Source organism: Mustela nigripes, chromosome 8 (genome assembly GCF_022355385.1).
Source record: "Mustela nigripes isolate SB6536 chromosome 8, MUSNIG.SB6536, whole genome shotgun sequence".
Taxonomy (NCBI): Eukaryota; Metazoa; Chordata; class Mammalia; order Carnivora; family Mustelidae; genus Mustela; species Mustela nigripes.
In genome coordinates, this window is record NC_081564.1 from 45,328,334 (window position 1) to 45,400,422 (window position 72,089).

The 72,089-nt window shown below is 39.1% G+C and overlaps 2 protein-coding genes across 3 annotated transcripts in view; both read left to right on the forward strand.

Moving 5' to 3' along the window:
- The first annotated feature begins 12,403 nt into the window (after window positions 1-12,403).
- Window positions 12,404-41,827, forward strand: IMPACT (impact RWD domain protein). Of its 2 annotated transcripts, none has more exons than XM_059409381.1 (11): window positions 12,404-12,551; window positions 13,634-13,762; window positions 14,942-14,994; window positions 16,932-16,994; window positions 25,417-25,502; window positions 28,401-28,523; window positions 30,917-31,014; window positions 33,324-33,397; window positions 36,470-36,560; window positions 38,187-38,321; window positions 39,267-41,827. In XM_059409381.1, the coding sequence occupies exons 1-11, from the start codon at window positions 12,516-12,518 to the stop codon at window positions 39,333-39,335; spliced, it is 957 nt and encodes a 318-aa protein (XP_059265364.1). In that variant the 5' UTR covers window positions 12,404-12,515; the 3' UTR covers window positions 39,336-41,827. The 2 variants fall into 2 exon arrangements, with proteins under 2 accessions (XP_059265364.1, XP_059265363.1); XM_059409380.1 differs by having other exon boundaries at window positions 12,415-12,551; window positions 30,962-31,014.
- A 14,086-nt stretch (window positions 41,828-55,913) lies between these two features.
- The window catches only part of HRH4 (histamine receptor H4), a 16,450-nt gene continuing 274 nt past the window's right edge, over window positions 55,914-72,089 (forward strand). Inside the window, exons 1-3 of the mRNA XM_059408061.1 lie at window positions 55,914-56,094; window positions 63,913-64,076; window positions 69,668-72,089. The exon at window positions 69,668-72,089 is cut by the window's right edge and continues 274 nt beyond it. Coding sequence (XP_059264044.1) covers window positions 55,914-56,094; window positions 63,913-64,076; window positions 69,668-70,498 — 1,176 coding nt within the window. The 3' untranslated portion in view covers window positions 70,499-72,089. The remainder of the gene's footprint in view (window positions 56,095-63,912; window positions 64,077-69,667) is intronic.

Below are 72,089 nucleotides of genomic sequence, written 5' to 3' on the forward strand. Positions count from 1 at the left end.
TTCGGTGAGGCTGTGTCTAAGACACTAACCATGCCGCTGGACAGAGTCAGGATGAAGAGACGAGACAGGAGAGGGAACGGGAAGCCACATCATTGAGGTCCTTTATGCAGTGTCCTAGTCCGAGATTCAACCTCAAAACCATGGAGTCAAGGAGCGCCTGGGTGGCTCAGTGGGATAAAGCCTCTGCCTTCAGCTCAGATCATGATCCCAGGGTCCTGGGATTGAGCCCCGCATCGGGTTCTCTGCTCCGCGGAGAGCCTGCTTCCTCCTCTCTCTCTGCCTGCCTCTCTGCCTACTTGTGTTCTCTGTCTGTCAAATAAATAGATAAAATCTTTAAAAAAACAAAACAAAAACAAACAGACAAAAACCATGGAGTCATAACCTAAAAGGAGAGTCTCAGTATTAGATGTCTATCACAGAAAGAGACAAGTCTGGTGATGAGGTGGAGGACGGGTTGAAAGAAAGTGACGTTGGAGGCAAGAATACCAGCTAGGAGGCTGTGGCTGTGGTCCAGTCAAGAGATCACAGTGGTCTGAACTTTCGAGGATGAAGAAGAGAAGCCGTGAACTGATTGAGGGGAGATTTAGGGGACAGTGCAGGAAGAGCAGGGCAACTGACCGCACGGGATGGGGAAGGACAAGGAAGAGTGCAGGTGGCAGGTGTCTGGCACAGGAAGCTGGCATACAGAGGTGCCCTTACTGAGACAGGCAAGGCAGAAGATGGGAAGGCTTTGGAATAGAGGACCAACATGATCCCTGGGATGCTGTGAGGGCAGAGTTTTGTCTGCAGGAAGGCGGACGGGTAGAGGAAGCATCTGGAGTCAGGAAGACATCTCAGAAGTGTCTGCCGTAGTCTGGGGTGAGATGAGAGGGCCTGAACTAGGGTGAGCAGTGGGGGTAGAAGGGAAGGGGGCGTCACAAGAGGCAGGGCTTGGCAGTTACGAGGCACACCCCTGCAGTACCTTACACAGAGCAGAGAAGAGAAGGGCGCGGAAGGGACTGAGCACTCGAATGGATAGGCCAGAGCAATCAGTCACGGCTTTGGAGCCAAGGAAAGAACAAACAAGGTGGGTAGAGTGATATAAACTGCATGATCAGAGACTGATCTGACTGTCTCTGAAAGCCAGGCTGAAGAACTAAGACTTGATTCAGGAGGAAAAGAGAAAACTTTAAAATATTCCGGAACAAAGTAGCTTTTAAGGGATAATAACAGATCTAGAATGTGGATAGGCGTAAACAGGACTTGAATGAGGAAAGAAAGGACAGAGGCAGCAAGGAAATTGTTCCATGGTGATCATTCAAATAAACCCTCTGAGAAAGTGAGGAGGGATATTTGGGCTTGATTCCTCTACTGTGTGGTGTAAAGGCAAGAAAGCAACTGACTACAGACACGGGGCACATTTTCATTTACCTGTTTACAGGTTGACCTCCATCAGACTATAGACTTAAAGCATGTCTTACTTATTTTTCTATCTTTATATGGCCCAGATTATGGCATAGATTCAGGCTCACCAAATATTTTGAAATGACCCGCTCCATGAATAAATAACTTGAAAGGACAGGGTACAGTGGTCCCCCCTTATCTGTGCAAGGATACACAGATTCCAAGACCCCCAGTGGATGCCTGAAACCAGATAGCACCCAACCCTATGTAGACTCTGTTTTTTCCTGTACCTGCATACCCATGATAAAGTTTAATTTATAAATTTGGCACAGGAAGAGATGAATGACAGTATCTAATAATAATTCTAATGCACTGTAATAAAAGTTATGTGCATGTGGCCTCTCTCTCTCAAAATGCCTTACTGCATTGTACTTACCCTTCTTCTTGTGATGATGGAACATGGCTACGTGATGTGGTGAAGTCAGGGGTAAAATGCCTACGTGATGTGGTGAAGTCAGGGGACTGATGTAGGCACTCTGGCCTAGCATTAGGCTACTAAAGTATTGACGTTCTGAGGCTATGTCAGAAGGGGGATCATCGCCTTCTGTAGTACAGCTGACTGTGGGTAAATGAATTGGTGGAAAACAAAACTGCGGATCACGGGGACTAGTGTATATATATGAAAACGAGAGTTTGGGGAAAGTTTTGAATTTGGCTGTGAAATTCCGAGTTTAGGATGACATCTAAAATATTCACTTATACAGGTTATAAGTAGTATAAGTAAATGTCTTACAGAGAGAGGAAGTGCTCAGAAGCTCATTTGAGAGAGGAAACCTGGAGGGAGGCACAATAGGGAGTCATCTGTGTGCTTCATGCCCCTGAGCCCTCGGCCACTCTTTGGCATCTGAAACAAGCAGTACTGAAGCCTCGGTGCGGCGTGGTCAGCATGGAGCTCTGCTCTGAACCGTCATTCAGAGACCCACATTTCTTCCATTGTGAATATCACCACGGTCCATGCACGAACTCCAGAGCATAGGGGATGGTACTGGAGGTTTTGTGGATGGGACTGGAAGTGGTTTATACCACTCTACCCACCTGTTTATGTTCTCTCCATGGCTCGAAACCCCAGACTGATTACTGTTCTGGACTGTCCATTTGCCTTCTCAGTCTCTTCTCTGCCCTTCTCTACTCTGCTCTGTGTACTGAGAGCATGGCAGCAGTGGGAAGGAGAGAGGGAATGGGTATATAAAGGCATAGTTAACAGAGAAATTTGCTTGGCATTGTGCAAAGATCATGGTTAATGGAGCTACACAGTGCTGGTAAGAATCACTTTAGACAACCAATCTAAGTCGCAAGATATGGGAGAGAGGAAAGACTGGTATACCATACTCATTTAGAAAAAGTAGGTGAGAGGTCTAGAGTTTTGCACTAAACACACAGCAGAGTTTTGCTGAGTTTTTAGATGGGAGTATCTCAATGGCAAGAACTGAGTCTTACTGATACTCATATTTCCAGGAACCTTAATGAACCTTTCATACAGCAAGCAGCAAAAAACACTAAGGTGGAGAATGAAACTTCAGGGGCACCTGGGTGGCTCAGTTGTTAAGAGTCTGCCTTGGGCTCAGGTCATGATCCCGGAGTCCTGGGATTGAGCCCCATGTCAGGCTCTCTGCTCGGCAGGAAGCCTGATTCTCCCTCTCCCACTCCTCCTGCTTGTGTTCCTTCTCTTGTTGTCTCTCTCTCTCTGTCAAATAAAAACATTAAAATCTTAAGAAAAAAAAAACAACAAAGAAATTTCATACTGTTTTCTGTATGAAACACTGCAGAGATATTTACTAAAAATGTTTATTACACAGCTCTTTAAACTCTATGATAAGATATAATAAGATATGATAGCAACATATTATAATGTAACTTATAATACAAACAATGTTTTTGAGTGTTTACTATTTGCCAGGCAATACCCTAAGCTCTTTACATAGATTAGGCCATTTAATTTTCATAATACTCCTATGAAATAGATACTATCATTGTCATCTGCGCATTTATGAACAAGGAAACTGAGGCAAAGAGAAGTTAAGTCACTCAGCTAAGTCACTGGCAAAGTCAGTATTTGGACCTAAGCATTCTGGCTCTGGAGCCTTTTCAAAGTACATGAAGAAAGTATGTACCAACTGCAGCTCAAGTATCTATCACCTTCACATGATATGTTAAACATGGCCAGGCTAATGCTAATAATTTTGAATCTCTTCAACACAAATCAGTTAGGATAATTCAGTGTGCCACACATAGGTGGAGGGGCACAGCTAGATCCTTTCCTTCATTCTTTCTTAGTTAGCCTTCTTGGAGACGAATTGCATAGTGCTTTGTATACAGCACAAAATAGACATTTAATATTTATTGAATTTAACCAAACTAGTAAGCTTTCAGCAACTCTGTAGGAAAAAGTATCAGAAGGCATTAAAAACAAACAAGCAAACAGCGGTAGTAAAATATGTAAATAGTCGATATAAACATAAATAATCATTATTGTCTCCTAGATACAAATGTTTGCTAGCTTTGGGGAAATGAGTCAATGAATATATATATTTTTAAATTTATTCGGCAGGGAGAGACACAGAGAGAACACAAGTAGAGAGAGTGGGAGGGGGGGAAGTAGGCTTCCCGCTGAGCAGAGAGCCTGACGTGGGCCTTGATCCCACCACCTTGGGATCATGACCTGAGCCGAAGGCAGCCACTTAACAACTGAGCCACCCAGGCGCCCATCAATGAATATTTTTAAGACTACCATTTAAAATGGTCACTAATAGTCTTAAAGCTTTAACCGCAGTAAATACTGGAGACCCAGTATTTACCTGGAATGCTTTCTTTGAAAGCTTTAGAGTGATTTCCAAATATATCACAGTATTTTAAAGATCCTTAAAGGACTATATTCATTGACATTCTTTTCATATGTACGGCAAGCTTGGGCCTGGACTTTAAAACAAAAGTTCTGGTAAGATACTTGATGGGGGCCCCTGTATGAAGGTGATTGAAAGACCGTGTCTCTTTAGGTTCCATTTCCTGAAGTTAATAACAATCCAAACTGGCAAGGACTAGACTATCTTTTGTACCCATCTGGACAGATGGAATCAGATTTGACCATTTTGCAGACACACAGGATTCTTTAGTTAGTATTCAAAAGGCCGTTCATTCTAGAGTTAGCAGTTCCCCAGCCTCCCAAGTCAGGCCTCCCAGTGAGGGGGTACTAGGCTGGTACCAGTGGCAGAGGGGACTTGAAATGGCTGAAGCATCAGGCATAGGCACTATCTCATCTCCCTTTGTGATCCGCTCTCCCCACTTCCATATGAGCCTTTTCCCCAAGCACCTAATTTATGCATCCGTTCAACTAATATTTACTGAGTATAGACCATATGCTGGGTGGGGGCTATTTTTGATGTTGGAGACACGTGATGAATGAGAAGAGGATGCCATGCCCTCGCAGAGCTTACATATATACATAAATATATAAAGATAGGTCACACACACAATAAAAACATGTTAAGTTCTATAATTGTTGGGCACTGACTCATATGGGGAAGAAGATTACACAAGATAATGGGATAAAGTGGGAAAGAAAAAGCTCACCTGTCTGGTGGGAGCTGGTCGGGCACTCAGAGGCTGACAGTGGTGTTCTCCCATGGAATGTAAAAATTTCATGGCACACTGACATAAGATAAAGTCACTCTGTCCTTGTAATGAGACAACAACAACAACAAGACTACTCTAGAACCATGTCTAAGCATAGACAAAAACCAAACACACCAGGCAAACGACTAACATGAACTAACATGAACAAACAGCCCCTCTCCCAGCCACCACCAGTGAAGCTGCAACTTCAGCCCCACTCTGCTCCTCCTGCCTCCAAGATAAAATTAATGAAGATACCTGATCATAGAATGACTCCCCTTTCCTAACAGCCCCCAGCCCAGAAGAAATCCCACTCCCTTGAATGCAAGCCCAAGCCCTTAACAAGCCCCATTGTGGACTTTCTGAGAATGCCCCATGTTTGCCACGATGTGCAATCTCTTGCTTCCTTGATGGCAGGAGCATCTAAGAGCACAGCTTTGTCAGATTACTATGTGTTCCGCATGGTCTTTGACTAATAGGCATTACCAAGAAGGAGAGGCGACAATTCTTTGGTTAGGATGGTCAGGGGAATAGTTGATAAAGTGGAGTTGTTGTATTGAGAACCAAAAGGTAAGGGGATAGATAATCATTTGAAGATTAGGGGACAAACATTCCCATCAGAGGAAAAAACAGAACGCTTACATTTTTAAACGTTTTTAATATTCAAGTACATCATCTCCTTTGAACACTGATTTTGGGATGGGGGAGCTAATCCTATTCTCAATTTCTACTTCTAATCAAGAAAAGCTTTTAGAGGAAAGGAAATCTGAGGTGTCACGTAAAGAGGTGAGAAAGTAGAACGTGGAGATGGCGTGTGCTAAGGCAGTGTCTGCGTGCACAATGCTTACTGGGCTTACTCCTATTCTGGGACCCTCTGTGCTTATAACTCAATCCTTCCTAAGGCTTTACTATACAAGTCAATAGAACTGGTAGCCATCCTTCCTAGGAATACGTTCATTAAGAAGTTCTTCTTGGGGTGCCTGGGTGGCTCAGTGGGTTAAAGCCTCTGCCTTTGGCTCAGGTCATGATCTCAGGGTCCTGGGATCAAGCCCCGCATCAGGCTCTCTGCTCAGCAGGGAGCCTGCTTCCCCCTCTCTCTCCGCCTGCCTCTCTGCTTACTTGTGATCTCTCTCTCTCTCTGTCAAATAAATAAAATCTTAAAAAAAAAAAGAAGAATTAGAAGAGGCTTCTTGAAAAGGAAATATTCAAAAAGTCAGAGTTAATGTATTTGACAAGTAGGAACTGAGGTCCTTCCTAATACCAGAACAGAAGTAGGTATAATGGTGGCTTTGAACTGCTATCACCAGGATGGAATATGCAAATGGGAGTAGTGCTTAGCAAAGAGTGGTGTAGTAATGCTACTGCTCCAACATTTTAGGGAGTTGGGAGGGAGAGGTAAGGAGAAATTCCGTAGATCAATTCTTTGTGGAAAGCTGACTACTACTGTCCTCTCCCAAAGATTTATATTACACATTAGAATATAAAGGGCTAGGGGTGCCTCAGTGACTCAGTTGGTTAAGCAGCTGCCTTCAGCTCAGGTCAAGATCCCAGGGTCCTGGAATTGAGCCCCGTGTCGGGCTCCCTGTTCAGTGGGAAGGCTGCTTCTCCCTCTCCCATTCCCCCTGCTTGTGTTCCCTCTCTCCCTGTCTCTCTCTGTCAAATACATACATAAAAATCTTAAAAAAAAAAAAAAAGAAAAAGAAAAATATAACGGGCTCTGAAAAATCTAACATAAAATTATCAGATGAAGTGTGTTTGGCACAGTGATGATAAACTTGGATTGACCACACAACACCTTCTCCCCTTGACCACTTGATACTGAGGGATTAATTTCTGAGGCATACACATACATGCCGCTACTGCCCTAGGGTCATTGAAGTGGTTGCACACCTTGTCAGAAGATGGGGCTTCCTATTTCAGAAATGGGAGTGCTTCCTGGATTGGTGCCGACAGGATCCTTCCAGCACGGTTCCGCCGTGGATGGACTCCAGCATTGCACATTATGCATAATACTTGCATTCCCTTCAAATCTCCTGAAGTCAAGAAATGCCTGGCACCACCGTTTCCTGGTGACTGTACCACTGCCAGCTAATCTTGCAAGGCTGCAGTGTTACTTATGGTGACATTATATTTAAGGATTTCTTCCTTTTCCCAATTGCTTGCCAATCTTGACTCTGCTTCCTTGACTGACAAAACTTGACTGACAAAAAAAATGTAAGACTTACATTTTAATATCCAGCCTTTTTTTTTTTTTTTTTATCTTCCTTTGGACCTTTGCTGCTTTTCTTGGCCATATTTGGTCAAACTGTTGGCAGAACACAAATCAATGGCACATAGAGAACCAACAACCTCAGCATTTATTGGCCTGTAGTCCACCACACTAGCTTTCAATAGTTGGAAGCATAAGATAAGCACAGAGAATAAAGGAGAGATTCATTATTAACACTCTGCCGTGGTGGTTTGTGTTTTGTTTCTTAAATGTTTCAAGGACGTATTTTCCTAAGAAAAAATGCTCAGAAACAGGTATTACTATAGGTCAGTTCTACATGGGCAGAATTCACCTGTGTTATAGTGTATCCTAAAGCACCTTGTGCTGGTCTGGGTCCTGGCAAGGCAGACCCCAAAATGAGGTTGAATGTGTAGGAAATTTATTGGGAGAAATACCTGTGGGAGAAAATAGAAAGGGAGCCTGAAGAGGCTCAGAGAGTCATCAAATGGATACACATCTGACCCTAAGTGAATGGCGACATGGAAGCAAGGACAGAGGAAAGTCATTTGGCAATAATTCTAGGAAAGTTCAGCAAGGTGTTGGGAGGGAACCCTGGAGCCCAGATTCCACAGGAGATTCCACTCTTGTCTCCTGAGAATGGGCCAGTTTGAGCGACTCTGCTTTGTGGTTTGCTGAAAGCAGCCCACGGGAAGCAGAGCCTCAGTGCCCATGGAGTAATAGATCACAGAGCACAGTACCTGGAGCCCTCAGTCAATTACTCTCCCTGCTTTCCAGGATCTAAGAGGCACTTTCTCCTGGCTGCCACATAAGATTCTCAAAATGTAATGTACATACAAATTACCCAGGAAGCTTACTAAAATGCCGAGTCAATAGGTCTGGGTGGGACCCAAGTTTCTATACTTCTAACAAGTTCTCAGGAAATTTGATGCTGTTGCTCTAAAGACCTTACTTTGACTAGCAAGTTCCTAGAGAATGTTTGTAAGAGCCCTATACAAACCATCTAAGTATGTTTATGGAGAAGCCTTCACAGGCTGAATTCCTCACCCACTGTGGCAGCCATCTCTGATGTTGTCAGATGTATACACTCCCAGGTTAGGGTTTTTTTTTTTTAAATTTGTTTTTCTCATTTACATAACTCATTCTTCTTGCCTCTAGTATCACAGCTGTCAATATCATCTTGTCACCCTGCTTGCAAAACCTGCTAAGAATCATCTCTATATCATTTGCATGATATCTAACATTTATATATGCATTCATTTTTGGTACCAAGGGAGGGCTTTGACCCTTTGTGACCTCAATGACATCTCTTCTCCCCTCCAATTATGTGATTCAGACAATTTGTTTCTTAATCTTTTTTTTTTTAATTTTTTATTTTTTTTAAGATTTTATTTTATTTATTTGACAGAAAGAAATCACAAGTAGACGGAGAGGCAGGCAGAGAGAGAGGAAGGGAAGCAGGCTCCCTGCTGAGCAGAGAACCGGATGCGGGACTCGATCCCAGGACCCTGAGATCACGACCTGAGCCGAAGGCAGCGGCTTAACCCGCTGAGCCACCCAGGCGCCCTTGTTTCTTAATCTTAAGCAAAAAATTTCAAGCAAATTTCTCCTACCAAACTGCTTCACTATAAAGTCAATCCTACATAGAAGCTGTGGTGCAGCCCGTCACCCTAGCTCTTCTGAGAGTCCTGTGGGATCTGGTCATATGCATCTCCTCTAGGTCACCTGAAGCCTTCTGCAGTTTTCACCCTAATACCATATACCTGTCCATTTACTGCTAAACACATCTGTTCTCTTCCTTCATTCCAGTCACTGACCTCTTTAATTCCAATTCTATACACAGTGTTTATTGTATAAAACAGCAGTTCTCACATTTTTTTTTAAGCCATAGAATTCTTTCATCAAAGAAAACTTAAATTAGCTTCATCTGAGTTGAAAAGTGGAATACAGGGAGGTCACCAGGAACATAACTTGTGTTTTAAGTTGCTGAAGCCTTATCATGAAAGCTTTAGGGAGCAAGTAAAGGATTTTGAGGAAGAAAAAGACACGATCAGACTCTAACATTGTCAATGAGTACTCTGGCAGATGAGAGGAGAACTTGAAGAGGGTCTAGATGGAGTCAGGAAGGCAAGGAAGGAGGATACAAAGAACATTAAAGGATATAGGATTCAGGTTCATCTGAATTCGATGTTTGGGTGTGAAGGAAGAAAAAGAGAGGGACAGTACAAGTCGGCCAGATCTCATGCAATGGGCAATTTTTAATGCAGGGGTGCAGGGGTTGCCAATTCCTGAACTGGGGAAAACAGGAGGGGGAAGAGGTTTAGGGAGAAAGATAGAGTCCAGTTTTGAACATACTGAGCTGGAGGGAGACTTCCAGTAACCAACAACTTGGGTAAACTGATGTGGAAATCAGAAGAATCTGGCTTAGAGACCCCTCTTGTATCCAAGCCTGTGTTACTGTTTGCAGACCATTTTCAGCCTCTGCTTAGGCAACTGTTCAAAGTTCACATGAAGCAAAATAAAGTTCTGCTTTTTTCCAATGTGTTGTACATAGTGTGGGTTGTCTGCTACACTTAACTTCAGTAACTACTTGTTTCCTTCTCTTCCAAAGTTTAGGGTTCTCTGTATTGGACACATGCTTAAACATTCAGAGAAATAGGGAGGTTTTTGTTTTGTTCCTTTTGGCAGAAAGAATCATTTCTGATCAGAATCTGAGCTCAAAAGAAAAATTAAAGGCTCAAGCTAAGAAGAAATGGAATTACAGTTGATCCTTAAACGTGGGGGTTAGGGACACAGGCCCTGCACAGTCAAAAATCTATGTTTAACTTTTAACTCCCCCAAAACCTAACTACTAGTAGCCTACTATTGACTGGGAAGCCCTACTGATAAGATCAACAGTCAATCAATATATTTTGTATATGCATTATGTATCATATCCTTACAAATAAAGCTAGAGAAAATACTAAGAAAATCATGAGAAAAAAATTTGCATCACTATACTGTATCAAAAAACGCCCATGTGTAAGTAGATCCCTGAAGTTCAAACTGTGTTGTATAAGGATCAACTGTTGTAGAAAATCATGGGTGTAATCTGTAGAAGGTAAAATAAATTGGGTTTCTGTGATATTTGGTAGAAAAGAGGTACTATGTGTAATGAACTGGATATAGTGTGCTTTGTTGAGAAGGTGAAGCTGTATTGTGCACTTGTTTTTGGTTATATTTGTGTAGATTTCAAATTTGGGCTTAAGGTCTTTGAGGTGCTACAGGAAGGGAAGAAGGGTTGGTGGGTAATTGGGACTTTAGGCTCATCACCACTATTTTAGCCATAACAACCTAACTTGTTCTACGTAAACTTTCATTGAAGAAAGGATTCTGTGGCTTTTTTAAAAAACTGTGAAAGCCACTATTTTACGCAATAGAAAATGTAAGAAATATGAAGAGGTCAATAAAGGAAGAGTTTAGAGCAAAGGAAGGAAGCTGTTTAACAATAGATGGACATTGAACATTGTATTAGGAGCTAACTACAGAGTTTCAGGCAACCTGGAGATGCATGGTGGCCAAACCCCTTAGCACTTACAGGCAAATTCCTCGCCTAGTAGAGAAATACAACGATAGACTGGCTCCATCATGGACTTTGGGGCCCAACTTGGTTGGAAGGAGGGGCTTGAAACTGTTTTAGCTCAAGATAAAGAAAAACACTGTCCAAACCAAGTAACTGTAGGAAATGTGATTAACATCACAGAGAACCCTCTCTTGGAACCAAAATGCCTATGCCCAGATTTATGGAGATAATCAGAAAGGTGTTGTGCAAGCCAAGTGACAAGAGGTGGTTAACTGCTCTCATGTCAGAGGCAATGAACTGCAGGGGCTTCCTTAAATGGGCCACAACTTTTCTGCCAATATTTTTCTCACCATCTGGAACAACTACCCTCCCCTTCTTCAATTAGTTAACTGTTACCTATTCTTCTATAACTCAGTTCAAGCATTTTCTGGAACAAGGAGCCCAGTATAATTTGGACGGACAGTCTTTCTTTATGCCAACGTAACAGGACACAATTCTAGTTCATTATAATCTTAATTTACTTTAGCTGTTCCACATCTTAGCTCCTCCAAGGCAATGCACGATGTCTGAAAATGCATCTCCAAATGCATCAGCAAACCTAACATGTCTGTTGAATTAATAAATCCACAAGGCTTACTAAGATCCCCTCAAAGTAATTTGGGCAGAATTTCTCACAGATATTTCAACAGGGCACTGTAAGTTTTATAGGGGAATTAAAACATGCCCATGGTTAAGGAAGACAAAAAAGAGGCAAGATGTAATACTTTGAGTTCCTGCTTGTGTGTGTGAAGAAAGTGAGGCAGGAGGAGATTAAGCGGCTTGATTAAGGCATCCATGTGATTCACCACCAGTGTATTGGACTGTGGTTGGGGGCCGAGTGAAGAGTAACTGCTGCAAACGCATTCAAATTTTCTGGATAATGAAACAATGACACGTGTCACCGTTTCGTTTGTACAAAAGTTGCTTTCGGGCAAAATGTCCAAGAACCCTAAAAAAAGAAAAGGAAAGAAAAAAAAAATAAAAGAAAAAAGAGAAAGACCCCCCCCCCCAACCCGGAAACAAACCCCCAAACTATCACAACAGTGAGTAAGTTTTCCCGCAGGCTTTCCCGCCTGTTCTCTCCTGCTTTGTTTTTGGTAAATCAAACCCATCCTTGCCCAGACTTGACAAAATCCCTTAAAACACGTTTTTAAAAACCCAAAAAACAAAACAAAACAAAACAAAACAAAACAAAACCCCTGCCTTGGAGTCTGGGCTGCAGGCTGCGGTCGAGCTCCTCCCTGGGACGTGGCGGTAAAGCCGGCTCCCCAACGTCTCCCGGGGACTCCGGGATACCGCGGCCACAGTGGGCGAGCCGAAGCCCCCAGTCCCCGAGTTTCCAGCACACGCAGCCCTGAAGTCTGCCGGTTCTCTCGCGGGACGCCTTCCCCGGGCGCCGCCGTGGTGCGGGCTGAGTACCTGCGCAAGACCAGGGCGGAGGAGCCCCGAGTGCCTAGGGGGCCCCTCATCACCTGGCCTGCAACCCGGAAGCAGACGCAGGCTGCGCGACGCGGCCCGGATTGCGGTTCCGGGTCGCACCGCGCCGCAGCCTGGGCTCCGCTCGCCGCCGCAGCGCCCCGCCCCCACGCTCCGGACCTGGGCAGGCGGTGGCCGCTTGGCCGCTCCCGGGGCCACATGGCTGAGGGGGACGCAGGGAGCGACCAGAGGCAGGTGAGGGCCCAGTGGGGCCAGGCTGGGCTCGGCCTCGCCCTGCCGCCCGGGGCCGCCTCCACTGAGGGGCCCTCTGTCCGGGGCCGCCTCCCGGTTCCCGCCGGCACCGTCCGGGCCGCCAGGCGCTCGGTTTCCTGCACCGCGTTTCATTTTATCTGCGCTTGTTCGCCGGTTGCCCTCCGGCCGGCCTCTCCTGAGGCTTCGGCAGGCTCGGCCTCCCTCGGACGGTGTCATCGTCAACCATCAGCACGCGACTGAGCAGCACCGGGCCGGAAACAGAAATCCGGGTTTTGCTCTCTGCCCTGTCGCCGCCGGGTCACCTTGGACAAGCGACTTATCCCCGGTTTCTGCTTTTGCAAAATGGGCAATGATAACTCAGACCCTGGAATTCCTTAAGGGCCCCCTAGATCTTCTCGTCTTGATATTCAGCTTTTCCCAGCGCGTGGCTCACGTGGGACTCTTAAAGCTTTTCCTACTGCGCTGTGAGGACAAAATGAGATGACACAGCGTTGCATACTTTGTTTTCCATTTTCACCTTTAGATGCTATTATTTTATTTTATTTTTTGACCCCAAACCAAAAGAATGACTTCTGGAATGTATTTAGGGTTTGATTACGGAAAAAAAAAACAACGAAACAACTACCCAGTCCTGTGCCCCAGTCCAAAACCAAAAAACAGTGAAGAAGATAACAGAGTGGGAACCTAGGGCTAGTATGTAGCAACGCTACTGGGGAGTGGGAGTGGGGATTCCCTGCTAGAAGAGGTGAAGCAGAGAATATGTTTTTCCACTTGTAAGTCCTGCTATAGAATATGGCAGTCCATATGTAATTGGCTCAATGGTGGCCCAAAACACAGTGATGGAGTAGCAGGGCTGGTAACAGTCCTTGCAGTAATATCTGGCCACCACCGAAAGAGTAGAACATGGTGACCTGCTCCTAAGACTGTTTGGCAGTGTTTTTTTTCAGGGATCCTTCATCCAGGCTGGTAACGTTAGGTGTGAATACTTTGTAAGGGAGGAAGGAAAACTCGGGCTTTTAGGGCATGTACATTCATTGACTTCTCTTCCCATCAACTTCTTTCAGAATGAGGAAATTGAAGCAATGGCAGCTATCTATGGCGAGGAATGGTGTGTCATTGATGACTGTGCCAAAATATTTTGTATTAGAATTAGCGACGATATAGATGACCCCAAGTGGACACTTTGCTTGCAGGTATTTTTTTTCCCCTTCTCTATAGCCATTTTCCATTGACTTTGCACAGTTGACTAATACTGTATTCCTCTAAATGTCTATTGCAGTTTCTAAATTGTCTTTTTTTGTTGTTTTCTTTTGTTAACGGTTGATTGTCTAAACGTAAGGGTAATTTAGTCTCTGATCACTCCCAAGACACGCTTCAGTTGATAGTCTCAATCTTTCCTATCCCAGTTATTTTAATTAAGTATTCTTTTTTTTTAAAGATTTTATTTATTCACCTGACAGAGAGAGAGCACAAGTCAGGGGAGTGGCAGGCAGAGGGAGAGGGAGAAGCAGGCTCCCTGCAGAGCAGGGGAAGTCCCATATGGGACTCGATTCCAGGACTCCAGGACCACGACCCAAGCTGAAGGCAGTGGCTCAACTATCTGAGCCACCCAGGCGCCCCTAATTAAGTATTCTTAATGTACCGGTGACAGGCTTGAGTTTCATTTCCTTTCATTGTCCTGTCCTTTTAATAGGAGAGGATCTAAACCTGGAGAGATGGCTAACACTTAAGAAGAATAGGTTAGTAATTTAAAAGGCTTCGTAAAGTAGGTATTTATTTCTTTATTAACTGAGAATCAGTTGTGGTTAAGATAAATAAGTGACAAAATGAGTGTGGCTTTCTGTATTAATGTTTATTCTGTGATGATTGCATATACTTTCAACATAAAAGTTTCTGTCACTGTTTTTATAATAATACTGATTTGGGAACAAATATATATAGGTCTCTATAAAGTGTTAGCTATTTAATGTGTTTAACAGTATTTAATAGGATTTGGGGGAGTATTTTTTCAGAAGAATACCAGGAACATGCTCTAATGCCATTCTACTCATTTGGGGTTAGGGTATAAGGTCCCAATTTCTGTTTCCTTTTCCTTTCATCTTTTTCCTCCCCATCCTTATTTCCTAACTTTCATTGCTATTATGCTTTCTCTGTAAATAGTGTGCTCTTTCTTAAAAAGTTGACATCATTAACAATATATTTAATGTCTAGGTATAAATATGAGGAGGGCATTCTTTCCTGAGATTGAACAAAACAATGGTTGTTTTTTTTTAGTTTGACAAGTAACAAATTGGTCCAGTGACTAGCTTAAAAAGTGTTATTTTTGAGCCTTGATGAAGTATAAACAGATTTGTTTTTAAACTGCTTTACAGGTGATGCTGCCAAATGAGTACCCAGGAACAGCTCCACCTGTTTATCAATTGAAGTAAGCTATATTTCTACATTTATATTTCTATTAAAAGATTGTCTTTTTATTTTTTATTATTAGTATTTTTAAAATTTATTTGACAGACAGAGATCACAAATAGGCAGAGAGGCAGGCAGAGAGAGAGGGGGAGGCAGGCTCCTTGCTGAGCAGAGACCTGATGCAGGGCTCGATCCCAGGACTCTGGGATCATGACCTGAGCCGAAGGCAGAGGCTTTAACCCACTGAGCCACTCAGACGCCCCAGAAGATTGTCTTTTTAAAGATTATTTCTCTATGCTGTACATTGTGTTTATATAAAATACCTTTCTTATCAAAATACGTATAGAAATTAAGAACACCTTCAGGACTTGGTAGGTATAGAGCATTTAAATAAAAAATTAAACTATATAAAAACACATTGCAGCGTGTACTTAGTATCACAGAGTTAAGATAAGAAAGAATCACAGGGTTCATAGGAATAATACAGCTACTGAATTGACTTTAGAGATAGGTAGAGAAATCTTCAGACAGCCTGGTAATCTAGAGTCTCTCCTAATCCGGTTCTGCTGATCTAGCCACAGTTCCTGGACATGCCTCTGCCTAAGACTGCTTGCCTTGTGGGAATTACCCTTGGTGCTTCTCCCTGCCCCTTGTTTTGGAAGAACCATCTTCTTAGCAGCCCAGGCTTAATCTTAATGAGTCATGACTTACTGATTGCAAGTAATCTTTGATCGGCTTTGGCCACTTGTTTTATTAAGATGTATAAACGTATGTGAACAGAATTCCATTAAATCTCAATTATTGAAATCTTTACCTACCAGTGGGATAATTTCTTGTGTTTTAAAACAGCAATAAGGGCCCCTGGGTCGCTCAGTCATTAAGCATCTGCCTTCGGCTCAGGTCATGATCCCAGGGTCCTGGGATCGAGCCCCACATCGGGCTCCCTGCTACATGGGAAGCCTGCTTCTCCCTTTTCCACTCCCCCTGCTTGTGTTCCCTCTCTGCTTGTCTCTCTCTGTCAGATAAATACATAAAATCTTTTTTTTTTTTTAAAGATTTTATTTATTTATTTGACAGACAGAGATCACAAGTAGGCAGAGAGGGAGGCAGAGAGAGAGAGAAGGAAGCAGGCTCCCTGCTGAGCAGAGAGCCAGATATGGGACTCGATCCCAGGACCCTGAGATCATGACCTGAGCCGAAGGCAGCAGCTTAACCCACTGAGCCACCCAGGCGCCTCTAAATACATAAAATCTTAAAAAAAAAAAAATTACAGAACCATTATTAATAGCAAATTTTATTGCTTTTAAAAAATACATATATTTTTACAGTCATGTGGCAGCCACTGTATTTGTTGAAGTTTTTGAGATGCTATTTTTTTAAGATTATTAAATTAATTATTTGTCAGAATGAGAGAGGGAGAGAACACAAGCAGGGAGAGTGGCAAGCAGAGGGAGAAGCAGACTTCCTACTGAGCAGGGAGCCCAATGTAGGACTCAGTCCCAGGACCCTGGGATCATGACATGAGCCGAAGGCAGACGGTTAACTGGTTCAGCCACTCAGGCACCCCTTGAGACACTATTAAGAAAAAATTGGGAACTCCTGACAGTGTAGCAAATATCGTGAATCTGGAAATTTGGTTTCTGGAACTTGTTCTCCAACTTCTGTAAATCTGGACAAGCTTATAATATCCAATGAACTCACACCTGTTTTTTAAACCATATTTTAATTGAATAATATTGGGGTTCTCTTCATCATGTTTCCTGGAAGGACAAAATGAGTTCATGCCAATGAAAGCATGCTGGAACTGTATAGATTTGTACAATATAACTATCTATTTTTAGTGACAATAGATAATTTTTAAAAGTTAAATAATTTATAATTTAATCAGTAATTTCTGTTTGAGATATAAACATAATCCTTGAATAGTCTTCTTCATTGTGTTTTATTTAATCTTAGTGCTCCTTGGCTTAAAGGGCAAGAACGTGCAGATTTATCGAATAGCCTTGAGGAAATATATATGTAAGTAACAGGCAATTAAAACATCCTATTTGTGATTTTATTGTGGGCTTTTGTTGGAACTATAATATGTTAAGTCCTCTGTAAACTTTTTGTTAAACCACTTTTCCGTTACCAAAAAAGATGCGTTTGAGAGTCCTTGAAAGTTTGCTTATATAATTTTATGTAGGCATTTGATATGACTTCTACTTAGATACAAAAATATAGTAATAATTCATAACTAATAGCTATAAAAACACCAGATTGTGAAAGTTAATGCAGAGATTCTGCTCATGTTTTGATATTTTCACAGGCTATGTTGAATGAAACTGGTCATAGGAGAACCTTGCGTAAGAATGAGAGTCTATTGATACCCTGTATTTTTCACTCTTTCAATCAACAAATACTACATGGCAGGCACTGTACTGGGTCCTAAGTACACATAGTTAGCAAAAACAGAAATGGTCCCTGTTTCATGGCATTTAAAACTTGTTGGTGGGAGAGAGATTACTCATAACATTGTAAAATGAATGTAAAATTGCAGCCCTGATTAGTTCTATGAAAGAAAGGGTGTAAGTATGCAGTACTAATTGAGTTTGAAACTGAGTTTGAATTGAGTTTTAACTGAGTTGAATTGAATTTGAAATTGAGTTTCACACACCTGACCTAATCTAGGAAGTCAGGGATGTCTCGTTTGACTTCAGAGCTGGGTTAGTGAGGTGAAGATAACTCTGGTGAAAGTGACACCATGTGCAAAAGCTCTATATCAAGGAGCTTCGCTCATTTAAAGACACAAAGCCTGACGGTATAAAGTAGGAAGAAGAGGGGAGAGAAGGGAGCACGGTGAGGAAATGGAGGTGAACAGGGGCAGTCATGCGCAGTCTTGTAGGCCATGTTAAGGATGGTTGTCTTTGTCCTAAGACCCACAGAAAGCAGAGGTTTTTAAGTGGCCTGACACTGTGATAAAATTTTCATTTTGAAAACATTCCCTTTCTGTGTGATGAACTGATTAGATATGTGGGGAATTGGTTAGGGGGTTAATGCAGTAGTTAAGATGACTGTGATTTGAATTAATTATAGTGAGATAAATTAATTTAGTAAAATAAATAATGTTCTGAAATAACAGTTTACCAGGAACTGGTAAAGATTATCTTATATGTTCAAAGTACCCACCCCATTGTTACAGTGAGAGTACCCCCTTTATATCCCTGGGATCTTAGCCAGGTTTCTTTTGCTCCCAAAATAGTTAATTAAAATATGGTCTTTATGGAATTTATTCTGTTTATTCCCTCCTGGAAGAATGTGGTCTTCCTTGAGTCCCCAGTTCCATACTTGACTCTAAAGGTAACCAAGAGCTGGACGTATCAATAAAGGATGACCCCATTTGGAGATTCCTACATATATAAATATTATTTATTTCTTCAATTAAATGTTTTCTGATAACTTTCTCTAACTTAATGGTCAGTCACTCCAGCTTTTATACCCCCAACACACTTCTTCCTCTAATCCTTTATTTTTGCTTATTTACCAATTTATCTCCCCCCTTAAAGTAGAATAGGGTAAATATACTGTAACTTTGTTCACCAGTGATGTCGTAATTATACATCTTATGGTCATTTTTCAGTTCTTATCTTACTTGACCTCTGAAACTTTTGCTGGTGTTGAAGTTCCTCTTTCTTGAAAATCTGCCCTTATTTGGGTTTCTATCATGTTAATCATATTTATCAGTTAGATTTTTCTTCTACTTATGCACAACGTCATATACTCAGAAATGGTTTCTGATCTGCCTTTTTTTTTTTTTTAATCTGAAAAGCCCCCTTTTACCAAGAGATACCTTCCCATAGGACATAGCGAGCTTACTATTTTACCTAACAGGTTCAGTTGAACTATTTGAGAGTTAGGAAAGATCAGAAATTACACTTTGTTCTACAGAAGAATATGGTTTATACTGTCTTGCTTATTAAAAGTACTTGAATAACCCCTGTCCAATGGCATTATTTTCACACACAGATAAACACTCTTCTTATATTTATTTATGTGTTTATGTATTTATTTTTAAAGATTTTCTTTGAGAGAGAGAACATGAGCAGTGTAAAGGGCAGAGGCAGAATTAGACTCCCTGATGAGCAGGGAGCCTGATTCAGGACTCGATCCCTGGACCCTGAGATCTTGACCTCACTTAACAGACTGAGCCACCCAGGTGCCCTAAATAAACACTCTTTTTAAAAAGTTTCGGGTGACAGCTTTAATATTTTCTCCATAAATCCAGTAGGGGGCAGCAAATTGAAAATTATTATTGGTCTTTGAAAATTAAATGAGGTTAATGTATGAATATAGTTCTTAACGTTTATAGTTTCATTATATTTTAAATATTTTAACACTATCGAGACTTTCATATTAGCATCATTTTATATGCCACATTTGATTTTTGCCTAGTCAAGCAGATGAACTATGGCTTGTTTCCATTTAGGAAAAGGAAGAAGTTAGGAAACTAACAGTTTTTCCAGTAAGGATTTGTTGAGTATCTCCTATATGCTGACACGGTGTCAGGAGTTTGAGATTTAAAAATAAAGACAATTGTGAATCAATACACTATAATGACACAATTATTGAGAGGTTTGAACCAAGTGATGTAGTAGCATTTTTTAGAGGTTTTAGTAACGAACTATCTCTGGGCATGTGGATGAGGTTGGAAAGGAGGGTTCCATTGTGAAGGAGACCTTCACATGGTATTTGCCAGGTAATTGAATGAGGAGAGGTTTTCTGGTAGAAGGAACTGCATGGGCAAAATCATGTGGGTGTGAAGCAACCTGGCATCTTCAGAGTTTAGCAAATAGTTTAAGATGCCAGCTGTATAAATTAGGTAGGGACAAGAAGAAAGAATCTACAAGCTGGGAAAGAAGTTTGGGCATTATCTTGTAGGCTCTAGGGGTTTTACACAGGGGCATGATGTAATCAGATTTGTATGGCCATGTGAGAGATGGGCTGTGAGGAGTTTTGTAGGAAGGGCCACCGCAGGAAGAGCAGTCAGTAATTCAGAAGGGAGATGGTGGAGGTCTTTTTATGAAGGCAGCAAGAAGGTGGATGGAGAAAAATGGTTTGGTAAGGAAAAACCAAAGACTATAAGCTAGGATTTGGTCAATTGATTACATGTAGATTAATTGGCTTACCATACCTTATTTTAATGATGTATTTTGTATGGATATTTTGAATATATGAAAATAATTATGTTAATAAAGGAAAAGGTAAATGACAGATTTTAAAATACCTAGAACATCATAATAATTGCTGTTGTTTAAGAGAAAGGGAAATGGGTTAACTTTTTTTTTTTGTAGTACAGGTTTTCTCCACTATCTAAAAGTGGAGTATTCCTTCGAACCTTTTCAAATGCCAAAATGGCATAAAGGAAAGAGTATCCCTCACTTTCTGAATGTTCAAGTTACAGCACTTCACTGCTATGAAAGACCTGCACTTGGTGTAGTAATGGCTGTTCTCATAAAAGTGAAAATCCTCTTCAGGTTTCTTTTGGTTAGTGAAAGCAGCTTCTAACATAGGTCTTTTGTAAAAGTGCAAGGGCGTAATACAGACTTTGGGTAAGTGGGGAATACTTGTCTGTCTGTCACGTTTTCTTTATCCATTTTCTATCAGTGGTCATGTGGGCTGCTTCCATAGTTTGGCTGTTGTAAATAATGCTCCTATAAACATAGGAGTGCATATATTCCTCTGAATTAGTGTTTTGTATTTTTTGGGTAAATACCCAGTAGTGTGATTACTAGATCATAGGTTAGTTCTATTTTTAACTACTTAAGGAACCTCTGTACTGTTTTCCACAGTGCCTACATCAGTTTGCATTCCCACCAGCATTGCAGGAGGCTTCCTTTTTCTCCACACCCTCACCAACACTTGTTTCTTGTATTGTTGATTTTAGCTATTCTGACTTGTGAGGTAATAATCTTATTGTAGTTTTGATTCGCATTTCCCTGATGCTGAGCGATGTTGAGCATTTTTCATGTGTTTGTTGGCCATCTGGATGTCTTTGGAGAAATGTCTGTTCATGTCTTCTGCCCATTTTTAAGTTAGATTATTTATTTGGGAGTGTTGAGTTTTATGTTTCTTTTCATTTTTTTAAAAAGATTTTATTTATTTATTAGACAGAGAGAGACAGCACAGCAGGGGGAGTGGAGACGGAAATGCAAGGCTCGATCCCAGGACCCTGATATCATGATCTGAGCTGAAGACAGATGCTTACTTAAGCAACTGAGCCACCCAGGCACCCCGAGTTTTATAAGTTCTTTATATATTTTGGGTACTAACCCTTTATCAGATGTGTCATTTGCAAATATTTTTTCCCATACCATAGGTTGCCTTTTAGTTTTGTTGACTGTTTCTTCTGCTCTCCAGAAGCTTTTTGTTTTGATGTAGTTCCAGTAGTTTATTTTTACTTTTCTTTCCCTTGCCAGGGGAATTTTTAAAATTTTAATTCCAGTGTGGTTAACATAAAATGTTATATTAGTTTCAGACGTACAATATAATGATTCAAAGTTCCATATATTACTCAGTGTTCATGAAGTGTACTCTTAACCCCCTCACCTATTTCATTCATCCCTCCACCCTCCTCCTCTCTAATAACCATCTGTTTGTTCTCTACAGTTGAAACTCTTTTTTGATTTCTCTTTTTTTTCACCTTGTTTATTTATTTTGTTTCTTAAATTCAATGTATGAGTGAAATCATACAGTATTTATGTTTCTCCAACTGGCTTCTTTTGCTTAGCATTATACTACCTAGATCCATTCATGTTGTTGCAAATGGCAAGATTTCATTCTTTTTTTTATAGCTGAATATTCCATTGTATATTTAAGCCACATTTCCTTTATCCATTCATCTACTGATGGACAATTCTGTCACTTCCATAGTTTGGCTCTTGTAAATGATGCTGCAATAAACATAGGGATGCATATATCCTTTCAAAGTAGTGTTCTCATATTCTTTGGGTAAATGCCCAGTAGTGTGTTTCATGGATTATAGGGTAGTTTTATTTGAAATTTTTTGAGGAACCTCCATATTGTTTTTGCACAGTGGCTGCACCAGTTTGTATTCCCAACAGAAGAATTTGTAAGGGCTAGTATGAGGATACTGAGGGAGGGTTTATCAATGAGCTGTATAAGCACAGTAAGTTATTTCTTGAGTTTGCAATGTGTTTCTCTGTGAGGCCATCTGTGTTTGCTAATTGTTGCTCATCAGAAGTTAGTCTTCTCCAGTCCCACAGAGACTGGGAGAAGGGATGCTGTCTTCCTTGATGATTATAATTCAAAAGGATGGTTCCCAGGTCCTTGAGAAATACATTCTTGGGTTGTAAAACTGACAAGAATCTTCTAAAAAGACATCCATATATTCCAAAGGTGCAACAAAAGAATTTATGATGACAAGTTTTCTAAAGAAAATGTACTAAGAAAGGGGAAGTCAGGGCCTAAAGTCAGGAAGGTCTACCAATCTAAGTTTGGCCAAGCTTAGTTTTGCCAAGCTAAGTTTTGCCAGCCAAGGCTGGCTTGGTCAGGTTTCCAGAATCAGTTTCTGAAATAATATGACCTCTTTGAATCTGTTTTCTCATCTATAAAATGAGGATGATAGAATAATGTTGTGAGGTTTAAATGATATAATCCGTGTAATGTACATTAGCACCATACAACAGCAACTCCTGTTTTTGTTGTTATTAAAAGAATCCTCTCTTCCAGTTTTGTCATTTGAAAATGGGATGATGAGAACTCAGACAGATTGAATGATTTGTCTAAGGTCACACAATTTAGTATGTATTTTAGTGAGTAGCTCTATCCTTCAATCAACAAGTATAAATATTAGAAAATTAAAGATAAAACAATTAGAGCCATAAGTAAAGGCAGAGTCATGAGTAACTTGACTTTGTTTTGATTATTCTGGATTGGGTGATAGTCTTTTAAGTATAGTTACTCACAAAATATCTCTATGAAAATCAGTTTTTAATCCAAGTTGATCTTTCATTTAATTTGACACAAATTTTGTTCCAGACACTTTCTATTTAGCTATTTTACTATAATTTAATTTCATAAATAAAAGCTTAACATCACACTCTGTAATGAGTTTTTTAAAAATTTTGTGCTAGTGTCCTTAGGTTTCAGCAAACTTCTTCCAGGACCAGTTGGGGATGGGGTGAGGGGCAGATAGGCACAGGAAGGAGGACTTTCAGCTTTTGTAAAACCACCAAATCCTAGTGAATAGTTAAAATCTCAGAACGAAGAGAAAACACAGCTTCTCCTCATAAGAGAAAACACAAATATGGCAATAATAGTAACTGCAAGTAAAATAAAACAAAACAAAAAAACGCCATTAGTGATAGATTTTGGGATTCCAAGGGAAAAAGTAATTTTCATTTTCCTCAGGAAACTTTCATACCCACTGCAATTTCCTTCCACTGGATTTCAGTAAGTCTTGTCAAAGGCTAGGGAAGAACGAAACATTCAGTAACTGACGTTGGGCAGAAGTGCTATTATACAGTCTTCTGCGGGAAGGCATGGACCAGTGGAGAGGAGATTTGCAGTTGAGGTTTAATTTCTTCTTTATTATTTGGAAAAGTTACTTCACAAATTCTTCCAAGATGTTTTCACAACCCCTCCAACAATAAATCTGAATTTGAATGTATATTCACAGAGGGGTGATTTTCCTGCCTTAAAGGACGGGTTGAGGATTAAGTGAGATAACAAAGTGTGTTCCACTTCTGTATAGTAGATACTCGAACTAGATAAACAATAGGTACTAGTATTACTATACTATTTTTGGTGATGGTGGTGGGCATAATTCAATAGAATGAGGTTAGGAAATGGAGAGAACTACATATGAAAACATAAATTTGTAAGGATAACAATCACAAACACCGAGGTGAGGGACCAAGGTTTCTCATTGACTACTATACCCGCCCTTGAAATTATGTTGAGTGAATTAAGATTTCCTTGAAAAGAAACTGCCTCTGTAAAGTAACATGAGATACTCTAAGTCTCTATTTTATAGATGAGGAAACAGACTCAGAGTTCAAGTGGCTGGCTTGCCGAAGGTCACAGCTGCTGGATAGGAGAGTAAGATGCAGTGGGCAAGCTGAGCATTGGAGTAAGTCTGCATTCACATCTGGCTCTGGGCTTCTTAACTGCTTCTAAGATTGTCTTAAATAAGTTAATTGATCTCTCCACTCCAATTGATCTCTGTTTTCTCATTTGTGCAATGCGGAAATAATACCTGTTTCATTAGATAATCATGAGCATAAAATGTGTTCACACGTATAATTAAATTTGTGCTTTGTATGTACTCAATACATTTTACTTTTCTCTGTCTGTATACTCTATATCTCTTATTGAGAAGAGAGGATGGAAGTGGGAATTGTTTAAAAGAAATTTGGCTAAATTTTCAGATTTTTTACAACCTTTCCATCTGACTTTTCCTCTCTCTAAGAATCTTAGGTTACCGTAGCACATGTGGGACTGTTTAGTGCTGAGGAGTTATGGGTGAGATGAGGAGGATTTGGGGGTACAGAATTACTTGAGAACAATATTGTTTTCTTCTGTATGCTTGTTTTGAAAGTTTCCTTTAGTGGGTACTGATGAGTAGCATGATGAAGAGAGATAGTGGTTTCAAGGGGAACTTTCAGAGGAAGAAGGTAAGGTGTTGTTATGAAGTAGTATGGTGATTGTGTAAACACACATAACAGACACTTACCTAAATTAGTGTCATTCCTTAAAGAGTAGACACCTGGGACCTTTATTGCTGTTGTCATAATTTAACATGGCTCTATGGACATGAGCCACGACATGTTCTTTTTCTCAATGACCATTTGAGGTGGATTTAATTTATCCAAGATAGACATTTGGAACCCAAATGAATCAATTTGGGCAACAGAATATTTTGTCAAAAACAAAAAGTGAATATAACATTGTTAATTGTCTTTTAAGTCTTTTAAATTTGTTCTCTGAGGCAGTTCCTCCAATGCTTTTCATTCTTCTTTGTGGAAATAATTATACCAAGTGATAAATTTCCCAGATAAGTGGTTTGAAATTGTTTAAAAAGTTTAAAAAAGTGAGCAGTGACATCAGTGCTGTAGGTATCTGCTGACAGAAACTAAGTCACATTTATGTCTATCTACTTCATCCAATTCAAGTTCAGAAATTTTCTTTTCTTTCTTTGGTTACAACTCTCCAGCTTGTTTTTAAGTAAGCAATGTTAATTTTAGAGCCAGTTGGAATTTTTAATGTTATTGATAGGAATAATCTCTATTAAATACTCACCCAACAAATGTTAGTAAACCTGTTCTTACAAGCTCTTTTTAAAATTGCATATAATTTCTTAGATTGTAAATATGTCTGTATTTTCTTGAATTTGAGAAGGAATTTTCTTAAATAATGAATTTTCCCCCTGAATTTTGTTTAGACAGAATATTGGTGAAAGCATTCTTTACCTGTGGGTGGAGAAAATAAGAGATGTTCTAATACAAAAATCTCAGATGACAGAACCAGGTAGGACTGAAACATGCTGTTAATGCTCTTTTAACTTAATAGTAACTAAACTTCCATTTAGATATTCTAAATGAAATTTTTAATGAAAATCTATTCTGTTTTATGGTTTATATGTGATAAAATACAAGTTTCTCTGTAAAGTTCATTTACTCATGTAATTATGGTTCTTTCTTTCTATATGGCTTTAGCCTCTTTGGTTTCATCTTATACCCTTACAGACTTAGATTTTATGGTTAAGGAACTTGGGTCTAAAATTTATGCTTTCTTCAGCTTTTAAGGTAGTATGAACCATGTAACATTCTTCATGAATTATTGGAGTATATCAATTAGATAGTAACTTCAAATGAGTGAAGTGTTTATAGAAAAAGAACTTGGGAAAATTCACTGAACTGACATTTAGAATATAAAAATTTACTTTGAAAATATATTTTGAAATTGAGATTTTGGTTTGCTCTTTTATTCTTTTATTCAATCATTATATGACAATGTGAAACTATTTCATATTTCATTGTCACCACTGATAGAATTGTTTTCAATCTGAGAAAGAGATTTTTAAAAAACAAACCAATTATTTAGGACTCTCTTAGCAAAATCAGTATACACGTAAAGTTGATAGTAGTATATACTTTTTCAGAAAATTTTACTATTTTTTACTGCTTTCATTAACATAAGATGGTCTGTCCATGTGACAGTTTATTTTGAAGTATTTTCTTTAACTTTCGTGATTCATGTTCTGATTTTGTAGCATTTTAGGGCACTAATAGGAAAAGTAGTTTCAAAACAGAATTGATTTTGGCCAATCTACCATTCTAGAGTGTAGGATAATTGCAAATATGGAATGTATACCAGTAAAAATTTAGGACTCCCAGGAAGTTTGGGATCACACAACTCTCAGGAAATTTTAAAAATTATAGATCTTAAAAGGATATTTTTCTGTTTTCCATCTATATCTACAATATAGGTTAACCACTCTCCAAATTTTAGAGTTACTGATTTTTGTTGTGTAATTTATAATTAGACTTCTTAGAAATTTTGTTTAGAATTTTGCTTATCAAAATTGTTTTTGTAGACTTCATACTAAAATGGAAGGTTTTTTAGTTCTGAAGAACTAAAGGCTGCAAGCTAGTGATCAAGGTATCTCATGAGAATTTTCCGCTCCAGGACACCCACTTGACACGTAATTTATTTCGATTTTACTGTTAATCTTCAGTACATATTTACTATTTCATAGTTTCTTTCTACTATAGAAATACTAAATTTTAAAAGATTAAATACAACTATTTATAATTTTTAAAAATTCTGAACTTATTTTAGAGAAAAATTGCAGAAATAGTACAAAGGACTCTTCTCTTTTCTATCCCTCACGCTGCTTCCCTTAGTAACATCTTACATAACCACAGTTATCATTTCCAAGAATAGGATACAAAAATTGCTATAATATTAACCAAACTAAAGAGCTTATTTGAGTTTCACTGATTTTTCTGCTAATGTCCTTTCTGCTGTTATAGGATGCTGTCCAGGATTCTACATTGCATTTAGCTGTTTTTTCTCCTTACTCTCTTCTGGTCTGTAAATAGTTTCTCAGTATTTCCTTGACTTTTATGACTTCTTATGACGTGACACTTGTGAAGAATATTGATTATTTTGTAGAATGTCCCTTAATTTGGGTCTGTCCATTGTTTTCTCTTAGCTGGAGCAAGATTGGGCATTTTGGCAAGAATACCACAAAATGACATTGTGTCCTTCACAGTGCATATTTTCAAGGAACTCATGGTATCAATATGCTTTATTATTGGTGATGTTTACCTTGATTCTTTGGTTAAGGTGGTATCTGCCAAGTGTTTCCGTAAAGTTATGGTATTAATCAGGGCTCTCCAGAGAACCTATAGGGTGTGTGTGTGTGTGTGTGTTCATAAAGACAGGGAGGGAGGGATGCAAGAGGGGGAGGGAGAAGTTAGGACGAGAGGAGAGAGAGATTGGTTTATTTTAAGGAATTGACTCATGAGATTGTGGGGGCAATCTGCAAGGTAGTTGGGCAGGCTGGAGACCTAAGGAAGAACTCATATTGCAGCTCAAGTCTGAAGGCTGGCTGTCTGCTGGCAGAATTCCCTCTTCTTCTGGGGAGATTAGTTCTGTTTCTGTTAAGACCTTAACTGGATGAGGCAGTCTGCTTTACTCAAAGTTAACAGATTTTGAATGTGAATTGCATCCAAGAAATACCTTTATAGAAGCATCTAGAATAGTGTTTGAACAAATAAATACTGGGTACTGTGGCCTAGCCAAGTTGACATATAAAATTATCCATCACAGTTACCATCTTTCCTCTAAGGGCCTTAAAGGAGATACTTTGAGACTATGCTAATAATATCCTATTCCTCCTTAAACTTTCACACACTAATTTTAGTATCTGTTAGTATGTCTTGTCAACAATATTTATTACTGTGGTGTTTGCCTAATGCTGAGTCACATTTTCTTCTTTAGTTATTCATTGAATTGGAATTATGTTGTGAGGAAGAGATGTCTCTTTTTGATTACTTATTTATATCAATATGAATGCATGTATATTATTTTATTCCATGGGGTAAAATTCCATACTATCATTATGTTGTTGCTCAAATTATTTTAGGTTTCACCTTTAGTATCTCCTTCAGGTAAACTCTTGTATTCTTTTTACAAGTTTATAAGCTCATCTCTCCTTTTATTTTTTACTCTCTGCAATCATAAGATATTCCAGGCTCATCTTTTCTTTTCCTTGCTCCAACCTTGGTGTCAGCTACTTCTCATAAAAGTCCCTGATTCCTTCTATTGAAGAATGGTGTTTAGAGATCAAGACCAAAAAGTTTTTAAGTAGAATTCCTTACTCTCAGAGTTCACTGGTAATATCTCATATCTACATAGGCCCTGATGTAAAGAAGAAAACTGAAGAGGAAGATGTAGAATGTGAAGATGATCTCATTTTAGCATGTCAGCCAGAAACTCCTGCTAAAGCATTGGATTTTGATATCAGTGAAAATCGAACAGGTATAATGTTACTAACTAGTTTCTTTAGAGTAGAGTGGGATAGCAGTATTATGTATTGTTTTTGAAATGGTGTAGAAATATAGTAAACTCTCACATGTTAAGAAATAGTTTCGGGCGCCTGGGTGGCTCAGTGGGTTAAAGCCTCTGCCTTCGGCTCAGGTCATGGGATTGAGTCCCACGTCGGGCTCTCTGCTTGGCAGGGAGCCTGCTTTCTCCTCTCTCTCTCTGCCTGCCTATCTACCTAATTGTGATCTCTCTCTGTCAAATAAATAAATGAAATCTTAAAAAAAAAAAAAAAGAAGAAATAGTTTCTAATTTGTAGAGAATTGAGTTATTTTTTTCCTGCCCACCAGCCATTTTGGTGTTTGCTGGGTCTGTCGGAATGGTGAGAAAGAAAGAAATTTCTCCTTCCCTTCACCCTTTTTCTTTTTGTGACTTTCTAGTGTTTTGAATTAATGATGGGAGAAACTGAAACTAAGAAAAGCTGTGTTAATGTTTTCAATTCACATCCTGTTTTTATATTTCTATTTTGAAATTTTCAGCTGTCTCCTGATGTCACAGAGTTAAGTTTTAGTCTGTGCTCACAAATATAAATGTAATAATTGAAAGTGCAACCACTGAATTAAAGCTAGTAAAATGCCTTTAAGATTTTAGTTTTTGCTTAAGCAAATTTGTTCCATAATCTAGTAGTAGTCAGCTTATGAATAGATTGATGTGATAAATCAGCTCTATGTTGTGATCAGAAGTTATCTTCCATTTTAGTATCTTAAAATTTTGAATAATAGCATCAGTTTTCTCAAGTCTTTTACAAAAACATGATAGATCAGAGGAAACATTCATTCTCATTGAAGGTAAGGTGTTTCCTATGCATTATACAGTAGGTTTTACTTATTAAATTAATTAATTTTCTATTTTTAAAAAGATTTTATTTATTTATTTGAGAAAAAGAGAGCATGAGCGGGGGGGTGGGACAAAAGGGAGAAATAGACTTCCCGTGGAACAGAGGGAGAGAGAGCAAGCAGAGGAACGGGGAGCCCAATAGAGAGCTCACTCCATCCTAAAACTCTGAGATCAGTTGGTGAGCCACCCAGGCACCCCTACACAGGAGCTTTTAAATAATACTATGAGATTTTAAAGTTCTTGCATGATATTTCAGCACTAGCAAGGGGATACACAGGAAGAGAAAAAGTGGGGGAGAAGACCCAGGACTCCCACTCCTGCTTTAGTCTCACATTTTATTCATTTATGTATTTGTGGATTTGGTATAAGATTTCTTTTGGGAAACAGGATCCAGTATTAAAATAAAAAGTAAAAATAATAGTCACGATAAGCAGTATCTGGTTCCTCAGTACTGCTCTAGTACAGTGGTCACAGTTCGTTCAAGAAGAGGACGCTCTCAGAAGAAAGGCAAAAGTCCTGCATAAACTTGGTTTCTTGTCCGAGTCCTGTCACAAACCAGTGTAGTGAGGTTGGACAAGCTGTTTAAAGCTGTGAAGAAATATTTGTACTTGTGTTAGTTGAAGTAGTTCATTAATTATAAGGCAAGCTGATTAGGTAATATTCAACAGATCAGTGAATAGAAATAGAAAATAATTTCAGTTCTTTTTCCTGAATAACTTTAGATCCTAAATGAGGCAGATGTAGCAGCCAGGATGGTTGGTAAGTTTCTCAACAGAGTGAAGAGTGAATTAGTGGTTCTTTTTTTTTTTTTTTTAAGATTTTATTTATTTATTTGACAGACAGAGATCATAAGTAGGTAGAGAGGCAGGCAGAGAGAGAGAGGAGGAGAAGCAGGCTCCCCGCCATGCAGAGAGCCCGATGTGGGGCTTGATCCCAGGACCCTGGGATCATGACCTGAGCCGAAGGCAGAGGCTTTAACCCACTGAGCCAACCAGGTGCCCCTAAGTTAGTGGTTCTTCAACTTATTTAAGGAGCAGAGTAACTCGAAATCATGATACTCCCTGCAATACCAGTTTGGTATATTCTTGATATAGTCAATCCTATGAAGTAGGAACAGCTTTATTAGTAAAAGATGTTACATTACAGCTATACAAAATAAAGTCCTAGGTTTTCCAACAATTTATGCTACTGTAACAGTCCAGGATTTCAGTCCTAACCCACCTCTGGGTGACCTTGGCAGGTGAAAATCATTTTTAAGTCAAGTAGTCTAATCTTATTTATTATTTGGAAACCTTTTGCTTAAAATTATAATTTTTTTAAAATTATAATTTAATTATAATAGACAACTATTAATGGCCATAGGGGTTGATTTGCTGTATAATTTATGTCTCTTCCCCAGCTCCCTTCCCCACCCTCTGCCCACACCATTGTTAATTTTTCAGTATTTGAATGTGAGAATTTTAAAGATAAAATACAATTCTTTAAATTTATAGAGATAGAAGAATTACCTCCGATTGATCATGGCATTCCTATTACAGACCGAAGAAGTACTTTTCAGGCGCACTTGGCTCCAGTAGTTTGTCCCAAACAGGTAAAGTTACTGTGTCCAGCTCACTTTGATGTTGTTTTACCAAAGTAATTCAAGTAATGGTTTTGCAATAATATCCTTATTTTTGCTATTGCTTTTAGTTTTCATGTAAGGTAAAAATTTTTTGCTCGTTTTCCTACGCCCAAGTTACTGTCAATCATGAAAGTCATTTGTTTCTGTTTGTCACCACTTTCAAAATTGTACCCAAATTCTAATTAGGGCTTAACCCTATCATGGATTTTCAAACAAGAAAAACCCATTGGGTGGAAAATTATGATGCTTAATGTCTTGTTAAAAAGAATTATTTGTCCTATTGTGTGGGAGTTCTGCAAAACCGCATGGGTTCCATTGATGCCCAGGGAAGGGGACAGTGGACAGACCGGCTGATCAGAGTCTTTCTAACATGAATTCCTTTTCCTTTTCCTTTCTGCCTCCTAACCTTAGGTGACTTGGCTCCCACCCAAGGATATCAAATGGGAGACTTTTCAGTCACAAACTGTAACAACCTATAAAGTTAAATTAACAACAACAAAAGTGTCATTAATTAACATAGGTTTTAATCATTAGTCTCTTCCATTTGGTCTCTGTAGCTCCTCTACTGTAAGCTCTTCTAAGCCCCGACCTCCAGGGATACAGTTCTTTGTACCAGGCCTCACTTTCACTCTCTTCTGGTCTCTAGAAGAGGAAATTCTTCTCTGCATTAACTAGTGGTCAAGATAACAGCTTTTGGTGCAGGCTTCTGGCTCTTTGTCTCAGCAACTCTATTTTGTCCTGGGCTGTTGCCCAAAATCTTGTTGCTAGGGTCCTCATTAGACATTTTGTTCTGAATCTGTTCATCCTGGATCCTCTTTCTTTCACTGATTATAATGACTTAGACTTAGTGGATTATAATTTGTGAGAGCTTAAATAAATCTTAGATGTCATTCTCTACTTTATTGATCAGGAATCTGAGAACCTAAAATATTAAAAAATGATAAACAGAAGACTGCACAGTTTCTGACTCAAATTGATATCTGTAGCTGCAGCTCAGTTTTCCCTGCCTCCAGGATTTCTTCTGTATTCTTTGCCCGTTACCTTTCTGAAAGGTCTGGCCACATGTCACTATCCCCAACCCCGAGTCTTTGAGTATTTCCTTGTCTAAAAGGAAAAACCTGAACTTATTATACGAGGCCCTTTAGTATAGGATCCTAGCTTTATCAATGATACAATGTCTTTTGTAGTCTCATTCATACTCTAAACAGTTTCTACATAAAGCTATTGGTCACTTCCAGAACCGTTCTCTTTTCTGTCCCTGGTAGGGTTACCAGATAAAATATAGGATACCTTTAAATTGGAATTTCAGATAAACATTACTGTACAGGACACACTACTACTAATAAAATTATTTGTGGTTTACCTGAAATTCCAATCTAACTGAGCATCCTTTATGTTTTATTTGCTAGATCTGAGAGATTTGCACACACTGTGTCCTCTGCATGGAATGGCTTCTTCCTCCCCCACCCCTTCTTCTCTTTTGATGCAAAAGAGATTGCGCTCATCTTTCAGGACCTGGCTTATGTTACCGCCTCTATAAACCTTAGATGACTCCCAGAGAGCATTTTGGTTTTATATTTGGGACATACCATTATTTTTTATCTGTCACATTGGATACATTAAACCCGGTGAATTTTCAGAGCTCATTTAAAAAAATGGTCATATTTACTTTTAAAATTCTTTACATGGGTGGGCACCTAGGTGGCTCAGTGGCTTAAGCCTCTGCCTTCAGCTCAGGTCATGATCTCAGGGTCTGGGATCCAGCCCCGCATCAGGCTTTCTGCTCAGCAGGGACCCTGCTTCCTCCTCTCTTTCTCTTTGCCTGCCTCTCTGCCTACTTGTGATCTCTCTCTCTCTGTCAAATAAATAAATAAAATCTTAAAAAAAAAATTCTTTACATGGGTAAAAATTTTCATATATAAGTACCTATGACATGGTTAGTGCTCAAATATTTATTGATATTTGGTGCTCAAACATACCGGGTCTAGAGGCCAGCCTGACCCCTCTCCATCAGCTCCAGTAAAGCTTTGCCTGTCGCTTTGAAGGAAAAAAAAATACCAGGTCTATAATTTTTATACCAATTAAGAGTACCAGTTTCTGCCTCTAAAATGAGGAGAAAGCTTTGGAAATGGCTTTTTCAGAGCATAGTGGATTCTTTAAATCACTGTTTCAGTACAAGAGTATTTATATCAATATACTTTAAGATACTTTTCTAGCATATATTTGTAAACCAAATAAAAAGTATACAGTAGTTTATTTATATTACTGCTGTTTTTAAGGTGAAAATGGTTCTTGCCAAATTGTATGAGAATAAGAAAATAGCTAGTGCCACCCACAACATCTATGCGTACCGGTGAGTGATCATCACAATATTAGGAATGTTCCATTTGTAAAAAATGGGGGAAACTGATGCATGATTTTAAATAACAACTGCTTTGGGGGATTTTTTTTTTCCTTTATAAAACTAATGATCATATATAGAATATTTGGAAGCTACAGAAGAGAAAAAAAAGAATTGGAGGGGAAATCAGCCATTTTCTGCCATTAAATGTAACTGATAATAATTTGATATATTTTGATGATATATTGTTACATTTTCTTTCTGTCTTCTATGCAAAGTTTATTTTTTCAGTGCATTACCCTACTATCCTTTTTCTTTCTTAACAAAACCATTTTTCCATGTTGTTACAATTGCTTTATAAACATTATTATAATGGCTGTGTAATATTTCCATTATTTATTTAACCATTTACTTTTTGTTCAGTTTTTCATATTTTTTGATGTTATGGAAAATAGTCCCGTGAACACCTTTTTTATTCATTTTAGATATTCAGGATAGGTTACTTCAGATTCTTTTTTGAAATGAAATGGGCATATAATTTAAAAAGAAGAAAGAATGGATTCTTAAAAGTAGAATTATCAAAAAGTATGAGTGTTTTTGAAACTCTTGATACATACTGCCAATTTTTTTCTTTTTTTCTTTTAAACCAATTTATACTCCCTTTAGCAGTGAATCAAGTGTGCTTCTTTTTACTATATACCTTTTAGTTTTGAATACTAAGGTTTTATACAAATCTTTGCCGGTATGTTAGTAAAGAGAAGAAAGGCATATTTCTAAATATGCAGATTAATACAGACTTACAAGAACAGAATTCAGAACTGAAAAGAATCAGAATATAAACATAGAGACAGTGCAAATTTAAAATGTGATCAAGAATATTGGTAAGATCTAGGCTTTCTGAAACTCAGGAAACTAAAAAAAAAAATCTTTCATTTTGGATAGGTGAGTTTTTAATATTACTAAGTCACATTAGTTTACGTGCCAAAACTTAGAAAAGACTAGTTGTTATACAATTCCCTACTTACTGGAGTATTGGTGGACAGAATTTTGATATTTTCTTTCTGGGTTAGGGTCATCAGTATAGAAATGAGTGATTAGTATGTGATTGCTCTCAGTGATTAGAATATGCTGTGGAGGTATTAATAGCCATTCATTCATTCATGCCATTTGTTTATTGAGTGCCTACTATATACCAAATGCTTTACAGAAGTTAATTCTGATTATTTCAGCAACTCTGCCCCTGCAGAAAGCTTTGCTTTTTCAAAATCACATGGTTGTTAAGGGGTAGACCTGAGTTTGAGAAACTAATTTCATTTCTCTCGTTTATGCCTACGCAGCTGTGTGGCTGCACCTTCAACAATAGCTGGCCATAATGTTGATCTTAAATTATCAAAAAGTTAGATAATATGCTGCATATTCTATTTCAGGCCCCACAGTTTGGGGTTTTTAAGTTCCTGTGAGTATTTTTATAGTTTTTCATATTAATAGATGGTGAGCTATCACTTCTCACAAATTTCAGCATGACTACGTGCAGCAGCCCCTCCAGCTCGCTCCTTTGTGACACTTGGGAATGAAAGAGCTGAGCTTGTCAGAATTGTGTGTCGCCCAAGAGTAAAGAGTCACAAAGTGGCAGCTTAAAGGACCCCACTGGAAATAAAACAAAGTATCTTTATTTGGTACATGGACTTTGCATTGTGTATTTTGAATGCTTAGGATCCTTTTAAGGTGACTTCCTGGTTCTGGGGTTCTGGGGCTGTGTTCCTGCTTTGGAGTTAAGGGGCACTCTTTAGCTGCTAGCGCTAGTACTGGCACACACAGCTGTGGGATACGGCATCATTATCTTCCTGGCATGTGAGGAAAAAAGCAAAAATGTCCATGGGATTTCATTTTTTAAAAACCTAACAGTTTATAACTTCATAAGTTATGACTTATAACTTCAATTTTCTTCACTGGTTCCATAAAATTACAGTGTTAGATTATAATTACAGTCCTAATATAAACCAACTGCTGACTCCTTTTTGCTTTAAATTTGCCATGTAAAATGTTGTCTAGTAGTACTGTGTTTTCTTGGAACTCTAAATAATAACAGAGCCTGGTCATAGTAGGTGGGCAATAAATATTTATTGAGTGAATGAATGGAAAGATAGGTTGAAGGATGAACGAGTGAATGAATGAACATGATTGCTATAATAAATATGAATATATAAGAAATAAATGAATATGTTTGCTGTAATTGACCTAGGTATATAGATATGGTAGTACGTGGCTTTTTATAGCCACAGCTGATAAGATATCTTTGGTGCATTTGCCTTGTCCTAGATGGTATTATTTCTTAGGGGCCTAAGAAATCCATCTTAACTGGCACCGTTTTCTTTTTATATCTCACACTTACTTACCATGCTTATTCTGCTGCAGTGTAACCCTACGTTATTATTCCAGACGCGAACTTTCTAGGTAATTTAAATAAGTAAAAATACCATGATTTATCTCTGATACTGATAACCAACCAGGGGAAAAGTTACAGAGAGAATAAATCTTATAATTCTTAGAATAGGGAGGATAGAGAAATGTTTGATGGCCAGAATAAGATGTGAGAAAGGTATAAAATGTTCATTGTTGATTTTGTCACCTCTATCTTTTTTATATCCTTTTTGTCTCACTAGCTCTTAGGCTCTTTGAAGACAGGAGTAAGCTATTTATCTCTTCTGTATCATTTCATAGTGCCTACTATGTATAAGGCTTCTATACAACAAGTTCTTAGTAAATGTTTCTCAGTAACTGCTCTCTGTAACCTTATAGCTTCAAGGTTAAATGAAGTGTCAATGTGTAAACTCACCTTCCCATAATCAGCATTTCTCATTTAAAGGAGGCATCCTTGATTCCTAGCCTTCCCAGATACAAACAATGAAATATACCAGATAATGAATAATCAGTGAAAATATGTCTAATTTATAGCTGAAGAAGAATTTTTTTTGACAAATATGCTGCTTTTGGAAGTAAATTGATTGCAACAAGTATGACGGTGTAACTCTTAGTGCAGTATTTTGGGATTTCAATGTGTAACACTGTCTTATGTATTTCTAGAATATATTGTGAGGATAAACAGACCTTCTTACAGGACTGTGAAGATGATGGGGAGACAGCAGCTGGTGGGCGTCTTCTGCATCTCATGGAGGTAAGTGTAACTTAAACCCTGTTAGTACTGTTCTCTGCACCATAAAACTTTTCGATGAAACAGAACTCCATAAAGGGAATCAGTAAATCAGTTAGGCTGTGTAACGTGAAATTTATTTGGGTGAATTTGTAGTTAATTTTTAAATACCGACTGAGAGAAACTTTTAACCACTTGATAACGGGCAGAAAGCACAGCATTAGTAACAAGTGCTGTGCTTTGAAGCCCTGTCAGTCACAGACCATAGAAGATTATCTTCAGCTCTAGAGAAGTATCTTCTTTTTGTTTCTCGACAGTGTCCTTCCTGTTTCCTCTGTTCTGTCTCTGTGCAGATCCTGTTAGTTGGGTGTTATTGGACCGTCCAGATGGACCCAGAATGCTTTTTTATTAAGTTGTCCATCTCACTATCTTATGTTTTAAGACATTTTCTTACCTGTCTTCCAAGATTTCCATTGAATTTTTAAAAATGTTTAGCAGTCATGTATTTAAGTTTTAAGAATTCTTTCTTCTTGGAGTGCCTGGTTGGCTCACTCAGAAAAGAATGTGACTCTTGACCTTAGGGTCATGGGTTCGAGCCCCATGTTGAGTGTAGAGATTACTTATAAATAAATAAATAAACATTAAAAAAAATAAGAATTCATCTCTATTTTTCTATTTTTATAGTGTAGTGTTTTGACCTTATGGATACAGTATCTTCTAAAATTTTTCTGAGTGTGCTAGAGTTTCTTTTTTTTTTTTTAAGATGTTCTCTCTCTTAAATTTTTCCTGGTCCAGTTTAGTTTATCTTGTCATTTCTCTTTCATGCTGCTGGACTTTTTTTTATCTCTATGGTAGTCATTGATTCTCTGCTATTTTTAAGAATAGATTTGGTTTTTTTCTTAAGGTAGTTGCTAAGTTTCTTGTGTTACTGTATGTGGAGGTTTGTTTTCTAGACGGGCCATTCAGGGCAACTGCCTTTGGCTCAGTTTATGATCTCAGCGTCTTGGGATCAAGCCCCACATCAGGCTCTCCTTAGCAGGGAGTCTGCTTCTCCCTCTCCTTTTGCCTGCTGCTCTGCTTACTTGTGCTCTCTCTCTCTCTAATAAATAAAATCTTAAAAAAAAAAAAGGGCCATTCCCTTGAATGGAATGGTACTCCGTGTGTGGTCAGGCCTATAGATTGGTGGGCTTCAAGTTAAGAGCAGCATTTGACAGGTGTCAAACTGAGGAAGACCTTGCTGGTGGGCACCAGCAATTATTCATGCAACCCTTCCAGTGGTTTGTTCAGAAGCAGGTTTTGGTTGTTGTTTGGCTTAGGGGCAAGAGGCTGCTTACACTGAGCTATTGTGGTTGAATTCATGAAGAACTAGAATGCTACCTGCATGATCTCCCCTTCACTCTACCAGGTTGCTCCTAACTTTGGAATTCGAGGACACTGTGGAGCAGTGTTTGCTTTCTAAATTTCCTTCTTATTCTAACATTCTGTGACCTGAATGTTAGGAATCTCACTCTGCTCACTTATGGGGTTCTGCCATTAAAGTCACGGGGAAATGTTATGTGCAATTTTGTATGCAGGTCATTTCATTCTCCTTTAAAACTTGAATTCATATGTGTCTACGTGTGTATCTAATTATGCTTTTGAAAATAACAGATTTTGAATGTGAGAAATGTCATGGTGGTAGTATCACGCTGGTATGGAGGAATCCTACTAGGACCAGATCGCTTTAAACATATCAACAACTGTGCCAGAAACATATTAGTGGAGAGGAACTACACAAATTCACCGGTGAGTGGTTATTGAGATTATATAGAGAGTTTCTGACCACTGCCTATGAAAAAAAAAAAAAAAGAAAAAATTAAGAATGAATCAAAATGTTTGAAGGATGCCTGCGTGGCTCAGTTGGTAAGTGTCTTCCTTCAGCTTAGGTCATGATCCCAGCCAGGGTCCTGGGATGGAGCCCCATGTCAGGCTGCCTGCTCAGCAGGGAGTCTGCTTCTCCCTCTCTCTCTGCCTCAACACCCTCCCATGCGCATGCATGTTCTTTCTTGCTCTCTAATAAATGAATAAAATCTTTAAAAAAAAAGAAAAGAGAGAATGTTTGTGGTGCATTGGAAATTGTGGGCTTAGGTTCTATTAAGAACAGTGTGACTAGCCTGTTGTGTGAACTTGGGCAGATCACTTCATCTCTTGGAGCCTTAATTTCATAGATTCATACAGAGTTTTATAAAACCCTTAAAGACCAATTTTCACGCTCTAAAATTGAGGCCGGGAGAGGTTGTGTAGCTCATGCTACAATGAACTAGATGTTCTTCAACAGTGTGTAAAATTCTGATATTCCCTGTTAGTGTCAGAGCACTTTCCCTCTCCCCTGGCATGCATTGGAAGGCCTGCCTTTATACTTTGAATTTTTTTGTTTTGTATTTTATAAGCAAGTTTATTTTAAGTTTGTTGCGTTCCTTTGGAAAAGGAACAATAGATTAAATAACATCCAAATTATTCAAATGTAAATCTGTTAGGTCAGTGAGTGTTTTCCTTGACTACCCTTGTTTATTTTGGAAATATTAAAATAGAATACAAGTGAAAGTGCCCTATAAAACAGAAAGATGGTACAAATGGAAGTAATAATACTTTCATTCTTATACATATTCTATATGATTAGACTGAAGTTTCCTAAGCCAGTCTCTTCATATAAATGGGGAGATACTACATTGATATTTATGTCTTTTTTAGGAGGAATCATCTAAGGCTTTGGGAAAAAACAAAAAAGTAAGAAAAGACAAGAAGAGGAGTGAACATTAATACCTAAAATTATATGACAGGTTAATATGCCTATCACTGTTCACAAATTCCACAGTCACCAGGGAATATTGTGCAGAGAGGATCCTGGACTGCTCAAGTTGGCCAAACCATTGTGGACACCAGCGCTGTCTTTTCTTCTTTGGTTATATCATCTGCCAAAAATAGAGAACTTGTGATATATTCATGTGTATTTCAGGCTGATTCAGAAGAATTAATTTGAACTTAATTGCCACTTCATCTAATTGAGGAAGGTAACAGTTGCCCAGGGCAGTACCTGAATTAACTGTCCATTTCAGTGCTTGTCAAGTGCCTTTGTTAGGTGGGGAAGAAATGTCTCGAGAGGAGTATAAATACCTGGTATCTTGTCGTCGGGATTCTCATTATGTTAAATGAATATTGCCTTTGACTGCTATTTATGGCTTATTGGAATAGGAGCTCATGGCAGATTGATCTTGGAGAGTTTCTTCTTGTGATTTTGGTTCACAGTAAGACACCTTTCATTTTATAGTGTTCATCATTGAGTAATGATTAAGCAAAAATCCAGGAGTATCCATCTGTAGTTATGTGCTGAAGTGATAATTCATCTGCCAGATTTGTTTGCATAAGTGTTATTGCTTCCGTTTCTGTTGCATATTGGTGATTGTGAAATTTCAAAATGTGACTTTTCTAACCTCTACTTTTTTTGTTTAATTCTTGTAATGTAAAGCAGTAGATAGGGAGTGTCTGTAGTTTTCTCCCGTCCCTGAAATGTGTTAGTGTAATATTCTGTTTCTGTTTTTTTTTTTTTTAACATCCTGGAAGTACCTTTCTTGTGATCTTCATTGAGGAATTAGGACGATGCTACAAGCTCTGCCGCAGTTAATGGGGCGTTTATAGAAGGGGATAGAGGTGGGGAAAGCCACACTGGTGTGGGTAGCACGTCGTCCGGTGGTTATGTAAGTGTGACGCATGATTTCTTCTACATTCCAGCCATCTTTCTCAACTCCATGACTTTGCAGAGAAAAGGAACAAATGTTTTGACTGGAAAAACAAAGAAAATCCCTCTTTTTTTTCGTTATTACCAGATTTCCCTTTATATCAGTGTTTTATGTTCCTCCTTTCATCTGTAAGTTATGCCCTATACCTCTACGCATCTAGACAATACAGTTATCTTTGAGATATAGCAGTAAGCTATTAGCTGTTCCCCCTTTAGATATGATTGCAAACAGTTATTGAAAGTTATTAATTGATTGCAGATTTGTCTGGGATTCTCTTCCAAACGCAGGGAACGGAAGTTCGGAAGTTGCAGAGAGGAATGGTGCTTGCATCATGGAGAGCATCACAAATACTCTTTTTCTGTTCCCTTGCTGTCTTGCCTTTGAAAGACCCAAAACTCTTATTTGGTATTTTTAATAAAAATCTAGTAAATGGCTTTATACTAGGATGGATTCAGAAGTAAAATCCAAATTGTATTTGTTGTAAATATGTCTAATGTTGCCAGTGATTAGTAGTTATCAGAGGATGTCCTAGATATATTTAGAACACTTACCTCAGATTCCACGAAAAGTTAAGTAGCTCCTGTTAAGAAGTTGAAATCCATTAATTAATGTTAACTTCACAATTTTGGCATGTCTGACCTGTGAAAGAAGATATGAAACAGGAAGAATTTGGTGCTGCTGAAAAATTCAGTTAATTTTTCCAAACACCAAATTTGAATTTCTTTCTTGCTGTTTCATCTCACAGTTATTTAGGTCTTTAGATAGAAGACCTTATATCTGTGATCTCATTTGCCCTTATTTAAAAAAAAAGTCTTATTTTTGCTTCTTTCTACAAAATTATTAGTCATATTTTCCTGTTTAAAAAACCCAATATCCTTTGCCCAAAGGCAGTTAGCTAGTAGGGAGAGATCTCAAAGTCTCCAATTCTGAAATCTGAGTTACTTATATTTGTATTCAACCATTATGGGCCCCCAACTAATGATAGCATCTTTTCTCTATTTAAAATTTCTCTCTATTAGAGGATTTTCAGATTCTCCAAACAATAATTTTCTATAGCCAGATCTATATGCTCTGGCATATTTTATAATATACAGTATTAGTTAAAAATATTCTCCATATGCCAGTATGTAAGAGCAAGTAGCATCTACTTTTTAATGGGAAAAGCAGTATGATTTGGAGGTATGTATCATGAAACAGGATGTATTTGAAAAGAATTTTATCAAGCTAATCACACCCAAGAAAGACTAGCATGAAGCAGATACTGTTTGGAGGGCAGGTGAAATTTACTGGAAAAATTGTATAATCACTTCTAATTCTACTCTCTAGAGATAACATTATTAACATTTGCTATGTACATCCTTCTATTTTTTTCCTATGCATGATTTTGTATATATAGCTATTTTTATTTCCATAAAATGGTATTAAACTGTATATACTGTTTTGTATCCTGCATATTTCATATAGAAGTATATTGTTAACATTTCCCCATGTCAATAAATATTCTTCTATGGCTTAGTTTCTTATGGCTACATTGTATTCTATCTTCTGGGTATATCATGATATACTAACTAGTCCCCCCATGTTTCCAATTTTTAAGTTTTTTCAAATTTTTCACTTAACTAACTGAAAAACTCATGTGCAGATTTTTTTGGTATTTATCTCTGGTTATTTTCTTAGGAAAAATTCCTAGAAATGGAATTTCCTGATCAAACATTTACACATTCCTTTTTTTTTTTTTTAAGGTTTTATTTATTTATTCATGAGAGACAGAGAGAGATGCAGAGGGAGAAGCAGGCTCCCCACTGAGCAAGACTCAATCCCAGGACCCCAGGATCAGGACCTGAGGCAGACGCTTAACCATCTGAGCCACCCAGGCTCCCCATTTATACATTCTAATAGCTTGATTGGTTTGGCCAAACTGCTCTCCAAAAAAGGTATCGCCATTAGCATTGTGTTAGAAGATTCTTAGGATATGGGAGATATGGGAAAATAAGGATTCTGGCAAATAAAACTACCACTATCTTTTTTTAAATTGATCTTTTTGTTTTTTTTGAAATAATTATAGATTTCACTAGAAGTTGTAAAAATATTCTGCTTTCCCTGTTAGTAACATCTGATGTTACTATAGTATGTTTACAAAACCAAGAAATATATTCTGCCTGCAAGTTCTTTATTGGGTATGTGATTTGCAAATAATCCTCTCACATTTTTTTGCTTGTCTTTTATTTCTCTCTCTCTCTCTCTTTCTGTCTTTTTATTCATTCCCTGACAGTGTTTTTCACGGAGTAAAAGTGTTTAATTTTGAAGAGATGTAATTCACCTTTTTTTTGTTGTTGTCAATAATGTTTCTGGTGTTACGTCTAAAGAAGTTACCTACCCCCAGGCCATGAAGATTTTCTCCTTCCTCTTTAAAATTTAAGAGGTTTTTTGGTTTTGTTTTGTTTTTCATTTAGAACTATTACACATTTTTAGTTAATTTTTAACTAGATATAAGCTTTAATTTGCAGTTCATTTTTGTGCACATGGATATCTGATTATAGAGGTGATTGATTTTTTAAATTAAACTTCTTACTGATGAATTTTCACAAAGTAAACAGTTATATAACCAGCACTTCAGTTGGAAGAAAGGACAGTACCAGTACCACAGACCTCCCCCCTTGTGTCTCATCCTACACTAGCTGCTCTCCCCCTTTGCCAAGTAACCACCTCCCTCCCCGACTTCTGACACCAGAGATTAATTGGGTCTGTTTTGACTCTCACGTAAGTGGAATCACAGTCCTTGCTCGGACTCCTTTTGTTCCAACATTTTGTGAGATTCATCTGGATTGCTGTATGTAGCAGTTCTTTTATTCTTCCCACTGCGTAATATTCCATTGAATGAACACGGCAATTTATCAATTCTGTTAATGGATATTTGGGTCTCCAGTCTGAGGCTGTTATATTCAGTGCTGTTACAAATATTCTTGTAGATGGTTTTTAGTCCACATAGGTACGCATCTCTAAAGCAGTGGCTTTGTGGAGTCAGGATATGCATACGTCGACCTTTAGAATACGCTGCCCCAGGGTGTGCTGGTGAATTTTTAACAACTGAATCTGGAGTGGTTGCTGGTTAGTAACATGTGTCAGTTCCTGTGGTGTAAATACTCCCATTCTGTCCAATTCTGAGCCACTCGTGTGAAATTTACCAGTGGGCAAACTTCCTGAACACTCAACAATGGCTTTGTGAGCTCCAGCACACATCGCTCGTACTGACAGATTAGTCTTTACAAGCAGTTAAACCAATTTGCACTCCTACTCGTAGTGTAGTGAACAAAGTTCTAGTTGCTGCATATCAACATTTGGTATTACCTGACTTTGAATCTAATTATGCTGTGTGGTGTGTAGGGGTTTCACTTTGTGGGCTTAATCTGCATTCCCCTGATGACTAATGAACACCTTTGGTTACTGCAGTTTATACCTGAGCTGACTGAGTTATCATATAATGACACATTTTCCCCCTTCCAGTAATGGAAATATTGGGGCTTGTTACCAACTTGGTTCAGATACAGAGAACTAAGTTTACAATTTTGCATATTGGAGCACCTAGTCTGTAAATTATAATACTCGGTCACTGCTCCCACTGGTATATTCTCTATGAATTTATCAGGAAACTGAATCTTTTTTTTTGCTTGTAGTTTTTTAATTTGTAAAAATGTGGATTACGATTCCTCCCTGTCTGGGATAGTATGGGGATTCAATGAGATGCCTTCCATGGTGCTTAGTATGTGATAAGCATCTGATAAAGCCATTAGATAAGTATTATCTTTTCCTCCCTATTTAGGGGAGAACTGTCCTCTTACTTAAGACAGTCTATTGTTGAGAATTCTGACAGTCCCTAGAATTTTAAGTTGACCTTGAGGTGATGAAGTTCTGCCATCCCTTTGGGGAGACAGTGGAGTATAGCAGCTTTGAGATGGCTCTCTGGAGCCTGTCGGGTTTGAATCCTGTGTCTGCTTTTTGCTAGCTAGCTTGCTCTAGTTTGAGCAAGTTATGTAATTTCTCTGCATTCAGTTTTGAAAAGTTTATTAAGAGCTAATCAAGCCATGGGCTGATATGGAAGGACTGCTTAGTTAGGGAGATGCAATAGAAGACGCTCAATCTAGCTAAGGACCAAGCCTGACGAACTTTCTCAGTAAATAGCCAAATAACTGTATATATTAAAGATGCTCTTATCACTTAGGAAATTCCTAGAGTTCTGGGTCTTCTAGGCCATAAAGAGGGATAAAGACCAAATATATAATAAATTATAAATCAAAGTATCACAACATGTAAAAACCATTCTTCGCTCGAACTATGGTCTGTGAACCATCATTTGCAACTCCCTCCCCACTGCCCCGTGTAGGCCAGGTAAAAAAAGAAAGGCAAGTCAAAAATTACAAAGCTTACAGATGGATTTTGGTTTCTGAACCTAGGGAAGAGTGTTTTGTGTTGTTTTGTTTTCCATTAGTCCTGGTTTTGAGTTATATGTACTGTTTAGGGGCATGATAAAGTTAATTCATACATCAGGACCGCCAAAAATGGGGGCTGCCCTAGTATCACGACGTGTGTTATAAATCTAAACATAGGTCAGCCTACACTGGCTATGTGGGAATTGCGTCTCGAGGAAACCCAACTTAAATAAATCACAGTCCTCCAACTCAGCTTTAGCTAGCTTACCCTACCCTAAAAAGTAAGACCTGCTAGCCTTTTCAGGAATCTCTGACTTCCTGGCCAACCATGCCCTGTTTCTGCTCACCTCTCCTAATGCTTTCTAAAACTCACTCTTGCCCAAAATCCCTTGGGAAGAATGCTCTACTGTTTTGGAGCGCTATACTCCCTTAATCTGTGCATTGTTTTCTCCCTTGAATAAAGGACATGAAACTCATTACCAAATTGTATTATTGTCATTTGACAGGCAGATAAACCACAACTATGTGTGATTAATGAGAATTAGATTTGCAAATCAGAGTTGGATTTAAATTTTGGTTCCATGCTTTGGACATGGAAGCTATTTTGGACAAGTTACTTAATTACTTTGAGCCTTATTTTTCTCTTCTGTAAAATGAGGCTAATAACCTTTCCTCACAGGGCTTTTGGAGGGTGGAATGAAATGAGATCTATGTGAAATGTTGTTAGTCTAAAGTTTCTCACATAGCAGGAGCTTGCTAGATGAAGGTCGGCATGTTTCTTCTAAAAGCAGAGAAATCAGATCAGTCTGAAATCAATGATACTGGTGCTGAATATGCCACCCTGAAATCTGCCTCTTCTGCCTCAGGATTATTTTGAGCTGATTATTTCAAGAAACTGCAGATATAGCAGAACATCCAAAAACTGAGTAAAAGTTACCTTTTGGTAATGGAAATCTACATTAAAAATGAGGCATGCACCAGCAAGAGAGTGATTGCCAGATACAACTTTTTCACTTGAGAGTCTTATCTGCAAGGTAGGGCAGGCAGCCTTTGCTTACCAGTCATTTCCTCCTCTCATCTTCCCGTGGATTACCTCCGCCCCACAATACCTTTTGTCTTCAGCTGGAGATGCTATTTAAGGTAGTAGCTTGGACCATCTTGGGAGTTTTATTTATTTTTCCTGGATATCTCCCACATATATACGAGGCACAAACATTAATAAACTTCTGCTTGTTTTTCTTTTGTTAATCTGTTTTTTATTACAAGGAGTCTTCACCAAGAGCTCAGGGGTATGGGATGATCTCAAATCAAAGTGGAGATGCTCTTTGGAGCTCAGACAGGAGAGTGAATCAGGAAACCAGCAGTGGAATGCAGGAAGGAAGAATGCTGGCTTGTGTTCAGCTGTAGGTCTCAGTGAGTGGGAAGTGTAGAAGGGTGTGGATCAGAAGTTTCAAAAGCATTTTTTTTTTTCAACAAGAAACTCCTCTGTAGAGTCAAGTACAGCAGCACAGCCTAAAGCAAAGGGGTAATTTAGATTTAAAATGGAAAAATAGGTTTAAGTGGTCAAAAACAGATATAGGACTGAACAATTTGTTGAGGTAAGACTGTAGAATATATAAAAGAAAAATGCTTGTAGGTTTATGAAACGTTTAGAGGACTAAGACAGTAGTACAGTTAAAGTAGGCATCAACGTTGACTCTTTGGAGAAACTTTTTCTTCCTTTAGGCACACTATTTTCCATTTTTTTGTTTTATCTGTGTCTGATTCTGTAGTAACAATGCTTAAAAACTAATAGGAATCACTGAATCTGACACCAAAAGCACAGGCAAGGAAAGTAAAACTAAGATAAATCAGACTACTTCTTTGCATCAAAGAACACAATCAACAAAGTGAAAAGGTAACCCATGGAATGGGAGAAAATATTTGCAAATCATGTACCTGGTAAAGGAGTTGATATCCAGAATATAGAGAACTCCTAAAATTCAACCCCCTACCCCTCAAAAAAAACAAAACACCCAACACCCAATTGGGCAAAGTACTTGAATAGGTATTTATCCATAGACTATATACAAATGGCACATGAACCAGTGCCAACATCATCAATCTTCAGGGAAATGCAAATCAAAACCATAATGAGAAATCACATCATAACTATTAAGATAGCTACTAAGAAAAAACCCAAAATAACAACTGTTGGCCAAAGCGTGGAGATATTGCAGCCCTTGTGCACTGCTGGTAGGAATGTAAAGTGGTATAGTCACTAGGGAAAACAGTATGGGGGTTCCTCTAAAAATTAAATGGAGAATAACCATATGATAACAGCAATTCCAATTCTGGGCATATAACCCAAGGAATTGAAAGCAGGGTCTTGAAGATATATTTGTACATCTATGTTCATAGCAGAATTATTCACAAAGCCAAAAGGTAAAATCAACCCAAGTGTCCATCAGCAGTTGAATAGATACACAAAATGTGTTATATACATTCAGTGGGATATTATTTATCCTTAGAAAGGAAGCCAGTACTGACATCTGCTACAGAATGGATCATCCTTGAGGATATTATGCCAAGTGAAATAAGCCAGTCACAAAAGGACAAATACCGTATAATTCTTCTTACATGAGGTACTTGGGGTCATTGAATTCATAGAGACAGAAAGTAGAATGGTGGTTACCAGGGGCTGAGAAGAGAGGAAAATGGAAAATTGTTGGTAATGGGTGTGGTAGAGCTTCAGTACTGCAAGATGAAGAGTTCTGGAGACTGGTTGTCTCACAATGTAAGTATACTCACCACTACTGAATGGCACACTTAAAAAATGGTTTAGTTAGTAAATCTTAAGTTATGTGTCTTGTGCTACAATTAAAAAAATTTACAAGACCCTATATGACGTAGGGTAGCCTTGGCTTTGTTCTAACTGTTGTAAGGTGATGTGGCAGGAAGGGAAGAAAGTTCCAGAGGGAGTAACTGATGGCAGTTGTCTAAAGGCATTGGATGAGTCTGGTCAGTGTGAGAAGAAAAATCCCCAGCTGAAATGAGTGACTTAGAATTGCATTGGTGGGAAGACCTACTGCTTATAGTTCATTATTTTACTTTAAATTTATTGAGAACTTTTGCTTGATGCCAGAGTGCCAGTAGGCTAGAGAAAGAATCTTGTGAAATGAAACAGAAGTAGACAATGAGTCAGTCAGGTAAGATCTTGTAGACCCTGATAAGATCTTAAAAAGAGCAATGTGAAAAGACAAAAGTGTTTTAAGCAGAAGAGTGACACAATCAGATTTGTCTTTTAGGAGAAGAACTCTAGCTGCTTGGCAGAAAATAGATTGAAAATGAGCAAGAGTGGTTAATGGGAATAACTTAAGCCATTGAAGTGAAAAAGAGTTAGTGGTAGTTTGGATTAGGATAATGGCAATGGAGATGAAGCTATGTAGATGAATTTGAAAGACATTTAGGAAGCAAATTTAGAATCTGGTGATGGATTGGGTACAGAATGAGCCACTGGCACAGCTGCATATTCTGTTACTCTCATAAGTATATCTGTTAAAATTTCTTTATTTTCTGAGGGTTTCCTTGGTCTTCCTATTCCTAGGCTTTTGTGAGTTGCCTGAAATACACTTGTTTGCCATCCCTCAACACAGGGATGACAGATGGGTGTCATCGTTTCCAAACTGGAATATCACAGAACTTCATTGGTGTATGCCAATTTTTGAAAGTTATTTTTTACTTTAATTTTGTTTCATTTGGCTTATGAGTTTGCAAATTAGTCACATATTCTAATTAGGATAAAAAAAACTGGAGAAAGCGTGGGTTTTGTTTATTTTGATTCTTAATAATTTGAATTTCCTTTTGGCTTTTATTAGAATGGACTGGAAAAACTAAATTTGGCTTTGCTAATATGACTGTTTGGCACCTATCTACTGATGACGGAATCTATGACACATTGTTGAAACTACTGAGTGAAGTCTTAAAACTGTGTTTACAATATATATTTACAGCTACTGCAATCCACTTTAAAATAATACTGTACTGGGACGCCTGGGTGGCTCAGTTGGTTAAGCGGCTGCCTTCGGCTCAGGTCATGATCCCAGCGTCCTGGGATCGAGTCCCACATCGGGTTCCTTCCTCAGCAGAAAGCCTGCTTCTCCCTCTGCCTCTGCCTGCCTCTCTGTCTGCCTGTGCTCGCTCTCGCTTGTCTCTCTCTCTCTGACAAATAAATAAATAAAATCTTAAAAAAAATAAAATAACACTGTACTATTTCATGTAACCATAAGTAGTGTGAATATGCTATAATAGCAAAAAAAAAAATCCTAATTCCCCCCTTTCTGTCCCTTGTGTCATTGCTGTCATTCATTTCATTTATCTATAATCATATATATGATATCTACATAAGCATACATAATCAAATATATTATTGGCATTGTTATTTTAAACAGTTATCTGTGAGATCAATTAAGAATTAGAAAAATAAAAGAATTTACCTTCATTTATTCTTTCTTCAATGTTCTTCCTTAGCTTATGTAGATCCAAGTTTCTGACCAATAGTATTTTCTTTCTCTCTAAAAATCTTTTAACATTTCTTGCAAGGCGGGTCTAGTAGCCAAAAATTCCCTTAACTTTTGTTTTTCTGAGGAAGTCTATTCTCCTTCGCGTTTGGAGGACAACTTTGCAGGATGCTGGATTCTGGGTTGCTGGATTTTTCTCTCAGCACTTAAACAATATTTCACTCTACTCTCATCTTGCTGGCATGTGTTGGCATTGATGTAATTCTTGACTTTGTTCTTTTATGGGTAAGGTTTTTTTTTTTTCCTCTGAAATTGTATCAGGACTTTATCTTTCATTTTCTGTAAGTTTGAGATAATATGTCTAGGTGTAGTTTTTTGGGTATTTATCCAGCTTGGTGTTCTCTAAGGTTCCCAGATCTATGGTTTAGTGTCTGACATTTGGGGAAAGGGTTATACAATTAAGTATAATTGTCAGTCATTGATGTTTCAAATTTTCTTCTGTTCCTTTTTCTGCGCCTTCACCTTCTGGTATTTTCATTATGCATATGTTACACCATTTGGAGTCATCCCACAGTCCTTGGATATTCTTTCCTTTCTTTCAGTCTTTGTTCTTTTTGCTTTTTGGTTTTCCAGGATTCTATTTCCAGGCCCTTGAGCTCAGACATTCTTATTTTCAGTTATTTCCAATTTGCTAATAAACCCAGCAATGGCATTCTTCATTTTTGTTACAGTGGTTTTTTGTTTTTTGTTTTTTATCTCTAGCATTTGTTCTTGTTGTTGTTCTTTCTTAGGATTTGCACCTCTCTCTTTATATTGACCATTTGTTCTTTTCTTTCATTCTCTTTTTCTTTTTCTTTTTTTTTTTAACTGGGGTATAAATGACATATAACATTATGTTAGTTTCAGGTGTACAACATAATGCTTTGAGATTTGTACATATTGCAAAATGATCACTACAGTAAGTCTAGTTAATATATATTACCATAAGTAATTACATAACCTTTTTTCTTGTGACAACTTTCATGATTCACTCTCTTAGCAACTTTCAAATATTATTAAATATAGTCACCATGCTGTACATTACATCCCCATGACATACATAACTAGAAGATTGTAACTTTTGACCCCTTTAATCCATTTTGGCTATACTCCCCTCTCACTCTCCACCTCTGGCAGCCACCTATCTGTTCTCTGTATCTATGTGCTTGGTTGTGTTATTGTTATTATTTTAATTTTTAGATTCCACATACATGTGAGACCATATACTATTTGTCTTTTTGTGTCTGATTTATTTCACTTAACTTAATGCCCTCAAGGTCCATTCATGGTGTCACAAATGGCAAGATTTCATTCTTTTTATGGCTGAATGATGTTCCATTGTATGTATGTATATACATATACATATATGTATGTTATATATGTATGTATATACAGTACATTTTCTTTTTCATTCCTCCATCAGCAGACACCCAGGTTTTTTCCATATCTTCAATATTATAAATAATGCTGCAATGAACACAGAGGAGCATAAATCCTTTCAAGTTGGTGTTTGTTCATCTGTTCTTGCATGCTGCTTATGTTATCCATTAGAACCCTTAGCATATTCATCATAGTTGTTTTAAATTCCCCATCTGATAATTCCAGCATCCCTGCCATGTTTGGTTTTGATGCCTGCTCCATCTCTCCAAGTGTTTTTTTTGCCTTTTGGTATTCCTTCTAATTTTTTTTCTTGATACCCAGTTATGATGTATTGGATAAAGAACTGCTGTGAATATGCCTTTAGTGATGTGGAATGAGATGTCAGGAGATGGGAAGCATTCTATAGTCCTATGATTACATCTCAGTCTTTTAGTAAGCCCATGTCTCTGGACTGTGAACTGCACAAATACTTCTTACTCTCTTCCTTTAGGTGGGACAAGATGGCTAGAGTGGGCTGGAGTTGGGTGTTTCTGTTCCCCTAGAACTGTTAGGCTCTGATCTAATCCCAACAGGTTAAGCTCTGCTTAATTAGTTTCTCCTGAGGGCAGGCCACATTAAGAACAGAGTGCTATGGCATTTTTCAAAATCGTTCCCTTTCCCCTCCCCTTGCTGGAAGTATGAGGGGATTTTCCTGATATTTACCCTGGGAACTTGGTCAAACGCTTGGAAATAAATCTCACAGTATTGTGGGGCTCTCCCTCTGACTGGAACCCCTTGGAATTTTAAACTCTGAGTTGTCTGCACTGGTCCTCTAGCAATTTGTCAATTACAGTTGAGGTTTTCTTACTCTGGCACTAGTTCCTTAGTGTTTTCTGTTTTCAGACTTCCTGCTCTGATAACTCGTAACTCTGTGTATTTGCTTGTTTGTCTTCCCAATCTTGAGGACAGCCATTTGCCCTGTGTCCATCCCTCTGAAGAGTTGGTTTTTCAGTCTGTTCAGCTTTTTATTTAGTAGGGTAGAGTAGAGTAGTGAATTCTAAGCTCCTTATATGTGGAATCAGAAGATCCAAGACCATGTTTGCATGTTATCTAACTTTTTAAATATAACCATAATGACCAGATTTTAAATGAAATCCTACACTTAAGACTGTATTCAGCTCTGTCATCTGTCAACTATGCCATTGTGCTTTTGTAATAAAATTTTTATGAGAGCTTAAATGAATCTACATTATTTGAATGCTAAAATGTGATTTCATATTGATCTTAAGTGCTGGTGAGTTTTCTTTTTAATATTGGCTTCCCTAATGATTTCATGTCTTAAATTTAAATGATTTTATGTATTAAACCTTAAATGTCTATTTCACAAGCTTGAAATAGACTTTATATGATGTTTAAGATAGAAAAATATTGTTAAACTGAATAGAAAATACAGAAGACTATGGTACTTGCTTAAGAACAGACATAAAGATCAATGAACTAGAGTTGAGAATCAAGAAATAAACCCCCATACATTTATGGTCAGTTGATTTTCTACAAGGATTCCAAGGCAGTTCAATGGGTAGAAAGTAGCCTTTCCAACAAGTAGTGTCAACTTGATATCTGCATGCAAAACAATGAAGTTGCACCCTTACCTCACACCATATATGAAAATTAGCTCAAAGCCTCCAGAATACACTTGAACTAAACTCAAAACCCTGCAAAGCTGGTTGATGGGCTGAGTTTCTGGGTCAAGGCAAAAATAGTGGAACTTACTCTCCATTCATGGAAATTCTTTGGGATTTTGTCATTCAACAAATACTCATTGGCCACCTATGCTAGCAACACCATAGTGATCACGACAGACTCATCCAGAGGTCTGTCTCTCCATACTGGATCAAGCTCTCACTCCTCAGGGTACCTTTTTTGAAGTATATTTGACATGTCTTGCTTTTAAGAAAGAAAGAAATATAGAAAGAAAGAAAATTAGCTTGAATGTAACAAAGACCTAAATGTAAGAGCTAAAATTATAAAATTTATAGAAGAAAACATACTAGTAAATCTTCATGACTTTGGATTAGATAGTATTTCTTAGATGTGACACCAAAAGCATAAGCAATTAAAAATAATAAATTGGAATTCATCAAAATTAAAAACTTCTGTGCTTCAAAGGACATTATTTAGAAAGTAAAAACAACACACAGAATGGGAGTAAATATTTGCAAATTATATACGATAAGGGTCTAGTATCTAGAATATATGAAGAAGTCTTAAAACTCAACAACAGACCACCCAGTTGAAAATGCAGAATAGCTTTGGGAAGAAAAGAGCCAGGTCCTTCTACTTCCTCTTCATCCCTAAATGCAGACCTGCTAGAAAAACTCTTCATGGTGATGGTTTTAGCCGCTTGTTTGTTAAAGGAGATGCAACATTTTGGGAAATATTGGGTAAGGTTAAGATTCTTGCTGTGTCTCTCTTGACATTAGCAAGATGAATCTGTAATTTATCATTCAATTGCCTTATATGTACATGTCTTTATAGTCACTAGATGAGGCATGGTGATATTTATTTCTGTTCTTAGTTATATAAGCATAATTAATGGATTAAGTTAAAAGATCTAAATAATGCCAAATCACTGGTCACTGTCCAATAGAATAAATTATTTAAGTTAATTATTTAATAGCAAATTGCTAATTAATATATAAATATATTGATATATTAATAATATATAAATTAATTAATATATAAAAGCCTCTAAAAAGATGTTTAACAATCTTTTAAAAATATATATATATATTTTATTTATTTATTTATTTGATAGACAGAGAGAGATCACAAGTAGGCAGAGAGGCAGGCAGAGAGAGAGGGGGAAGCAGGCTCCCCACTGAGCAGAGAGCCTGATGTGGGGCTCGATCCCAGGACCCTGAGATCATGACCTGAGCTGAAGGCAGAGGCTTAAACCACTGAGCCACCCAAGCGCCCCATGTTTAACAATCTTGATTAAAAGGTCTTAATCATGACTTTTTGAATATTAAAGTCCATGATATAAAACAATCTTTGTGAATACTTCTACCTGAATGCCTATGAAGATTACTGATAATAGTTGACAGGATTTATTTATTTTTTTAAAGATTTATTTATTTATTTGAGAGAGACAGAGAGAGCTAGAGCATGCAAGGAAGCAGGGGGATAGGGGCAGAATGAGAAGGAGAGAGAGTCCCAAGCAGACTCTGCTCTAAATGTGGAACCCGATGTGAGGTTTGACACAGGGCTTGATCTCATGACCCCGAGATTATAACCTGAGCCAAAACCAAGAATTGGTCACTTAATGAGCCACTCAGGTGCCCCATGATGTATTTTTTTAATTTATTTTTATTTATAGAACTTGGATTTTTAAAGTATCATAAATACTTAAAAAAGAATAGTTAGACATACATCAGGAGTGATAGAAAAGGAAGCGTCTTGCCACATAAATTATAGCAAATTGACACCATTAAATTTAAATAAATTCAAATAGAGTACCTACAGTAGAATTCTGAGCTACACACCTAGTCCACTCTGTGTTCACACAAGTTAAGAGCATGAAATGTAGGGGCGCCTGGGTGGCTCAGTGGGTTAAGCCTCTGCCTTTTGGCTCAGGTCAGGATCTCAGGGTCCTGGGATCGAGCCCCACATCAGGCTCTCCACTTAGTGGGGAGCCTGCATCCCCCTCTCTCTGCCTGCCTCTCTGCCTACCTGTGATCTCTCTGTCAAATAAATAAATAAATAAATGGGAAAAAAAAGAGAATGAAATGTAGCCCAACATGATTTGTCATTCTTCTTTTTCTCAAATGTTACCTACCTGGTAGTCTTCTTCTGGAAGGCAGTTCCCCACAACCTAAGGCCACAAGGCAAGCTCTCCAAGTCTGTTGGATTGCTTTCTCTTCCCACATGAAGTTGCAAAAAAATAGTCCAGATTACCATTCTCTGTCCATAAGATAAATCCTTATTGGCCTTCTGGGCCAGCTCATTCAGTGCCCCTTCACAATTTTATCTGTCCTGCTTACCGTCATCTTGTTTACTTTTGAACCTTATCTTCTACCACAGACCCGGTTAGCCTATCAGCCTTTCTTTCCTTCCCCTTTCACACTGAATGCTCTCTAGAGCCTCCAGTTTAGAGACTGGAATTAAGGAATTATATTAAACCAGTGCTGCCGGGCTTTTTTAATAGAAAGGCCTTCAAAGTTGACTAAACATAAAAACTGGCTAGTTTGGAAAGAGACTTTGTACCTGAAGAATGTAAAAATTCCTAATGCCTTTTCTTAGTGAATGAATAATGAGTGAATGTGAAGAAGAATAAAGATGAAGGAGAGGGACAAATGGGGAAAATCATTTGGAGTTTTTAAAAAAGATCACTTTCATTAAGTCGCATGCCATGAATGAAAAATAGTCCAATCAACCTTAAGTCAAATCTCGACGTAATGTGTATTTTATTTTTATCAGCTACATTTTTAAAACAATCACAAGCACCCTCTTACATGCAAGACTTCTGGCTTATGTGCAGTTAAAATACACATATTACATAGCTGTTCTGTAGCAGAGTCCTGTCCGGTACTCCCTGACTCACAGCTTCATCTCCCCATTGCCGGCAATCTGGTAGGGGCTCCTCCTAGATGTCCCCTCTCTGCTCTGTGCCTGGAAACTCACAGAAGACTGTTAGCGAGGACACCTGCAGAGCTGACCTCGTTTTCTCCCCTTTTCTCAGGGACCACTGTCCTTCACTGCCTGATGTCCAGTGCCTTGGAAACCATTCTTAATATATATTCTGTCCAGTTTCTTTTGTTTGTGTCAGATGGGATGGTGAATTCATCCCATGGTCTTCCTTTGTGGTCAGAAGGGAATCTTGAACTAGATCTCTAACAGCTGGAAAAAGAAATCTCATTGGAGCCCCATTTCTTACCTAAACACTGAATCAATTTTATTTCACATATAGTATGTAATATTGCTCTATTAAGGGGAGATGGCTAAATCATATTCAGATGTGTACAAGAAAATATTTCATTGTCTTCTGGAAAAGACTTTCAGTGTCAGTTAAAGGGAAACTGTTATCACAAGATTACCTTATCAAGAATCAGGAAGTACAGTGAGATCAGCATTAGATTTTGAAAAATATAGTTGTGAGTAGGAGACTATATATATTAGGTATTGGATTGGAGAACAGACTTGTCAGAATTGTCTTGCTGCATTAATTTGCTCTATTGAGCTTCTTTATCATTTAATGTGACACCAACTTCTAACGGCATGAACGCAACTACTTTACCACTAAGTACTCGCGTTACTCTAGCATTTTTAATGGGCTTACTAGCTTTTGCTATAATGCTAGGAAATGCTGTGGTTATTCTAGCTTTTGTGGTGGACAAAAAGCTTAGACATCGAAGTAATTACTTCTTCCTTAACTTGGCCATTGCTGACTTCTTCGTTGGTAAGTTAAATATCTTTATTTCAGATAAACTTTTCTAATTATAATTTACTTCTAAAACCTTAAAACTAGCTTTCTTCTTCTTCTTCTTTTTAAATAAGCTTTTGTTATTTCAAGGGACTGTATAGATTTGGAGATGTTAAAAATGTAAAGTTTAGGGCATCTGGGTGGCTCAGTGGGTTAAGCCGCTGCCTTTGGCTCAGGTCGTGATCTCAGGGTCCTGGGATCGGGTCCCGCATCGGGCTCTCTGCTCGGCAGGGAGCCTGCTTCCTCCTCTCTCTCTCTCTGCCTGCCTCTCTGCCTACTTGTGATCTCTCTCTGTCAAATAAATAAATAAATAATCTTTTTTAAAAAAGAAAAGTTTAAAAATTAAAGTTCTGGGGAGGCTATATGGCATTTTAGGGGACGGGTATATATGTGTGAATCAGGTTTGTAGGAGAATTTTCATTTGACAACAGTTTGCTTTTTGAGAATAAAAATAAGTCCAGAATAGTTCTAAAATTACTCTAGTCCAAGAGTTACTTGTATAAGTACCGTGCGCTAACCGATTGCGCCACTGGAGCCCCTCAAGAGTTACTTGTTTCTGGAATTATTTTCCTTTTATGTTTAGCTTTATAAATATGTGTAAAAATGTCAGTTGATGATATTGCTTTATAGGAGTTTCTAGTATAATTTAACTGGTCATTGTCTATAACTTCATAAATGCTTTCATTTATTTTACGATGAAACAAAACTCGCAGAATACTTACTTTATCGCCTGGAATGTAGGGTTGCTCAACAGTGTTAGTCCTCTTCCCTTTTGATTTCTCTGCAGATAAGTGTCAACTCAAACCAAGGTCACATATGGTAGTAGATTACCTATCATGTGTAAGGACAGTTAAGTACCCAAGAATGATTAGATAATGAGATATATAGAAGACTATGTTAGTCTCTTGCTTTGGTAAGGTTTCAATGTAGGAGGGTGGATAAGAGAAACTCACAAGTGACTGTAACAGTACAGAGTATGACGTGAGAACCACGAGACCTTCCAAGCACTATTGGGAACTCAGAGAAGGGAGAGGGCCTGTTTGGTTAGTGGGTAGCAGCATCTGAAATGAACTTCAAAGGATGGGTAGAACTTCCAAAGGCAGAGATGGAAAAGGAGTATTCCAAGAATCAACAAAGACCTGCTGGTGGGAAAATCATTGGGTACATCTTCCTAAGTGTGAGTCCCAGGCTGGCTGTATGAGATCAGTAGGGGATGAAGTTGGAGTAGTTGGAATCTATGTAATGAAGACTCTTGAATACTAGGGTGTCTGGACTGGCAGTTGCTCAACAGGTAATGTGGAGATCTGGATTTTTAAAGCAGGTGAGAGATCTGATGGCTTGAAGCTTCACCTTAGAGGGATTAGCAGACATGTAGCAGGTGGGAGAAGCTGGAGCAGGTGGCAGCTTGGCTTCAAAAACATTCCTACAGCAGTCTAGGCCCAAGTAATATGTTAAGGCTCTGAGCTACTGTGGGGAGGGTGGAAAGGAAGTTGGGAAGGGAGGTGGAGCTCAAGGGTGGGGTTGGGCAGGAGAAAGAGAAAAATGACATAAAGATTAATTTCTGGCTACAAGAAAAATATGGCACAATTAATAGAATGGGGGCATTAGGGAGGGCAGCGGATACTTCTGATATTGTGCTGATAAACTTTCTGGAGGAAACTTCTAGCTGGAGAGATGGGTTTAGGAGTCATGGCATAGATATGACTGAGTTAGAGATGAAGTTGGAGAACCAAAATAGAAGTATTGAAAAAAGGCAACAATCTCCCCATTCTTCTCCTCAATTCTGATCCTCCAGGTAACTCACATTAACCACTTGAGGTAGATCCTTCTACATCATTCTCTACAATCACAGAAACAGACATAACTATAGGACTTTATTTATGCGGACAGAGAGAATATTCTGCTCTAAATATATTTATCTCTCTTTGCCTTCTTCACAGAACTGTATAACTTTTAGATAATACTTAGCACTTACCGTTGATTATGTGTTTTGACTAACTCAAAGGGAGTGGTGGTAGAAGGGATGGGGTACAACTCTATCCAACGGGAAGAGCCTGAGGCCGGAAGATTTTGAACAAAGATGGTATTAGATAAGAACAGAGCATTTCCTTTTGTGGCCCAATGGAAGGACTAGGACAGCCCCACCTACATGGCTTTGGGCACCACAGTATGGAGATGTGGTGGGTGTTGGAGAAATGTCCCTGCAGATGTAGTTATCCAGTGGTTCTGGGGGGCCCCCACCATTGGCATGTGGATGGAAAAATAAATGGCTTTGCTGCTGATGAGAGCAATCGGACACAAGCCAGAGTCACTTCATCCTTCGCATTTCCCATGCCCCCTGCCAGCTTCATCCAGACATAAACTTACTTAACAGTATTTGCCACGATGCTCTTAGAATTAGGGCAGCCTCTGAGAACTTTCTAAAACAAGCTCAGAGTTTTGTGTTGAGGCTCTTCTCTTTCCTTAGCCATGCTCAGAAGTGGGCTTTTTGGCTCTGAGCCTGTAGGCTTGTGACAGTAGTGCTGGGCCAGGGCAGAACTCATGAGGGTTTCTCTGTAGTTACAAGGCAGCATTTCTTCATATTTTTGGTCAGGAGATTGCGAGCTCCAGAAGCATGTGGCAATGGCCCAGAACATGGCATGTGCTAGGTATTATGTGGACTTTGGGATGAATGCCCTCTTCTCACAGGTTTTAGAACTGGCCTCTAATCAAAAATCAAAAATTTGTGGCACATGAGTAACATCTCAGGCTGAATGTAGTGTTGGAAAGCAAAGATATATTGAGGAAAAATTCCAGTACCAGCTACATTGATATAAATATATCTCATCTGCACACTATTCCAGGAAAAAAAAAAAGATACATATGGATATCTATAAAATTGGTATATATGACTAATGTTAGCTTAGGCTGCCGTAACAAAATACCATGACTTAACAGCAATTGACTTTCTCATGGTTCTGGAGGCTGAGAAGTCCCAGATCAAGGTGCCAGCAGATTTGGTTCCTGGTGAGGACTCTCTTCCTGATTTGTAGGTGGTTTCCTTCTCCATATGTTGTCCTCTGGCCTTTCCTCTGAGTGTGTATGGAGTGAGCAAGCTAGCTCTCCAGTGTTTCTTCTTATAAGGACACTAATCTTGTTGGGCTAGGGCTCCATCCCAATGACCCATTTAACTTTATTTCCTTGTATGCCCTATCTCCACGTGCGGCCACCCTGGGTGGTAGAGCTTCAACATATGAATTTGGGGGGGACATGAACATTCAGTCCATAACACCCTCTATGCATTCACCATTATCCACACATTCCACTCTTGGCCCAAAGAATTCACTGGGGCTTTTAGCTCCCTCCAACTTTTGATTGTCATTTTCCCATGGAAGTATCTTCTTAGCTGGCTTAGGAAAGAAGGGGTAATACCAGATTGGTGATAATTTTCAAGCAAACTGGGCTTTCCCATTCTCATCTATTCATTCATCCAATATTGGTTTGTTTTGAAGCAGGCACTCTTTGAGGTGGTGGGGATGGTGCTTCTATTTCTACTTGGCAGGGGGTAAGTGAGGAGAAACATGATAAATATAAACAAGTGAATACAATTACATAGTATTTAAGAGGGTAGTCATTGCTAGTGAGAAAAACAGCAGGGATGAGGGAGAGAAAGGGTGCTGGAGAGGGAGGTTGCCATTTAAATGTCAGGGGTAGGGTTCATTGGTCAGGACACATCAGAGTGACTAGAAGAAGCTCTCTGAGGGAAGGGCATTTCATGCTGAGGAAAGTGCGAGGATCTGAGGGGTGTATGTGTGGTGTATTTGAGGCCAGGCAGAGAGAGTAGTGGGAAGTGAGACAGGAATGGTGGCGGGGTAGGGGTGGGGTATAGGCTGGGGTGAGCAAGTGGCCTGGGTTCTCACAGGGTTCCTCCCTCCCCGACCCACAGGTCTTTTCTCCTCCCCCTGTTCCTTTACCTCCTTGTTCTTATTTCTTCACTGCCTTCTCTTACTACAGTTTGTTCTCTTTTATTCTCCACTCCCAACCCCCTTAATCTGTCATGCCCAAGGCCTATTGCTCTTTTCAAGAAACTAGCTCTTAGTTTCACTTCTCAAGTCCTTTTGACCCAGAAGCCTGATTCCAGAGTGGAAGTTATAGAAACATTGCAGAGTGGGTATATCCTAGAATATTTCCGATTCAGTTTTTGAAATTCCTTTGGAATAAGCCACAAACATTTCCACTCAGCAAGACAGAAGAGCTGAGCGTAATATTTGTGCTAAAATATCATATAGAACATGAGGTGACAGCAGAGTTTCAGTAAAGCCAAAGGAATGGTGGTGGTGGTGTGGGGGGGTGCCTGGGTGGCTCACTTGGTGAAGTGGTTTGTGACGTGTGCCTTCTGCTCAGGTCAGCATCCGTGGGCCCACATGGGGTTCCCTGTGCAGCCAGGCATCTGCTTCTCCCTCTGACCCACCCCCCACCCCTCAGATAAATAAATAAAATCCTGAGGGAAGAAAAAAACACCAAAGGAATAGGACTACAGCCTGTTTTAAACTGCTCTGTGAAGCAGCCACTGAAGATTTGAACACACCCAGACACACCCTTCCTCTTTCATCTAATTCAGAAAATGTGTGGACAAGATTGTTGGACTCACCCCCAATCTTTAATGTTTAAATAGACTGTGGTGTCTGTAATGCAGATGACTACTGGCCTTGAGCCTTTGGTCATTCTGTGGAGGAAATGAGGCTGCGAGATGTGTCCAGGGATGAGTGTGTGCGTGTGTGTAACACCCATGTTGGAAATCTCAGATGGAAGCCACAACAACTCTGGGCCAAACCATGCTACACATCTCTGATTTGAAGATAACTTTGATTTATCTCAGGTACTTTATCTTATCTGTTTATACCTATTTTATATCACAGGTGTGTTCATGCATGCGCAAGCACACAGGCGCCCATTTGAGATGGATGTCCCCATAAGGAAAATTGGTTATCATTAAAAATATAATCCAAACGTGAAACCAGCAGGCAATTTGAACTACATATAAGAACTGACCACACAACTCTTCCATCTCGATGATGCCTGTATGTGAACTTAGGTAGAGAACACTCAATTCTGTGTTCCTGTTCACTGGTGCTGAAACCACACCCCACTGGTTATATCCTCAGATCATCTGTTTTTGGGAGAATGCAGGGTTTCCTTCTCCTTTCTTTTGCTACTGTTCTTAAAGAGAGGCTAACTTGATTTTCGTAGGAAAACAGGAAATCTTTCCAAGTGCCTGAGAAAATAGGAAAATTCTCACTGAGCTTCCTCTTAATAGGTTACATACTCAGTGAGCAGTGTCACCTGTCTGAAAAGTTAATACAATGAAAAACTCAAGCGAAGCTAGAGGAAAGGGAGCCCAGAGCCTAACCATTTGCATACCTGTTCACTCAGTAAAAGGTAGTGGTTCAAGTCAGGAGTCCTGAAATCACACTGCCTGGTTTCAAAGTCAATGAGATTTCAAAGCCTGGGTAGCTCAGTGGGTTAAAGCCTCTGCCTTCTGCTCAGGTCATGATCCCAGAGTCCTGGGATCGAGCCCCGAGTTGGAATCCCTGCTTAGCAGGGAGCCTGCTTCCTTCTCTCTCTCTGCCTACTTGTGATCTCTATCAAATAAATAAAATCTTAAAAAAAAAAAAAAGCCAATCTTCCACTTACTAGCTGAGTGTACCTTGGGCAATTATATCTCCATCTTGAGATATAGGTTCTTCATTGGCTAAGTCAGCATGGTTTCTTTCTTTCTTTCTTTTTTTTTTTTTCTTTTAAGATTATTTATTTATTTATTTGACAGAGAGAGAGAGAGAGAGATCACACGCAGGCAGAGAGGCAGGCAGAGAGTGAGGGAGAAGCACACTCCCCACTGAGCAGAGAGCCCGATGTGGGGCTCAATCCTAGGACCCTGAGATCATGACCTGAGCTGAGGGCAGAGGCTTAACCCACTGAGCCACCCAGGTGCGCCAAGTCAGCATGGTTTCTATCTCAGACAGTGTCTATGAACATTAAATGAGATGATATATGCAGCAGACAGAGCACAGTGTGTGGCATGTGGTAACTTCATAATACGTATCAGCTATTACTAATTTATTTAAGTTAAATGTGGGAGCTACTGGTCAACTCTCAATGTTGTGAAAAATACAAAGATCAACTTGCAACCTGGTCCTAACCCTCAGGAGAAACAAGTGGAAAGATGAAAGAAAGGCAAAGTAGAATGTGTTTGTATCTCCCTGATGGCTAGTGATGATGCAGCCACTTTGGAAAACAGTGTGGAAATTCCTTAAGAAATTAAAAATAGAGCTACCCTATGGCCCTGCAATTGTACTACTGGGCATTTACCCCAAAGATACAGATTTAGTGAAAAGAAGGGCCATCTGTACCCCAATGTTCATAGCAGCAATGGCCATAATCACCAAATTGTGGGAGAATCAAGATGCATTTCAATGGATGAATGGATAAAGAAGATGTGGTCCATATACACAATGAAGTTTACGCCTCCATCAGAAAGGATGAATACCCAGCGTTTATATCAACATGGACAGGACTGGAAGAGATTATGCTGAGTGAAATAATCAAGCAGAGAGAATCAATTATCATATGGTTTCACTTACTTGTGGAGCATAAGGAGTAACAAAGAGGACATGAGGAGATGGAGAGGAAAAGTGAGTTGGGGGAACTCGGAGGGGGAGGCGAACCATGAGAGACTGTGAACTCTGAGAAACAAACTGAGGGTTTTGGAGGGGAGCCTTTGGGTGAGTCTGGTGGTGGGTATTATGGAGGGCACCGATTGCATGGAGCACGGGGTGTGGTGCATAAACAATGAATGCTGGAAAAGAAATTAAAAAAAATAAAAAGAAAGTGTTTGTACATGAGAGAGGGAGGGAAGAGCAAAGTGTCAGTACCATGCAGATGACAGAGGGGTAACTTCTGCCAAGGAAGTTCCAAGAAAGATGACAAAGAGAAGTCCTTTTTGTGCAGTGAAAGAAGAATGAGGAGGAAGTAATTAGACTTCTCAGTAGAAGAGAGGAGGCCATTCCAGGAAGAAAGAATGCTATTGGCAAAGGATATGTGAAACCGTGGGCTGTGTTTGGGGGAAGGCTGGCCCGTCCTGTCTGGGTTGGATTATGAACATAAAGGTGACTTTTTCGATCAGGGAAAGAAAATTATCATATGTTTTCACTCATATGTGGAGTATAAGGAACAGTGCAGAGGATCATAGAGAAAGGGAGGGAAAACTGAATGGGAAGTAAGCAGAGAGGGAGACAAACCATGAGAGACTCTTGACTGGGGGAAACAAACTGAGGGTTGCAGAAGGGAGGAGGGCCGGGGGATGGGGTAACCGGGGGATGGGTATTAAGGAGGGCACGCGATGTGTTGTGCACTTGGTGTCATATGCAACTAATGAATCATTGAACCCTACATGAAAAAATAATGATACATTATATGTAGGCTAATTGAATTTAAATTAAAAAAAAAAAGAAAGAAAAAAAAAAAGGATAACTTGTTCTCTATATGGCTGAAAATGTAGGTAGGGACCTGAGCCTAATTAGGAAAGTAATAAGGAAACGTATGATACTTAATGACAGCCATTGTAAGAATGGTATTTAAAGAATGTGTAGGAAATCAGTCCTGAATTTTGCTAATGAAACACCCTGAATTTCTAAATTATAATCAACCCCCTTTTGGTCAATTCAGATATGTCATTGCGTTGTATGCCTATGTCTCTCTGTATTCATTGATATGCGCTTTTTTTTGGCCTTATTTTTTTTTTTTTTCCCTATGCAGGTATGATCTCCATTCCTTTGTACATCCCTCACACGCTGTTTGATTGGGAGTTTGGAAGTAGACTCTGTACCTTTTGGCTCATTGTTGACTACCTTTTGTGTACAGCGTCTGTGTATAACATTGTTCTCATCAGCTATGATCGATACCAGTCAGTCTCGAATGCTGTAAGTTCAAACATTCATTTACCTTCTTTAGAAGATGACATACTTGTACATTTTGGGTCCCCAAGCAGAAATTGTTTTAAATGTAATTTTTTGTTTAGTTGGCAAACCTTAGAGGAGCCTGATAATCCTTCTGTTATTTAGCGCTAAGTTTTCATTGGTCCTTAGTGAACAATTTCTGTGTGTGATTTGGCTAAGTCACTCACTCTCCTTTGTGCTGCTAGCATGGGAAGGCCATCAGAGAAAACCCAAGAAAACTTGTTGGAAGCGGTATACTGAGTCCACAGTGGATTGGATAGACGTATGAGTCCCAGTAGATTTATCAAGTCCATTCCTTATACAAACTAAGACCTGAATATTTTCCTGATGGGTGAGTAGAAAGATGCCCAGACTTTTGAATTTCATGAGAAAATCAATCTTGAATGGCCAAAGAAAAAAAACAGTATACAGAGAAGCTATAGTTTAGATAGTGGGACCAGCCTGGGAGGTCAAATCCCAGTGCCAGTGTAGGAGCCATGCCAAGAAAATCCTTACTGATCCAAGATTTGGAATAGGCTCGTCAACAAGTTAGTGACAGTTCTTAAGCAAGCTAACTTTATAAGCAATAGAACAAGGGGAAAAATAAGGCAGATGCAAGTAGAGACAGAGGGTGTCAGGGGTATAGAAATATGGGGCAGTAATCTGAAGTGTTTGAGACCTAGAAGGGAAACCTCCTTCACTCTTGAGTCCCAGGACCCACATCTCTGGGGGATATGACTGTGTGCAAGGGATTTTGCTAAATGCTGGGATATAGAAATGAAACCTTAGTCTCTACTTTTGAGGAGCATAATAGGCTCATGTGGAGAAGGATCCAGAAACAGGTGGGTTTGGTACAGTGGACTAGGTGTGGTGTTGGAGGTGTTGAGAGGATGGTGATAGCTCTGGCTTGGGAGGGCTGTGCAGCTTGTAGCAGACAAGGTTGGGAGGGTATATTGCACAAGGCAAGGATCAACTGTAGGGACAAAGATGAGGCTCAAACAAGAGAGAAATTTATTTTTCTCTCACAGAACATTCCAGGAAAGCCTTGGCTCCAGGAACTCATCCAGGGACCTAGGTTAACAGGGTGACTCTGAACCTTCTAGGGCAGGGCTCAGCAAACTTTTGCTATAAAGGGACATATGGTCTCCATAGCAACTGCTCAAATCTTCCATTATGACACAAAAACAGCCATACATAATATGTTTAAAAAATGATTCATTCATTGTGTTCCAATAAAAATTTATTTATCCAAACAGGTGGTGGGCCATATTTGTTTCATGAACAGTAGTTTGCCGACCCCCACACTAGTTCATTATTCTCCTCCATATGTTCAAGGTTAGGTTGCTGTCACTCCAGGTTCTAGATGGGGAAAAGGCCGAAGTCCAGGGCAAGGGATTTTCTTTTAGCCAAGTAGTGTAGAATCGTACAATCATTTCCACTCACAGTTTATCGGTGACATTTAGTCACATGGTCTCCCATCTCCTTGCAACAAACCTGGGAAATGTGGTTTCTAGCTGAGCTGCCATATTGTCAGGAAGAAGGGGAGAATGAATGTGTTGGGACATCCAGACCCTTGGCCTTGGGTACATCATTGACATCAGAGTCCACTGCAGTTGGTACTAGACAAACTACAGAGAGAGCGGTGATGAGCTTGGATGAACAGTTCAGATGCCTATAAGCACATGGTTTTCAAATTGCAACTTGTGACCCATTATTGAGGCATGGAGTCAGTTCGGTGGGTTGTGACCACTTTTTTTTTTTTTTCCCAGTGGAAAAATACAGAAAAAAACCATAGTTAAACAGAATAAAAATAGAGTATAAAATATAAAGAGTATCTTGTGCATAATAAATATATTTTTTATGAGTACTTCTGTCTGGGAACTTAGTGATAATATAAAACGTATTTCTTAGTTTGAGTCCGTCAAAATGTTCGAAAAAGTGCTCTAATTCATAGCCTTTCCCATTTGTGCTGAAACATTTCCTTTTATTTTCTGGGTTAGTATTTCTTTTTAGTCCTCACTGGATGTTCCTTATAGGACATCCCTTTGCTGGATGTCCGAGCCCTTGGGTCTATCTAAGGTGGATGCAAAGATAAGGGACAGTTTGTACAGTTAGGAAAAGTGTGTAGAAGTCACAGGGACATGAGGACTGATGTCCACAGGGAAAAACGAGTGGGTTTGTTTCCTAGTCTTGACCTGAGGATTCCCCCCTGGCCACACAGCCTATAAATTTGGTGAGGGCTGGGTTGGCTGGAACCAAGATCCTTAGTTAACAGCATGGAGTTAAGTGGCCAGCAAGAGCCCCACATCCCAGTGCATGGTGGCTGCAGGGGGCGCTCAGGCAGCTCTTGTGCCTCTGCTGGTGAAGAGTTGAAATGCAGCAGTGTGAGCCAGGAATCCCTCAAACACCGCTGAAGCCCGGAGGAAGTGGTTGTGGCGAAGCTGAGCTCTTGCTGTAGTTCGAAGTGGAGGAGACCGTATGATAAGGCAGAGTCATGGGCTGGGCCTGGGAAATGGAAATCTGACCGTAATATGGAAAAGGTAGGCCCTATGCAGATGGCAGTGCATGATTACCATTCTCAGACCCATTCTCTGGAGGGGCAGATTTCCGTGGGGCTGAAACAAGAGTGGGCGGGGGAAGAACAGTGTAGTTGGAAGGAGTAGGAATTCAAATGTATGCAGAATTAAGGCAGTGAGTGGAGAGAGTGCTTGCTTTCTTTCTTTCTTTCTTTTTTTTTTGACCTGAAGTTGAAGAAGGAAGCTTGAGAGTAAAATCAAGGCCATGGAAAATATGGTTGCTGGGGACTCGCTAGTTTCCTAGGACTACTGCAGTTAAGTACTGCACATCAGGTGGCTTAAGACCACAGAAACTTCTTCTCTGGAATGCATTTCATGTTTGGAGATCCAAGGTCCCAAATCAAGGTGGAGGCAGGGTAGTGCTCTCTCTGAGGCCTCTAGGCCTGCCTGTTACATGCCTTTCTCTTAGCTTCTAATATTACCAGCCATCCTTGGCATTCCTTCATGGTCCTTGGCTTGTAGATGTGTCACTTTAGTCTCTGCATCCATTGACAAATGGTGTTCTCATTTTGTGTCTGTGTCTTTCTTATAAGGACACCAGTCATACCGGATTAGGGCTCACCCTAATTGAATAGGACCTTATCTTAATGTGATCATGTCTGCAAAGAACCTACTGGCAAATGAAGTGATGCCCACAGGTACCAGGTCTTACGACTTCAACCTATCTCTTTGGAGGACACAATTCAACCTGCAACAGGCACTTGGGATGGCCGTGCAATGCCAACTCATTAACTTCAGCAAGTCCTGGGGGCTGCTCTGCCTTATAAAAGAAACCTGATTGACAGAGTGTTTGGATATCTTACTGGGGCAGGAAAGGAAGCAGGATAAGAGGCAATCTCCTGAATAACGAACATTTTCTGTCATGGGTGGAGGACTGGGCCACTGATTGATGTCAGGAAGGCCACTCCAACTGGCTGGGGCCTAGATTCAAGCAATGCTTGAGCTCTTTGTCAAAAATGCTACCCAGAGATGAAGAGGTGGGCATCATCTTTTCAATTCCCTTAGATGTCCATTATCCCATTTGACCTTATGCATAATAGAAAAGAGATCGCTTTCCAGCATATTGCATCACACCATTACAAAGGCTGAAAAGAGCAATTAAAAAACTAAATGCAGTTTTATGACCATCTGGGTATTGTTACCATCTTCATAATCATTAGATTTAGTGCAAGAGATGTATTAATTAGTGGCATGAGAAGCAGAAGGCAAAAAAGCGTATTGTACTTGGGAACTTGTGGTCAGCACCATATGCATTTTAGCTTAGCCTCAGAAATATCAGTAATTTGGAAAAAAAAAAACACTTCCCTGCAGTTTTTAAAAATAACTTTTTTTTAAAAGACTGCTTCCTCTTACCTCCAGCCAGCTGGGTGTGAGCCCTTCCCAGGCTGCACAATCCATCACAGACAGACAGTGCTGGGCACTGTTATGCCTTTTTCATAAAAACGAGAAAACACTGTAGCACAAGATTAGGAACTCACAGAGAAAATAGTACATGAACAGTGGGGGAAAGAGAGGCATGTTCCAGTTTCATGAGGAAATCATTTCCTTTCCCTTGAGTGAGGAAATCAAAGAAATATGGAACATAGGAGCTGGAAGGATACTTCCTGATCTAAAAGAAGCTCAGGGAGGTTGTCTGTTCCAGGTCCCCTTAAAAAAAGTCTTGGTTTGTGTGTTTATCCCTCATGTAGGGTGGATGCACTTCTAGATTTCTTTTTTTTTTTTTTAAGATTTTATTTATGTAATTGACAGAGACACAGCAAGAGAGGGAACACAAGCAGGGGAGCAGCAGAGGGAGAGGGAGAAGCAGGCTTCCTGCTGAGCAAGGAGCCCGATGTGGGGCTCGATCCCAGGACCCTGGGATCATGACCTGAGCTGAAGGCAGAAGCTTAACGACTGAGCCACCCAGGTACCCCAAACTTCTAGGTTTCTTATAGAAGATGTTTTTGAAGATATCAAGATCTATCAAAGATCATGGGTCCTGAGAACTGAGAGCAATCCTTACTCATAGAATCTCATTTTCCCTTATAGAAGCCAGTCTTTGTGACCAAGCAGATCTAGAACATTCTCTACCTTTTAAAAAAAGACATTGGTGCTTGCCTTGGTCATGTCTCTCAAAGTGGTTGGCCAGCACAGCTTTGGCACCATTTTGCTGAGTGCAAATGCTTATAGAAGGAAATGATTTGGTAATGCTCAGTCATATTACTCTATTTCTCTATAGTAGGTTTAGACTTTTTTGGGGTGGGGTCATCTTCTTGGGGGTGATGTAAGAATTCTCTCTTCTTGATACCACCTTGACGTCTCAGGATAAACTAGAGAGTAGATTCTTCCTGAAATTAGATTCAAAAAAGCCAGTGGCTTTCAGTCTTGACTGTGACCACTGGGAGAAACACATTTGATACTGGGTTCGGTACACGTGCTTCTCTCTCTCTCTGTAGGTCTACATTCCCCAAACCAAAGCATCATCAAACAATACAGACCCTTGCAATCATGAGGCATTCTGACACTGAGCACTCTCTTTCATTAAAAGAAAAATGCTGCTTGTGACCCAGCTGGCAGATTGTGAAACACTGTGAAAGGGGGCACATAGTTTCAGTAGTTTGCCCGTTCACATTAGTGTCTACGGAGTTGGAAACATCACGTTTTATTTTTTTATTTGTTATTTTTAAAAAGATTTTATTTATTTGACAGAGAGAGAGAGAGAGATCACAAATAGGAAGAGCAGCAGGCAGAGATAGAGGGGGAAGCAGGCTCCCTGCTGAGCAGAGACGTTTTCTAGAATTTCAGAGGCTTAATCTTGAGGGTTACAGATTTCCTCTGGAAGGTCCCTAAGAAAGTTTGCCTCTGGAACTAAACCCTCTCTCCTGGCCCATATCATGTTACCCAGGGCCAGGGAGATTGACTACCTCTTGCATAGCCCTGAAACTCCTGAAGGCCTATGACAGGCCTTCTGCAACCAATACATGTTCATTATATTGAAACAATTTATTTGGTCTCTTTTAGGTATCTTACAGAGCTCAGCACACTGGGAACTTGAAGATCGTGGCTCTGATGGTGGCTGTCTGGGTGCTGGCCTTCTTAGTGCATGGGCCAATAATTCTAATTTCAGAGTCTTGGAAGAATTCCAGCTTGAGGATCTTGGAGAAGGATTGTGAACCTGGATTCTTTACCCTATGGTACATCCTTGCCATCTCGTCATTCTTTGAATTCCTGGTCCCAGTCTTTGCCGTGGCCTATTTCAACATGTACATTTACTGGAGCCTGTGGAAACGTAGCAATCTCAGTCGGTGGCAAAGCCAGCCCACACTTACTTCTCCTGTCTCTCCCAGTAACTGTGGGTCCTCACTCACAGGTAGACTGTTTCGAAGAACATCTCTTCCGGAACAGAAGGAAACAGCACCGTCTGCTCCTCTGAAAAGACATGAAAGAAAGAGCAGCCTCTTGTTTTCTTTAAGAGCCCAGATGAATAGCAGTATAATTGCTTCCAAAATGGCTTCCCTCACCCATTCTGATTCACTCTGTCCTCACCAAAGGGAACATATTGAACTGCTCAGAGCCAGGAAATTAGCCAAGTCACTGTCCATTCTCTTAGGCGTTTTTGCCATTTGTTGGGCTCCCTATTCACTGTTTACAATCATTCGGTCAATCTACCCACTAGACCAGCGTCCTCACATAGTTGGGTATGAAATCACATTTTGGCTTCAATGGCTCAATTCCTTTGTCAATCCTTTTCTGTATCCCTTGTGTCACAAGCATTTCCAGAAGGCTTTCTTGAAACTATTTCCTATGAAAAAGAAGTCCATATCATCACAGACTCGGTCAATGTCCTCTTAAAGGTAATTTTATCCTTTATAAAAATTTTAGTCTTATTCTCACCTGCGTGAATTTGATGTGACTTTCATTTTGCCCTTTCCACTCTATTAGGAAAGTCCATAAAATTGTAACACTCGAAAACTTAAAAAAAAAAAAAAAAAAAAGATTGGAGCCTGGAAGTCAAGGGAAAATGATCCTGGTGAATAATAGTACAGTTAGATTTAGATGACAATGTTTTTGTAAACTCATAGCCACAAATCACTGTACCTTTCTTTCTCATTGCCTCCTCTTTGTCTTTTAGATCTCGATATGGCACTGATGGTGAAAATTAAGAGTTCTTGTTTTCTTTCTACATTCAGGGTTTACTATAGCCTAAGTGAATTTCCCTTTTTATTTTATAGTGTTGAAGAATTCTCAAGTTTTGAAGATGTTTTACCTAAGATATGCAATAGAAAAGGGGGCTATAATTTCTTTTTGCTGGAGGTGGGCAATTCTGGTATGATCAGTGGGCAGGTGTGTTGGGGCTTGAGTTGAGAGGCAGGGAGCGAGGGTGGGCCCAGATGGAAAAGTGGCAGGCATGTGTACTTCCAGACTCTATGCTCCTGATCCCAGAAGAGAAGGAAGTGTGGGGAGGGAAGAGAAGGTAGCTGTAGCTCTCAGATGTCCTTTGTGTCCTTATCTGGGAGGCCCAGCAAACACAGGTTGAGGAGTAAGTTACAGACAAGCCCCCCATCTGGTCGAAAGGATGACTTTCCTTCTTTCCTTCCTGCCCTCTTCTTCCGGATTTCATGTTGGCTAAAACCTCTGTGAGAAAATATGGAAGAAAGGGAAAGGCTAAACGATTCACAAAAGGACTGTGTGATTAAACCTGATGTACCTGGTATAACATTCACAGGACTCGTGGATGTCAATGATTATTAATAAAATATACTTCTGTTTTTATTTGATGTCTTTAACTTGTGGGCAGTGCTCAGAACGATTCCTTTATATGTAGTGAGTATAGGTTATACTTACTGATGAGTCACATTTTCTTAGGCTGGTGACATTTTGTTCTTTTTGTCATTATTAATTTTTCTTCTTCCTTCTCCTCCTCCTCCTTCTTGTGTTCTTTGACTGTCTTCTTTGTCATAACATTTCATTTTGATTTTGGTTAATTTCCTCTCTCCTCTAAGGTTTTACTCATGTTTCTCTTGTCACTTCTCAGAGTTCCTATACAATTTAGTCATTTTCATATTTCTTAGACCCTTGAAATCTTGGTTAAATTCAAACACTAAAATATGAAAATCCTTCAAGTACATCAATGATTAGATAGGCCCCTAATTTTTATATATACTCATGCCTTGCATTAAGTCTAAAATAGGAGATACACGTTTAACATTCAATAGTAATCTCAAAAATTCAGGAAATAAATCCTCATAAATTTGCAACTTTTTATAAAGTTACTTGTTAGCTATTGTTTTTGACATCCATAAATTAGTAGTTGTGTATTTCGTATGATTACTGGAGGCTTGAAGGTCCATTGAATGGTGTGGCTCCATGGAAACTTTTTCTGATTGAACCCTAGCAGAAACATGCCTAAATATGCATATGTATCTTCTAAAATATAGAAAAC

Bases quoted from the DNA above. Each gene is read 5' to 3' on its own strand.
- IMPACT (XM_059409381.1), top strand. From the start codon at position 12,516: ATGGCTGAGGGGGACGCAGGGAGCGACCAGAGGCAG. The intron at 12,552-13,633 runs GTGAGGGCCCAG...AACTTCTTTCAG, and splicing joins CAGGGAGCGACCAGAGGCAG to AATGAGGAAATTGAAGCAAT. The intron at 31,015-33,323 runs GTAAAGTTACTG...GCTGTTTTTAAG, and splicing joins CAGTAGTTTGTCCCAAACAG to GTGAAAATGGTTCTTGCCAA.